Here is a 71666-nt window from a genome sequence, read left to right as displayed (position 1 = left end):
ACTTTTCCTGTAGTTGTTTGAGGTCTTACGTAAGTCTCAGATCAATTTAGAGTTGGTTTTTGTGTTTGAGAGATAAGGGTATAGATTCATTCATCTACATGTTCTCATCTAATTTTCCCAGTACCATTTGTTTCAAATACCATCTTTCCTCCAAAGAGCGTTTTTGGCCTCTTTGTCAAATATTGGGTGGCTGGAGTTGCACAAATCTCACAGATACTTACTTTTCTTTTTTGTACCAAATTTTAAAATATTTTCCTGAATAAATATTTTTTTAATTTGCTATATGAGCTTAGGAAAATTTCTAGAAACTTTAAATTACTGTTTACATTTACTAGTTTCATTGAAAGGGGGGCCTATGGAACTCAGGCTGACATTTATCCCTATATTTTGCTTTCTAACTTAAGTTTTGTGAGATTTAGTTTGCTAAATGTGGAATTCTGGGTTGACACATTTTAACTTTTAGCATATTAAAAATATAAGTCATCTTTTAAAGAGTTCTCAATGAGAAATTTGATGGAACATTTATATTTTTCTTGTGTAATATGTAAATATTTTCTAGCTGCGTTCAAAATTATTTGTGATTTTCAGTAGTATATGATGTGTGTGTATGTGTGTGTGCATGCGTGCATGTGATTTTTGTCCTCTTTTAGGTTATATTCATTTGCTTTGTACCGACTATTGAATCTGTGCTTCTGTGTCATTAATTTGATAAAGTATCCAGTCATTGTAATTTTAAATATTTTATGCCCTATTTATCTCTTATAGGGCTTCAATATACAAAAGTTACACAATTTCATATTGCTTCATGATTCCTGGATACTTTAGTTTCCCTTACTTGTTTATCCCTTTGTGTTTAAGTAAGGCAAATTTTTATTTTGAAACAAGTATATAATTTATTTTGATCATAACACCTCTTATTGCCATCTGTTTTCTCTGTACCCCACTCTCCTCCACTGAATCCCTTCTTTATTCAGACTAGTCTTTGTTCTATTTTGACCCATTTTTTTGCTGTCCTTCATCATCCATGTTGACATGTTGAGGGGCTTACTATTGTGTAGGACTGCTGCAGGTACAATGGTCTCTTTGTGTTCAGAAAATAATTCCACAGCAATCCTCCTGATCCTCTGGCTCTTACATTCTTTCTATTCCCTCTTCTGCAATGTTCCCTAAGTCTTGAAGGGAATAATAGAGACAACTCATTTAGTCCTGAGCACTCAATAGCCATTTATTCTCAGGAATTTGATTAGTTTGAGTCTCCCCAGTAGTCACTGCTATTTGCAAAAAGAAGCTTCTCTGCCAAAGATGAAATAAACAATAATCTATGAGAATAACCACAGTTATTTAGAGGGCAATTTGATGGGAACAAACTATCCATTTAGCCAAACAACAATGGTAGCTTCACTCTTAGGGTGTATGAAATTTCCATCCACAATCTTTTGACTAGGTTATCAGTACCCGGTATAAATTCTCTCCCATGGGGTGGTCCTCAAATCCAATCAGAGAGCAGTTGGTTACCCCCTAATAGTAATGCCACTATTATATAAGTTGGCACATATTGCCTGGCTGCTCAGTTGTGTAGCATGCCTGGTGGATCCACTAGTGGGTAAGAGTATTGATGACTTTTCTCCTCAGCAGCCTGTATAGCAATTTCCAGCCCTGAGGGAAGAGTTTTTCAGTTCAGTTCCAGCTTGATTTCTCAGTGTCCATTGTAGTCAGACTCAAGCTGCTGGGATGAACTTTCAGACCAGATACAGTTTATAGGAGGAAGGGAATTTATTGAAGCTTACAGATTCAGGGAAAGTTCCACAATGGGAGAAGTTGGCCCCCTTGCACAGAATCAAGCAGAGAGAGTAAACCAGCCACCAGCAGCACAAGAAGGCACCCTCCAAGATCTCCAGGCAAATCTCCAGCATTTTGCATAACTTCTTTTTTTTTAATTGACAGCTTTGATATTTGTAGACAATAAACCATGATAATTTCCTCCCTCCCCCATTTTCCCCTTCACTATTCCTCTCTCCATCAAATCCCCTCCCCCTCTCAATCAGTTTCTCTTTTTATTTTTAAACTTAAATAAATTATTTATTTATTTGAGAGGGAGAAGAAGAGGCAGACAGACAGACAGACAGATAGAGAATGGGCACTCCAGGACCTCAAGCTGCTGCAAACTAACTCCAGACATATGCACCACCTTGTGCATCTGGCTTATGTGGGTTCTGGGGAATCAAACCTAGGTTCTGTGGCTTTGCAGGCAAGCATTTTAACCACTAAGCCACAGCCCCAGTTTCTCTTTTATTTTGATGTCATCATCTTTTCCTCCATTATGAGGGCCCTGTGTAGATAGTACCAGGCATTGTGAGTCATGGATATCCAGACCATTTTGTGTCTGGAAGAACGCATTGTAAGGACTCCTACACTTCCTTTGGCTCTTACTTTTTTCCCACCACCTCTTCTGCAATGGACCCTGAGCCTTTGAGGGTATGACAGAGATTTCAGTGCTGAACACTCCTCTGTCACTTCTCAGCACTATGGTGCCTTTTGAATCATCTGATCACTGCCATCTGAAAAGCGAAGCTTCTCTAAACAAAAGTGAGAGTAGTATTAATATATGGGTAGGAACATTAAGAGAAGTGCTTACTGGGCAGTTTGGTGAGCATAATATATGTATTTAGACAGACACCAGCAGGCATTACACTCCTAGGGTTTATGACTTCTGTCATCATAGGTTTTTCAGTATCAGGCATGTATTCCCTCCCATGGAGCGGCTGCATATCTTTTTGCTGGAAATTCAAGATCTGTCCTCACACCTTAGAGCTGGACCCTAGGATCCACCCACAGAGATACCTCCTCCAGCCAGGTGGCTGGAGATCTAAAGCTTTATTAAAACGAAATCAGGACTGGAGAGATGACTTAGTGGTTACGGAGTTTGCCTGCAAAGCCAAAGGACCCAAGTTTGATTCCCCAGGATGCATGTAAGCACATGCACACAAAGTGGCGCATGTGTCTGGAGTTCATTTGCAGTTGCTAAAGACCCTGGCACACCCATTCTCTCTCTTTCTACCCCTCCCTCTTTCTGTCTTCAAATAAATAAAGTTAAGCCAGGCGTTGTGGCGCACACCTTTAATCCCAGCACTTGGGAGACAGAAGTAGGAGGATTACCAAGAGTTCGAGGCCACCCTGAGACTACATAGTGAGTTCCAGGTTATCCTGAGCCACAGTGAGACCCTACCTTGAAAAAGCAGAAAAAAAAAGTTTAAAAACCTGAATCTATTAAGGGACATCCATTCAAACCATCAGAATTTCCTACAGCTGAAACATGTGGTATCTTCAGCAACAGGGTCTTACCATCTAATTCTGGTGGACAATCAAAGTCATTGGCAATAGGCTATATTATTTGGTGGGGCTCCTTATCCACCAATCCACTGGGAGTTGTCCTACCTCTGGGCTGGAGTTTTCCTGTAACAATCTATGGTTTCTGAGAGTGGAATTCTCCACCCCTGCAGAATAGTTCTGCTCAAAATCTCTCTTTAAAATTGTGCGGGGGGGGGGGGGTGCTGGAGAGATGGTTTAGCGGTTAAGTGCTTGCCTAGGGGCTCAACTCCCCGGGACCCACGTTAGCCAGATGCACAAGGGGGCGCACACATCTGGAGTTTGTTTGTAGTGGCTGGAAGCCCTGGCGCGCCCATTCTCTCTCCCTTCCTCTCTCTGTCTCTCCCTCTCTCTCACTCTCACTCTCAAATAAATAAAGATAAAACAAAAAAATTTTTTTAATTGTGTGTGTGTTTTTTAACTAGCAGCAAGGAAGTAGGTTTTTCTATGGCTTTCCACCCTCATTTTACATATCTACTATCCCTCCTATGAAGAGCTCCACCTTCATCCAATTCCTGGCTTCTACTGAATATTACTTTACATACAAATCTAGAAGTTAGAATCTGCATATGAGAGAGAGAAAACAAGGAGTATCTGTCTTTCTGAGCTTGGGTTACCTCATTTAGTATTCATCCATTTCTTGGAAATTTCATTGTTTCATTTTTCTTTACAGCAGACTAAAACTCCATTGTGTAGATGAACCACATCTTCATTATCCATTCAGCAGCTGATGGGCATCTAGGCAGATTCCATTTCCTTGGAATTGTTAATAGAGCTGCAAAACACACGGCTGAGCAGTTATCACTTAGTAAAGTGTCGAGTTCTTAGGGTATAAGCCCAGGAATGATATAGCTAGGTCGTGTGGTATTTCTATTTTTAGCTTTTTGAGAAACATCCGCACTGATTTCCATAATGGTGCACCAGCTAACACTTCCACCAATAGTAAACACCATTTCCTCTTTTCCCACACCCTCACCAGCATTTGTGATCATTTTATTTATTTATTTTTAAATATTTTATTTTCTATTCATGAGAGAGGGAGAGAGACAGAGACAGGGACAGAGAGGAAGAGGCTCTCTCTCACAGAGAGAGAGAGAGAGAGAGAGAGAGAGAGAGAGAGAGAGAGAGAGAGAGAGAGAGGGAGGGAGGGAGGGAGGGAGAGAGAATGGGCACGCCAGGGCCTCCAGCCATTGCAAACAAACTCCAGACGCATGTGCCACTCTGTACATCTGGCTTTATGTGGGTGCTGGGGAATCCAACTTGGGTCTTTAGACTTTGCAGGCAAGTGTCTTAACTGCTAAGTCATCTCTTCAGCCCCATTTTATTTTTGTTAATAGTCATTCTGACTAGAATGAGATGAAATCTCAATGTAGTTTTAATTTGCAACTTCTTGTGATGTATCCTAATTAGTTTTCTGCTGGCTATATTATGTTTTCAGATGACCATGTCCAAAGCATTATTTAACTTTGTTATTTTTTTCACTGTTAACATTTCCATTTGATTTGTTCTTATAGCTTTGTTTTTCTGCTGAAATTCTCTCTAGGATCATACATGCTATCCACCTTTACCAATAAAACATTTGATATATTTATTATAATTATTGAAAACTACAAGCCTGGGGCTAGAGAGATGGTTCAGTGGTTAAGGCACTTGACTGAAAAGCCTAAAGATATGAATTGGATTCCCTAGTATCCACATATAGCCAAGTGTACAAGGTGGTACATGATTCAGGAGTTTATTTCCAGTGGCTAGAGGCCCTGGTGTGCCCATTCTCTCTCTTTCTACACACACACACACACACACACTACACTACACTTTACTAAGTGATAACTGCTCATCCGTGTGTTTTGCAGCTCTACTAACAATTCCTAGGAAATAGAATCTGCCTAGATGCCCATCAGCTGCTGAATGGATAATGAAGATGTGGTTCATCTACACAATGGAGTTTTAGTCTGCTGTAAAGAAAAATGAAACAATGAAATTTCCAGGAAAATGGATGAATACTAAATGAGGTAACCCAAGTTCAGAAAGACAGATACTCCTTGTTTTCTCTCTCTCATATGAAGATTCTAATTTCTAGATTTGATGTAAATTGAAGTAATATTCAGTAGAAGCCAGGAATTGGATGAGGGTGGAGCTCTTCATAGGAGGAATAGTAGATATGTAAAATGAGGGTGGAAAGCCATAGAAAAACCTACTTCCTTGCTGCTAATTAAAAAAAAAACAAAACACTACTTTAAAGAGAGATTTTGAGCAGAACTACTTTGCAGAGGTGGAGAATGCCACTCTCAATAAATATACATACATACACCTCTTTCTCTCTCTCTTAATAAATAAAATATCTTAAAATTGGTAGTCTGAAAATCCCAATATCTGGATCATATCTGAGCTCTGAGCCTAGTCCTGATTCTTGCATTTTTTTTTTGAGAAAGGGTCTCATGTAGCCTAGTCAGCCTTGAACTTCTATATAGCATAGTCAAAGATGACTTTGAACTTCAGATCCTTTTGTGCTCCAATTACATGTGTGTGCCATGACTCGCTGCTTTATATGGTGCTTGGGATCAAAGCCAGAGTTTCCTGTATGCTAGGCACACACTATCAATTGAGCTGTATCTTCAGACCTTCATTGTTTTTCTCTTGCCAGTGTTTTTTTTTTTTTTTTTCCTTCTTACTACTTTGTATGAATCATACTTTTCTGTTGAAAGCTAGAATCTAGACATTTTGCATAGACTAGTAGAGACTGATGTAAATAGTTTGTTTATGTTAAATATCTGCTTTATTTATTTATTTTAGAGAGGGAGAGAGGAAGAGGAACATGGAGAGTCAAAGGGACAGAGAGAGAGAGATGTCCAGAGCAAGAGCTTGCCAGGGTTTCCAGCTACTGCAAATGAACTCTAGACGAATGCGCCCCCTCTCCTCTGGTTATTTTGTTTGTTGAGAATCAATCCTGGATCCTTTGGCTTACAGTCAAATGCCTTAAATATTAAGCCATCTCACCATTCCATTTTATTTTTTAAATAGGATGTCATTCTTTTTTTTCTCAATTTTTATTAACATCTTCCATAATTATAAAAATATCCCATGGTAATACCCTCCCTCCCCCCCACTTTCCCCTTTGAAGTTCCTTTCTCCATCATATCCCCTCCCCATCTCAATCAGTCTCTCTTTTATTTTGATTTCATGATCTTTTCCTCCTCTTATGATGGTCTTGTGTAGGTAGTGTCAGGCACTGTGAGGTCATGGATATCCAGGCCATTTTATGTCTGGAGGGAACACGTGGTAAGGAGTCCTACCCTTCCTTTGGCTCTTATATTTTTTTCTGCCACCTCTTCCTCATTAGACCCTGAGCCTTGGAAGGTTTAATTGAGATATTACTCAGTACTCCAGTCACTACTTTCCGGCACCATGATACTTTCTGAGTCGTCCCAAGGTCACTGCCATCTGAAAACAGAAGATTCTCTACCCAAAGTGAGAGTAGCATTAATATAAGGGTATGAATATTAAGAGAAGTGCTTACTGTGCAGTTTGGTAAGCATAGTATATACACATTTATCCAGACATCAGCAGACGTTACACCCCTAGGGCTCATGACTATCCTTGTTTTAAGTTTTCAGTATCAGGGATGTATTCCCTTCCATGGAGCGGGCCTCCAGTCCAATTAGAGGGCAGTTGCTTTCCACCATGATAGACGTGCCACTATTGCACCTGTTGGCTCATTTGGCCTGGATGGCCAATTATAAGGCTTGCAGTGTCCACTGTTGAGTATCTTCACTGGTGGTATCTCTTGCTCCCATTGAACTACATGTAGAATGGCTTCTTCCAGCTTTCTGTCAGCTGCTCTACATGGAGGAGGTTATCAGCTTAGTTCCAGCAGGATTTCTCAGTGGCCTTGCAGCCCAAGTATGGGGAGTCTTCAGCAATAGGGTCTTACCATCTATTCCTGGTGGGAAACCAAGGGCCTCAGCAATGGCCTATAATGTTTTTGGGGCACCAGGGACCTCCCTGGCCAACAACTCACTGGAAAGTATCCAATCCCTGGCACTGAAAATTTTCTAACAATGATCTATGGTTCCTGACTGTTCTGTTGTCCAAAACCGGAGGATTCCATATGATTTATTTATTTATATCCTCTTAGATTTTGATCAGCCCTCCCTCCACCTTTCCTTTACTCAATCTCTTCCCCTGACCTCACTTTGGGCCTTTTCACCCCCGTTAATCTATTCTTCTACTTACATATATACAATACCATCCTATGAATTACCCTCCTCCTTGTAAATAGTTTTTTATGCCTGGATTGTTTTGTTGTATCCCATTTTTTTTCCTCTAGAGTTTTTGTAGGGGAGAATATTGAATTAAACCCATCAGGATTTAACTGGGTTTGGGTTCTGTGGTTGCTATAGTTACCGTTAGTGCACCACAGGCTTCTTTTTCTTTTGTTATCACCTTGTGTTTAATACAGTACTGATTTAGTACCAGGGTTTCTCAATGTCTGCTTCACTCTCAGATTTGGGTTTAAGAAAAAATGACTAAAGGAAATGAGATATTTAGAAGCTAGTCTTCCACTTACTGGTAGAATATATTCTCCTATGAGATGTCAATGATCTCACAAAATTCTAAGCTCAGGTAATTTTATTCTGAGACCAGTATAAAATGAGATGACGCATCACTTTATAATTTTTTGTTAGCATAAGAAAAAGCAGGTTATCTGTGCCACTCATAAATTATCAAATATTTGCCTCTTTGGGCCCAAATAAAAAGCTATTCATTCTTTACCCATTTGCAACTTTATCCTTAATCCAGTCTCCATTTTTCCTTCTTTATTTTTATTTTTAAATTAGGTTTTTTTAAATTAGTACACAAGCTATGGCGTTTTCATGCATAGGGTGTTTTTGATGACCTCCTCCCCCATTCCCTTGCCCACTCTTGTACTCTTCATTGCCAGTAGTCCTTTTTCTGCTTCATACCCTACCACCACCTTCTTCTTTCAAACCTCCTTTTCCTCTCACATGGTTCTCTTTATAACTTCATAACCTATGTCTTAACTCTCTCTCTCTCTCTCTCTCTCTCTCTCTCTCTCTCTCTCTCTCTCTTTCTCTCTCTCTCTCTCTCTCTCTCTCTCTCTCTCTCTCTCACACACACACACACACACACACACACACACACACACACACACACTAAGGGTCTGCAGCTATGGCTTAGTGGATAAAGAGCTTACTGCTCAAGCCAGAGTACCTGAGTTTAATTCCCCAGGCCCCGTGTACAAGCTGAAAGCCATGTCAGGCTTCAGTAATCCCAGAGTGCCGATGCTGAGATGGAGGCAGGGACAGGAGAATTTCCTGGAAGCTCTCAGATCAACTATCCTAGCCAACATAGCACGGAATAATGAGGAGAGAAACCCTGCTTCCAAATGAGCTGGAAGGTGAGGACTGATAACCAAAGATCCTCTGATCTCCACACACATGCTGTAGCATGTGTGAATCCATACCCATACACATGAGCACAAATACACATCACACACATGTATGAACATGCACACACATACACCAATAAAATTAAATTAAAGTTAAAAACTAAGAAATGCATATGAGAGAGCATGCAATATTTGTCTTTCTGAGCCTGAGTTTCCTCATTTAATTACGTCCAGCTCTATCCATTTTTGTGAAAATTTTATAATTTCATATTTGTGGTTAAATAAAATTTCACCGTGTACATGCACCACATTTTCATTATCCATTCATCTGTTGATGGACACCTAGGCTGGCTCCACTTCCTATCTACTGTGAATAGACCAACAATAAACATGGATGTACAAAGATTTCTGTATGATATAGCATCCTTTGGATATATGCCCAGGAATGCTATAGCTGGGTCATATAGTAGTTTCATTTTTAATTTTTTGAGAAACTTCCATATTGATTTTCCATAATGGCTGTACCACTTTATACTCCCACCAGCACTGAATGAGTTCATCTTTCCCTAGCACTTCATCAGTACAGTTATTTGATTTCTTGGTGACGACCTCTCTAAATGGGGTGAGATGGGGATTCAAAGTGGTTTTAATTTGCATTTATGATTAAGGATATCGAGCACTTTTTAAAACATTCACTGGTGGGGAGGTGATATGATGGAGAATGGAATTTCAAAGGAGAAAGTGTTGGGGGGGAGGGAGGGAATTAACATGGGATTATTTTTTTTTATAACCATGGAAAATGCTAATAAAAATTTAAAAAAAAAACATTCACTGGCAAATCGTATTTCTTTTTTTTAAATTTTTTATCTATTTATTTGAGAGCGACAGACACAGAGAGAAAGACAGATAGAGGGAGAGAGAGAGAATGGGTGCGCCAGGGCTTCCAGCCTCTGCAAACGAACTCCAGACGCGTGTGCCCCCTTGTGCATCTGGCTAACGTGGGACCTGGGGAACCGAGCCTCGAACCGGGGTCCTTAGGCTTCACAGGCAAGCGCTTAACTGCTAAGCCATCTCTCCAGCCCCAAATCGTATTTCTTGATTGGCAGTTTCGGTGGGGGCTTCTGGTGGTTTTTTTAATTCATTTTTTAATTTATTTGTTTGAGAGCGACAGACACAGAGAGAAAGACAGATAGAGGGAGAGAGAGAGAATGGGTGCGCCAGGGCTTCCAGCTACTACAAACGAACTCCAGATGCGTGCACCCCCTTGTGCATCTGACTAACGTGGGTCCTGGGGAATCAAGCCTCGAACCGGGGTCCTTAGGCTTCACAGGCAAGTGCTTAAGTGCTAAGCCATCTCTCCAGCCCTTCTGATGTTTTTTAAACTACATTTTATTTATTTATTTATTTATTTATTTATTTATTTATTTATTTATTTATTTGAGAGAGAGAGAAAGAGAAAGAGAGAGAATAAGTGCACCAGGGCCTCTAGCCACTGCAAACAAAATCCAGACGCATATGCCACTTTGTGCATTGATCTTATGTGAGGTCTGGGGAGTTGAACCTGGGTCCTTAGGCTTCACAGGCAAGCACCTTAACTGCTAAGCCATCCTTCCAGCCCTTTTGGTGTTCTCTTTAGCAGTCGTTTGTATATTCTATACCCCTTATCTGAAGTATAACTGAAACAGATTTTCTACTACTAGAATGTATTTACACTCTGCTGATTGTTTGCTTTGTTGTGCAGAAGCTTGTTAATTTTATGTACTATCATTTGTTAATTCTTGGGGTCATTTCTATTGTAGTCCTGTTTAGAAAGTTCTTGCCTAGACTTATAACTTGAGGTGTATTCCCTACATTTCCCCTAGCAATTCTAGAACTTCTGGTTTTAAATTAAGGTATTTGATCCATTTTAACCGATTTTTATGTAAGCTGAGAAATGTGGATCTAATTTAATTCTTCTGTAGGTGGGTATACAGTTTTGTCACCAGCACCACTTCGTGAATAGGCTTTTTTTCCATGTATTTGACACCATCAAAAATTAGGAGTGTGTGTGTGTGTGTGTGTGTTAGTAAAGTTCTGTCTTGGCCACTATAGCTCTGTAGTATAATTTAAGGTCATGTATTATTACACCTCCAGCAATGTTAGGATTTGGCCAATGGTGGTCTTTTGTGTTTTCATATGAATATTTAGATTGTTTGTTCTAGTTCTGAAAAGAATGTAATTGAGATTTTGATGGGAATTTCACTGAATCTATAGATTACTTTTGGTATACAGCCATTTTCACAAGTAATTCTGCAAATTCTAGAGTATGGAAGATCTTTTCATTGTATAGTATCTTTAATTTCTTTCCTCAGTGTTTTAAAGTTGTCATTGTACAGGTCTTTCATCTCCAGTTAGTTTGATTCCAAGGTACTTTCTTTTTTTCAAAGCTATTGTGAATGGAATATGATTCTTAAGTTATCTCTCAGAAAGTTTGTTATTCTTATATTGAAAAGCTACTAATATTTGTCCGATGAGTTTGTATTCTGCAAAACCAAAGACCCATGTAAGCCAGATGCACAAAAGTGACACATGCATCTGAAGCCCCTTTGCAGTGGCTAGAGACCCTGGCATGCCCATTCTCTCTCTCTCTAATAAATGAATAAAAATAAATAAAATTTTTCTACCCATTTAGTATGATGTTGGCTGTGTGTTCAACATATGTATCCTTCCTTATGTTGAATTGTGGCATATTCCTACTTTTCTTGGAACTTTTACATAGACATGATAATCTTTGTCAAATGCCATTTCTACACCTATCAATATGATCATGATCATTTTTGTTGTTGAGTCTATTTATTAATACTATGGTGTAGTCTATCTGCTGGTTTATGCATACTGAACTAACTTTGTAACTTTGGGACGAAATCAACTTAGTTGTGATCCATAATCTTAATGGGCTTGTAAATTTGGTTTTTCAGATGTTGACAAGAATTTTCACATCTATGTTCATAAAGGAAATTGATATATAATTTTCTTTTGCTATTATGTCTTTACACATTTTTTGGTATCAGGGTAATACGGGTTCATGGATGGAGTGTGGTAATGCTCTTTTCCTTTCCTGGAAGGGTTGATGTTAGATCTTCCTTAAAAGTTTGGTAGAGGGCTGGAGAGATGGCTTAGCGGTTAAGCGCTTGCCTGTGAAGCCTAAGGACCCCGGTTCGAGGCTCGGTTCCCCAGGTCCCACGTTAGCCAGATGCACAAGGGGGCGCACGCGTCTGGAGTTCGTTTGCAGAGGCTGGAAGCCCTGGCACGCCCATTCTCTCTCTCTCCCTCTATCTGTCTTTCTCTCTCTGTCTGTCACTCTCAAATAAATAAATAAAAAATTTAAAAAAATAGTGGCAAAGAGGAAGGTAACTGACACACTAACTCTCAGTTCCATCTTCTCAACTTTGAGATCCTGTTAACTCTCCCTGCGTTCCACTGACCCCTACCTCAAGATACTTCATTTTTAAGTATCTTTGTCCTTTGCTGCCTGGCGTCTGGGATCTTTATACCTGTTGATTGATAAATTTTGTCTTTTGGCAGGGGTGGAGACACTTTCAGGTGAGAGGTTTTATCAAATTATTGTTCCACCATCTTCCCCCAGAAGCAATCTCACGAACAAGTATTCTGTTATTACAATGTATGTGTGTGAGAGAGGGAGGGGATGGAGAGAAAGCACACATGGTGTATGCGTGTATATCTGAAGATGCACTGGCCCTGGGTGGAGGCCAGAGGGGAATATCAGGTGTTCTTCCCCCATCACTTTTCCACCTTATTTCCTGGAGACCCTTCTCACTGAACTTGAAACTCTCTGGGTTATTTCTTTTTTTCCAGTGAGACTAGCCGACCAAGGATCCCCAGCAATCCTCCTGTCCCACACCCATGAGCACTAGGGTTATAGGCATGTGCCACCAAGCCCAGCTTTTCACGTGGATCTTGGGCTTGAACTTAGGTCCTCACACATGTGTAGCAAGTGATATTATCCTCTAAGCCATCTCCCCCTGCCCCATGAACAAGCATTCTTAAGCCCCAAGCTATAAATGGCAGCTCCCTCCCCCTTCTCCTTAAAGGTTAAAACAGAGGGTAGAAGCAATCCTGTGGGGCTAAAAGAAAACAAAGCACTCTGGTAGGAAGGAAGCCCAGGGAATGTATGTGAGCAGGCGCCTCAGAGTATGGAGGCTGGCTTTGCCCCTAAGCTTCCTGACAGCTGGAGCAGGAAGGAGGGGGAGCAGAATTCCCAAGTCTCCATTTTCTGGGGAAAAAAAGGAGGCACAGAGACGTTTCTAAATGGACACTTGTCTTGGACCAAAATTCCAGAGGAGTTGATCTTGTGGCCAGCTCAGCAAACATCCGGGAGCAGAAAGTCATAGGAGATTTCATGAGACACTAAAAGGCTTTTTCACACATGTGATGCTGGGTGTGCAGGGCAGACAGAGGGGGAAGAAAACACATGCGATTCTGCTGTCCCAGAGAAGACGCCTGCTAGACTGCTATTTCCCACAGTAGGAAGGGGGCGGGGAGACCTAGGCCCTGTCTTGTGTCTGTCTCTGCTCCCCCACTCACCACACTCACTTTGTGCGGCCCCCCAGGCTCCTGGTGCACCTCAGAGCTCGAAGGGCCTCCAGGGATGGGCCTGAGGTTTGGTGGGCAGTGAGGCAGGGGGAGGCTGGGAGTGAAGGACAGACTGCCAATGCTGGGAGTGGAGGGCAGGGCTGTACCAGCCAGGTGGGTGTGAGGGAGGGATGGGGGCATGAGCTAGTCTTCTTGGAGAGTGGCATTAGGGCAAGTAGAAGCGCTTGGTAGACAGGATGAACACTGTTGGTGGTAGGGTATTTGCATCTCACCCTCCCCATACATGACTCGCTTACTGACCCTATCTCTGGCTCTTTTTTTTTTCCTTTTGCCTCAAAAAGTGACATTTATTCAAAGAGAACAAAAAGGAAAAAAAAAAAAGACAAGATGTCCCTCCCCCCTCCTATTGCTCTTCAGCTCCCCAGATTAAACCCTGGCTAGGGCCAGGAAGCAGACAGCGCCACCCCCCTCCAATGAGGTCAGCAACATTGAGGGGCATCTCTTCAATGGAGGTGTTGTAGAAAGTCTCGATGTCTCAAGCCGGGCATGGTGGCATACGCCTTTAATCCCAGCACTGGGGAGGCAGATTAGGAGGATTGCCATGAGTTCGAGGCCACCCTGAGACTCCATAGTGAATTCCAGGTCAGCCTGGGCTAGAGTGAGACCCTACCTCGAAAAACCAAAAAAAAAAAAAAAAAGTCTCAATGTCTCAAAGAGTCCTTGTGTCTTCTGTCACCATGTTAATAGCCACACCCTTGTGGCCAAAACGACCACCTCGACCCATACTGTGAATGCAGTTTTCCCTGTTGGTGGGCAGGTCGTAATTGATGACTAAAGAAACCTGTTGCACATCAATGCCTCTGGCCAGCAGGTCAGTGGTAATCAACACTCTAAAATTATGGAACGCTTCACAAATTTGCATGTCATCCTTGCGCAGGGGCCATGCTAATCTTCTCTGTATCGCTCCAATTTTAGTATACGGGCTGCCAAAGTGAGCACTATCTCTGGCTCTTTAAAACCTATACAGAAAAGCATAAAACTTGTGCATGTTAACTGTCTTCCGTGTCTGCTGAGTTCTCTATTCTCCCCCATTCCAATGTTCACCCAATAAAGGTGAAGTTAATGTGTCCTATTTAACAGTATTGGGGCAATGAAGCCTAATCATATCACCTGCCACTGACCACTGCAAAGCTAGTCTGTTTGCACCGATTCAGGCACCTTGGAAAACTTTATGGCTCAAGATGCTGCAGAGATTATTGGAGATGTGCAGTCGATGCAAGGAAGAATAAAGGAAAAATGGACTTTGGGGTTGACACTCGTTCTTCTGTTCTCTGCTTATTTATGTAAGTAGAGCCAAGTCCCCTGGTTTCCTAAGGTCTCCATATCGTCTAGTCACTAGTGATCAGAACATATAAAACAAAAGCAGAAAAGTGAAATTTAAAGACCATAAGGAGTGTTGCCAAAGATAATATAATTTGTATTTTCTGAAGGAATCATTACAACCATAAAAATTAAATAGTTTCTACAGGAACTACTAGAATGAGAAATAGAATCATGCATATACTGTAGGCATTCACATTATGTTATGCCAAAATATAGCATATCTAGTAGGACCATAGGCACAGTAGTTGAATTGACCTTTGTAAATTAAGTGTAAATACAGAAATACACCTTTGTAGTAGGAGGTTTTGATTTGTCTTCATAATCCATAAAACATGTTTTAAAACAAATCTTTTGTTTCTGATTTTTAATTTGGAGACCATAAAATTAGGTAGACTTAGCTTCATTACCCTTGGTGAGGTAACTGTCTTTGAAAAGGCAGATATATGAACAAATAACAATAGTACATTGGTCTCAATGAAATGGAGGCATGTGTATTAACTTAATGGTACACAAAGACAGGAAAAAACTCCACAAACGGAGGGTGAGGAACCAAAGATCAGGAAACAAAAGGGCTTCTTAGTGAAATGTACATTTGACTTCAGATAAAATATAAATTTCCAGTTACGGAAAGGATGGTGCTAGCCAAAAGGGATAGTATGTGCAGATGCGCACTGTATATAGAGGACCATGAAACAGAAAGACGTATTGGTGTTTCTTCCACTCAAAACTGTACTAATCACCCACTTTAGAATATACTGCCACCAGGTGGCCTGAAGAGTCTTATTCTTTTCTGAGGCATAGAGATGTGTGTGATTGGTTAATTTACAAATGTTTGGGCTTTTTCATTTATAAACATTTCTAAGTGTGCCTATATCAACAGCTCAAAATCAAGCCCACTACATTAAAAATGTGAGAAATTTTACTCTTTTTTTCTTTCTAGCACTGACTGATGTTTTACCATCATGCTAGGCTATAGAAACTTAAGTTCATCTATTTGTTGACCACTTCCCCTTTGACTCTCTGCTCCTCACTAGGGTTGTACTTAAAATCTGGAGAGAGAGTGTGGAGTTGGGCATCTAATATTCTATACTCTTATATATCTATGGTGGTCTCACTGAAATATGGTCTTCTTGTGTTTGGTTATTTGACTGTGCTAATCTCTGATATAGCTTCTTTTTCTGAATACAGAATCACTTCATTTTTTTTTTTTTTGGCCTGGGCAATGTGTCATTGTTTGTGCAGTGCTCTGAACTACAGGAAATTGTGAGTAGGTTTATTTGCCTCAATAGTACAGACCATTCTTTACTCTTGCAAAATATGATGCAACAGGGGACTTTGGAGCTCTGCCAGGTACTTGTTTTCTACACCAGAGGGAAAAAAACAATATTTTACTCTTTTCTCATATTCAGGCCAATATGTGAGGTTTAGAATCTCAGGCTAGGCTTTACCAGGATATATGTTCTCCATTCAGATTCTATTGTGACAACTAAGCATTCTTTACTTTGTATTCGAAATCCCCCTCTCCTGTTCTTTTTTCAATGGGTATATATTTTATTTTTATCTTTTTGCCATGCTGGGGACTAACTTGTTTTAATTTTGATTAACATACAAAATAATAGCTTTTCTTTGCATATACATATACATTGTTTATATTCACCTCATCACCATATCTGTCTATATCTTTATTATCATCTACTGAAATGTATTTTTTTAAGGTAGAGTCTCGCTCTAGCCCAGGGTGACCTGGAACTCACTGTGTAGTCTCAGGCTGGCCTTGAACTCATGATGATCCCCCTACTTCTGCCTCCCAAGTGCTGGGATTAAAGGTGTGAGCCACCACATCTGGTTCCATCTAATCAATCTAGTGTAAATGCTTCACAGCTTTGGACTAAAATAAGTGTGTGGTGGCTTGATTCGGGCATCCCCCATAAACTTAGGTGTTCCGAATGTTAGGTTCCCAGCTGATGGAGATTTGGGAATTAATGCCTTCTAGAGGCAGTGTATTGTTGGAGGCAGGCTTATGGGTATTATAGCCAGTTTCCCTTTGCCAGAGTTTGGCACACTCTCCAGTTCCTGTTGTCCACCTGATGTTGGCGAGGAGGTGATGTCCACCCTCTGCTCATGCCATTGTTTCCCCCTGCCATCATGGAGCATCTCCTCTAGTCTGTAAGCCAAAATAAACCTTTTCCCCACAAGCTGCTATTGGTTGGGTAGTTTGTGCCAGCAATGCGAACTTCACTGCAGCAAAGTGTAAATATAGATCCTCCTTCTTATAATGAATTTAATGTAACCTATGTGTGTGGTATAAATATATGTGAATGTGTGTGTGCAGGTGCATATAGAGGCAAGAGTTGATGTAAGGTGTCTTCAGCAATCACTCTTAGCATTACTTTTTTTGTTACTATTACTTTTTGAGACAGGATGTCCCACTGAACCTGGAGCTCACCAATTAGGCTGTGCTGGCTAGACAGCAAACCACCAGGATTCTCCTGCCTTTATCTCCTCAGCACTGGGATTGCAGGCAAGCACTGCTGTGATTAGCTTTTGTGGGGGGATGGGGATCTGAACTCAGATCTTCATGCCTGTGTGGCAAGTACTTTACTGACTGAGTCATATCCCTAGCCCTTAACCTAGACATAAAGAAAAAACTGAATAGTTACTAAATAATTGTGGAAAAATTTGCCTTATGGCCAGATCAAAGTATTTCAAGGGCAGAAGCTAAGGATTAACTCTTCTCTTTTCTTACTTGACATGTAACATTCTGACCCAGCTATAGTATAGACAGGATACCTTTTAAGTAAGGGATAGTCAGTGTGGCTCAGCTCCAGCCAGCTTTGCAAAGTGCTTCTCCTCACTCACAATCACCCTGTCCTGCTGGTACAAGCAAGATCCTTGGAAACTGTGCAGAAGGGCTTTCCCCCACATATGCCAGTCTTACAAAACCAGAAGAAGCTGACGAAGAGCATGGGGGACCAGCTAAGCTCTCTGAAAATACCTTCAGACAGCATGCCACAACTTCATCATTCCCATTTATCAGCACCAGAAACACGGGAGATTGCAGGAAGCTCCTGCACTCAGACCTCCTTCACACAATAAAGCCCAGACAATCTTAAACTCTGCCTAACACAGCCAACTGAGACAAACCAATCTGACAGTGCACAGAGGGAGACAACTTCACAGCTCAGCATAGATAAGATAGAAACTCACTCCAAAGGTACCTGGTGGGCTGACCGTCACTGGGATAATACAAACCTCAAGTTTGGTTTTATAGGTTCAAACTGGAAGTGCTCAGTGCAATTAGCGTACCAGGGCAGGTTGCTACATGAAGCAACACAGGGAGGGAAAGAAGTCAAAACCCACTCCACTAAGGCAATAATTCTGACTTTTCATATTTGATGTTACATTTAATAAACTTTCCTTTTTAAATTGTTTGTATGTGAGGGGTAACTTCTGGTCATTTGTCATTTTTTAAAAATCTTTCAGCACCTCCATTAACTCTTGAATATACATTCCATGATGGATTTGTTTGTGTCTGTGTCAGTTAGATTTTAGGTTTGTTCTGTACTTTTCTCCATCCAGTCTAATATTGTGATCTCTCTAGTACTCTTCCCATGTACAGCTTATATATATTTTCCTCTCTTTCCAGTCTTTTCTTGAATTCCATCTTCCTATCCCCTTCTTTATTCTCCATAACTATCACCATCCACAACCTTAACAACCTCTAACATCTGTAGGACATAACAGGATCAAAACTTTCCTGTCCTGAATGCACTTGCCACCTTCATCGTTTTAAAGCTTTAAACTAGTCCCCATGCTAACCCAACCCACATCCCTGCCACTTCAACCCAAGTAGAAACACTGTGTATGAGTGGATAATGCTGTTCCAAGAAGCCATAGGTTCTTTTAGGAAAATCCCAGTGTGAGGAACATGAGAAACCAACTTAATGAAATGAGGAGGTCATTACAAGACATGAGTAAGGAAATAAAAATAATGAAAAAAATACCAATCAGAAATAGGAGAAATTAAAAACAGAGTAAGTCAAATAGAAAAGTCTATAGAAAGGCTGACTAGCAGAATGGATCAAGGAGAGGACAGAATATCTAAACTAGAAGACCAGGTGACAGATCTAATACAGTCCAATAAAGAGAAAGACAAACTAATAGGAAGGCATGAATGGGAATTTTAAGACATCTGGGAAACTATGAAGAGATCAAACATCAGAATTCAGGGTATAGTAGAAGGAGAAAAATTTACTCCAAAGGCATAACAGGTATTTGCAACAAAATCATAAAAGAAAACTTCCCCCAAATAAGGAAAGTAATGTCAATACAGATACAGTAAGCCTATATAATGCCAAACAGACAAAACCTGGAAAGAACCTCTCCTCGCCATATTGTAATTAAACTCCCAAACATACAAACCAAAGAAAATACATTGAAAGCAGTTAGAGAGAAAAATCAAGTCACATACAAAGGCGAGCCCATCAGGATCACAGTAGAGTACTCAACACAAACTTTAAAAGACAGAAGGGTTTGAAATGATGTATTCCAAGTTCTGAAACATAACAACTGTCAACCAAGGTTACTTTATCATGCAAAGCTATCCATTCAAATAGATGGAGAACAAAAGCAGGCTAAAGGAATATATGAAAACCAAACCAGATATACAGAAAATACTTGACAGGATCCTCCATGCTGAAAAGACAGAAAAGTACACAAATAAAGAACCTGGGAAAAACAAACTATATTCAAATACTAGTTAATAAAAGAGAGCTAAGGTAAACCAAAAGAACTATAAAACAAGAAAAATGGCAAAATAAATACATACCTTTCAACAATAACTCTTAATATCAATGACCTCAATGCCACAAACAAAAGACACAGGTTTGAAGACTGGGTTAAAAAGTAGGATCATTCAATTTGTTGCCTCCAAGAAACTCACCTTTCTATAAAGAATGGACATTATCTTAGGCTGAAAGGTTGGAAAATGGTGTTTCAAGCAAATGGGCCTAGAAAACAGGCAGGGGTTGCTATCCTAATATCTGACAGGGTAGACATCAGACCAACATTAGTTAGGAAAGGTATTGACTAAAGGCTTGTTGACTAAAGGCACACTCCAACAGGAGGACATTACAATCCTAAACATATATGCACCTAACATGGAAGTTCCCAGCTTCATCAAACAGACACTATTATAATTAAAGTCACAGATAACACCAAACACAGTTGTAGTGGGTGACTTCAACACCCCATTCTCATTAATTGACAGGTCATCCTGGCAAAAAATAAACAGAGAGGCATCTGGATTAAATGAGGCCATAGAACAAATAGACCTAACAGATATATACAGGACATTTCATCCAAATGCTGCAGAATACACATTCTTTGCAGAAGCACATGGAACATTCTCTAAAATAGACCATATATTAGGACACAAAGCAAATCTTAACAAATACAAGAAAATTGAAATAATTCTTTGCACTCTATCTGATCACAATGGGGTCAAACTACAAATCAACAACAAGGAAAGCTATAACACATACACAAAATCATGGAAACTAAACAATACACTATTAAATGATGAATGGATCAATGAAGAAACCAAGAAGGAAATAAAAAAATTCATAGAGTCAAATGATAATGAGAACACAACATACCAAAACCTTTGGGACACAATGAAGGCAGTCCTAAGAAGGAAATTTGTAGTAGCTTTAAGTGCTTATATTAAGAAATTAGAAAGGTCACAAGTAAACAACATAATGCTTCACCTTAAGGCCTTTCGTGGAACAAGGCAAACCAAAAATCATTAGAGGGGAAGAAATAATAAAGATTAGGGCAGAAATTAATGAAATAGAAACAAAAAGAATCAATGAAACAAAGAGTTGGTTCTTTAAAAGGATAAATAAGATTGGTAAACCCTTAGCAAATCTGAGCAAAAGAAAGAGAGAAGAGACAGAAATTACTAAAATTAGAGATGAAAAAGGCACCATCACAACAGATACTATAGAAATTTAAAAGATCACAGGGACATACTATAAGAACATATACTCCACCAAGTTTAAAAATCAGAAAGAAATGGATGATATACTTGATTTATATGACCTTCCAAAATTAGATCAAGAAGAGATTAACTACTTAAATAAACCTACAACAAATATGGAGATACAAGCAGTTATCAAAAATCTCCCAACTGCCGTGCATGATGGCACATGCCTTTTATCCCAGCACTTGGGAGGCAGAGGTAGGAGGATCACCAAGAGTTTGAAGCCATCCTGAGACTACATAGTGAATTCCAGGTCATCCTGAACTAGCATGAGACCCTACCTCAGAAAAAAAAAAAAATCTCCCAACTAAAAACAATCCAGGCCCAGATGGATTCACTGGTAAGTTTTACCAGACCTTCATGGAAGAACTAACACCAATGCTTCTCAGACTTTTCCATAAAATAGAAAAGGGAAGAATCCTACCAAACTCCTTCTATGAAGCCAGCATCACCCTGATACCAAAACCAGACAAAAACAGAACAAAAGGACAATTATAGACTAATCTTCCTCATGAACACAGTTGCAAAAATTCTGAACAAAATATTGGCAGACAGAATAAAAGAATATATCAGAAAGATCATTTACCCTGACTAAGTAGGCTTTATCCCAGAGATGCAGAGATGGTTCAATGTATGCAGATTGATAAATGTAATACACTATATAAATGGACTGAAGGACAAAAATTACATGGTTATTTCAATAGATTCAGAAAAAGCACTTGACAAAATCCAATATCCCTTCATAATAAAAGTTCTACAGTAACTGGGAATAGAACGAACATATCTCAACATAATAAAGGCTAATTATGGCAAACCTACAGCCAACATAATACTAAATTGAGAAAAACTTGAAGCTTTTCCACTAACATCAGGAACAAGACAAGGGTGTTGACTTTCCCCACCTTTAATTAATATAGTACTTGAGGTCTTAGCCATAGCAATAAGGCCAAAGACACACATAAAAGGGATACAAATTGGAGAGCTAGAGGGATGGCTTAGTGGTTAAGGTGTTTGCCTGCAAGGCCAAAGGACCCAGGTTTGATTCCCCAGGACCCACGTTAGCAAGACTCACAAGGGGGCACATGCATCTGAAGTTAGTTTGCAGTAGCTAGAGGCCCTGGCGTGCCCATTCTCTCCCTCTTTCTCTGTCAAATAAATAATAGATAAATAAAAATTTAAAAGTGCACAAATTGGAAAGGAAGAAATCAAATTATCATTATTTGCAGATGATATGATTCTATACATAAAGGACCCTAAAGACTCTACCAGCAAACTGTTAGAGCTGATAAGCACTTATATCAATGCAGCAGGATACAAAATAAACACACAGAAATCAGTAGTCTTCCTATATGCTAACAACAAACACACAGAGGATGAACTCAGAGAATCACTCCCCTTCACAATTACATCAAAAAATAATAATAAATAAAGTACCTTGGAATAAATATAACCAAGGAAGTGAAGGATCTCTACAATGAAAATTTTAAACCACTCAAGTGAGAAATTGCAGAAGACACTAGGAAATAGAAAGACATCCCTAGTTCTTGGATTGGAAGAATCAATATTGTGAAAATCGCAATCTTATCAAAAGCAATCTACACATTTAGTGCAATCCCCATCAAATTTCCAATTGCATTCTTTACGGAAGTAGAAAAAAACAATCCTGAAATTCATTTGGTGGACAGGAGGTTTGGTCTGTGCAGGAGGTTTGTCTATGGTGCAATAGCTTATTTACCATTGAGACTGAACATTTCATTATGAAGTTGGGGAGAGAGAATGGGCACACCAGGACCTCTAGCCACTGTAAACAAACTCCAGACACATGTGTCACCATATGCACGTAGTGTACATGGGTTCTGAGGAATCAAACCTGGGTCCTTAGGCTTTGCAGGCAGGCACCTTAACCACTAAGCCATCTCTCTGGCCCCAGATTATTTAATTTTTTTAAAATTTATTTGCAAGCAGAGAGATAAAGAAAGAAAATGGGGGCTGGAGAGATGGCTTAGCGGTTAAGCGCTTGCCTGTGAAACCTAAGGACCCCGGTTCGAGGCTTGGTTCCCCAGGTCCCACGTTAGCCAGATGCACAAGGGGGCGCACGCGTCTGGAGTTCGTTTGCAGAGGTTGGAAGCCCTGGCGCGCCCATTCTCTCTCTCCCTCTATCTGTCTTTCTCTCTGTGTCTGTCGCTCTCAAATAAATAAATAAAAAAAAATTAAAAAAAAAAAAAAAGAAAATGGGCACTTCAGAGCCTCCAGCAGCTGCAATTGAACTGCAGAGCCATCTCTCCAGCCCCGACTATTCTTTTTTTTTTTTTTTGAGGAGGTTTTCACTGTAGCCCTGGCTGACCTGGAATTCACTATGTAGTCTCAGGGTGGCTTCTAACTCACTGACATCCTCCTACCTCTGCCTCCCGAGTGCTGGATTAAAGGCGTGTCACCCTGCCTGGTTTCCCAGACCTTTTTTTCAACAATTAATTCTTCCTTCACATTTTTATTTATTTATGAGAGAGAGAGAGAATGGGCATGCCACGGCCTTTAGCCACTGCAAACAAACTCCAGACACATGTGCCACCTTGTGCATCTGGCTTACATGGGTACTGGGGAATCAAACCTGGGTCGTTTGACTTTGCAGGCAAGCGCCTCAACTGCTAAGCCACCCCTCCAGCCCATTCCTTCGCTTTTTTCCTCCCACAACCACCCCTATTGTAAAGGGCTATTGGAATCTGTATACATGAAAGACAAATTAAGAATGTGTGGGAGAAATTTTTAAAAAAAAATTATTTTGGTTTAACATATATTCATTGTCCATATTAATGGGGTTCAGGGTAATATTTCAACACATTTACATAGTGTGTATTTATCCAATCCTGATCTATCAACAATCCTCCTCCCTTCCTAACCTCTTTAATCGCTATTCTATATTGGAATATTTGTCTTCTGGCTTCTGATTTATTTCATTGAATTTGATGCTTTCCAGTTTAATAAATTTTGCAGCAAATATCAAAATTTCATCCTATTTTGGACTAAATAATATTCCATATATACATATCACATTTGCCTTATTTGTTCATTCATTGATAAGCATATAGATTGATTCTGTATCTTAGCTGTTGTCAATATTGCTGCAGTGAGTATGCAGGTATTACCTTGATATGCTTAGTTTTTCATTTTTTAGAGAATTATTTTTAAGTTTATGTAATCAAGCCCATGTAGATAAGGCGTTACTTATCTAACACAGTGTGTTACTCCTGTACAAATGGAAAAAAAAACGTTTAGTTTTTCTAAATCAATATGTTTGCTAATTTACATATAATGACAATTTAATATAATAAACTAGAATTTTTTCCCAAAGTTGACAGCATAATTAAAGTGTCCAAAAATTCAAATTATATCTATATCATCTATATCTATGTCTGTATCTTTATGTAGGGGAGGGCCTTGGGACATCACTCCCTAATGAGGTAATTACAGTTAAAGGTTGCCAGGGAGGGGTGGCATTCTCTTTCAAGGCACAGCCACTGGCAAGTGATGATAAGTGAGATTAAAGGGGAGGGCAACATGGGGTGTATATGATCAAAATGTTATGCATATGTATGAAAATGTCAAAAAATAAAAAGGACATGTAAAAATAAGTAAATCTCTAATGATCCTTTGCATTCCTGTGGCATCAGTTGTCATTTCTCCTTTTATATTTACTTGTGTTTTCTATCCTTTTTATTTGTCCAGCTAAACCTTTGTTGATTTTGTTTCTCTTTTCATAAAATTCTTTGTTTCAGGGTTATTTTGTGTTGCTTTGTCAGTCTCCATTTATTTTTACTGTGATCCTGGTTCTTTCCTTCTACTCATCTTGGATTTGGTTTTATCTTACTTTTTAAGGTCCTTGAGATGCATCATTAGATCATTTATTTGAAAAGTTTCTTCTTTCTGAAGACATTTATTGCTACACACCTTCCACATAATCCTAATTGGCTATATCTCAAGAGTACAGGTGTAGTGTATTTCCATTAAAGTTTGTTTCAAGAGTTTTTTTGTTGCTTTGTGTTTTAAATTATTTGTGTGTATGGCTGTGCATGCCACAGCATGCATGTGTAGGTCAGAGGAAAACTGTGAGGTGTCTGTTCTCCACCTTCTTTGAGGCAGGGTCTTTTGGCACTACAAATGAACTGTCATACTGCAAACTGTCAGACTAGCTGGCCTATGAGCTTTGGTATTTCCCGAGTCTAACCCCCATTGTCATGGATGCATTGGGACTCATCACAGATGTATATGCCATTTGGCATCTGGCTTTATTTGGATGTTAGGGAATTAAACCTGGGCTGATAGGCTTTGCAAGTAAGTGCCTTTAGACACTGAGCCAGCTCCCTAGCACTTAAAAGAGTTTTTAGCTCATATTGGTCTGGGATACACTATATAGCCCAGACTGGTCTCAAATTCATTATCTTCTGGCCTCAACATCCTGAATGTTGGGATTTAAGATATGGGCTAACATTCTTGGCTTCAAGTTCCCTTATGAGTACTTCAATGACACAATTGTTTGTTCCATTGGGTATTAGTTACTTTTTCATTGCTGTGAACACATTACCTGACCCAAAACAACTTAAGGAAGGAAAGGGCTAATTTTTGGCTTACAGTTTTGAGGGGAAGTTTCATAGACAAGCAGTGAATCGGAGCAGCAGGCAGGGAGTAGAGGGCAAATATGGAGAGGAAACGGGCTGCAGTACCTCAAGGCCTGCACCAAGATTTCATCCATTGTGGCAGTTGGGTCCGCATTGCTGGTAGAAATCACCCAACCAAGAGCAGCTTGTGGGAAAAGGGGTTTATTTTGGCTTGTAGGCTCGAGGGGAAGCTCCCGATGGCAGGGGAAAACGATGGCATTAGCAGAGGGTGGACATCACCCCCTGGCAGACATAAGGTGGACAAGAGCAACAGGAGAGTGTGCCAAACTCTAGCAAGGGGACACTGGCTATAACACCCATAGGCCCACCCCCCAAAATACACTGCCTCCAGGAGGCGTTATATCCCAAATCTCGATCAGCTGGGAGCCTCGCATTCAGAAAGAACACCTAAGTTTATGAGGGGCACCTGAATCAAACCACGACATCCAGCAAGGCTCTACCTCCTAAGGTTCCACAACCTTCCCAAACTGTGTCTCCAGCTGGGGACCAAGTGTTCAAACACATGAATCTACTGGGGATGTTTTTATGTTCAAAGCACAACAAGTAGCATGTTGTTAAGTCTCCATAAATTTATGAGGTTTTGGGTTTGTTTTGTTAATTTCTAATTTTATATCATTGTGATAAAAATGGATACATGACATAATTTTGATAATTTTGAATTTAAGACTTATTTTGTGGGCTAATATATGGTCTGATCTAAAGAATGTTGCACGTGTTCAACAAGAACAATGTGTACTCTATAATGGTTAAATGATGCATTCTGTAAATGTCTGTTAAGTCTAATTGATCTATAGTATATTTTAACTGTGATTATATCCTTTATTGAGAAAAATAGTGATGTTGAAGTCTCCCACTATTATTGGGTTGGATTTTTTTTACTTCCTTTATATTTAATAATATTTATTTTATAAAATTGAGTGTTCTGGCATTAGGTGCATGTACATTTACAATGATCATATTAGTCTATCAAATTATTACCTTGATCATTATATAGTTCCTTATTTCTTTTTATAGTTCTTGTCTTTAAGACTATTTTGTCTAATATATGAATAGCTACTTGTATGTGGCATGTTCTCTCTCGTATGCAGATTCTAGCTTCACATTTTTAGATTTGTGTGTGAGTTTGTTGCGGGAAACTTTTTCCCAGGAGTGATGTGAACATACATCTTCTCCTTCATATAGGACACAGACAACAGCCCAAAGGATGATTACACTAATGATTTTATTGGGAATACTTACAGAGCAGGGAGTGGATGCTTACAGGAGTACGGATGTCTCAGGAACAGCTGCGTCACCACAAAGTCACATGCCATTCTGGATGGCACGCTCATAGAAGCCGCATCATGGAGTCCCCTGCATCATTGAGAAGTCTCATCCTATCCTGGATGACGATCTCACTATAGCCACTTAGGTGAAGATCCCTATGTTGGGATTATCCTCACAGATGCTCCTCCCTCAACCTCCGAGTGAGGGCTTTCTTACAGGGCATAGAAACCCCAAAGCACCTGAACCATTGAGATGTCTCATCCCATCCTTCATAATGACCTCATGGAAGCTACATGATGGAGTCCCACTTCTAGTTAACCTTTTACCTCCTATATAGTCTAGAAGGTGGGAATAATTGCTGTAAATTCAGGTGAGGGTCTTTTGACCTGCCCTTCTTCTATCTGCTAGGGAGTTATCAATAGCTCCATTACCAATACTATAGAAATTGCATCACAGTGTTGTTCTGGTCCAAAGTTGTTATTGCTATTGACCCAATGCATTCTTTGTCTCAAAATAGCTTCATGTTTTTCCCAGAGGGAAAACACCATACAACAGAGTTGGAGTAAGAGTCAGTAGTAGAGGACAGGAGGCTAGAAAGGGGCCATGAGGGAGGTGGGAGAATAGAGGGCTTAAGGGAAGAAGATAATAAGTAAGTAAAGAGGAGGAATACTGGGATAGAATAGTCTAAGAGGGGTTAGGGGAGGTGGATAAAGGAGAGGAGGGAGTCGGAGGAGGGTTAATCAAAACTAAAGAGATTACAAATAAGCCTCATGGAAATCTACTTCTTTGTTAGCTAAGTGAAAAAATATGTAAGTTAAAAAAAGAGTTTGGGCAGAAGTACCTCTCAGGGGTATAAATGCTATATCCAGATGTCATAAGTTGTCACTAGGAGGTTGGGATACCTCCTAGTGAGGTATTGGTCAGCAATGTCCTGGATGATCCCCCCCCCATACAGGTTATTGCCAAGACTTTTGGCTTCCCACCAGAACTAGGTGGTAAGACCCTATTGCCAAAGATGCCTCAGGGTACAGGGCACTGAGAAACCAAGCAGGAATTGAGCTGAAAACCTTCTCCCTGTAGCACTCATAGGGCTGGAAAGTGGAAGGCAGCCTGATGAAGGAGAAAAGTCATTAGTGGCCGTGGCAAGCTGTGGACCCTGCAAGCTACACAACTGGCCACCAAGGCAAGATGCACTCACCAATGCAATAGTTGTATGTCTGTTATGGTGTAACCAACTGCTTTCAAATTTGACTTAAGGCCAATTCCATAAGAAGGACTTCATGCTTGATATTGAAAACCTAGTCAAAAGCCTATGGCTTAGAGAACCACGAGCCCTAGAAGGTAGGTCACTGCTGTTGTTTGGCTACATAGATATACTATGCCCATCAAATTGCCCTCTAAATACTTAGGTTTATGGATATATATGAGTGCTGGTCTTACTTTTGGTTTAAGAAGTCTTTCTAGATGGCAGTGACTGCTGAGAAGAAGACACAGTTACGTGTTCAGCCCTTATTAAGACATTTCTGCCATACCTGCTAATGGTTCAGGGACTATAGCAGAAGAGGTGGTGGAAAGAATGTAACAGCCAAAAGATTGAGAGGAGTGCTTTAAAATGCTGTCTCTCAGATGTGGTTATTGTATTCCTGACCTCACAGCAGCTGTCATTATCTTCACAGGACCTGCATAATATTGGGGCCACCAACAGACTGTCATGGATAATGGAGGAGGGCAAAACCATGGCAATACAGAAGATGGAATAGTAGGAACAAAAGTGAGGGTTAGGTGGGGGAGAGGGTCAACAGTGGGTAGTGGAAGGAGATTATGTTAATTTTAAAATAAAGCTTTTTATTTTATGAAAAAGCAAACCAGCATTACAACACAAAATTCAATACACAGCATGCATATAAAAACAAAAGAGGAATAGCTATTCCTGTTTGCTTTTGGTTTCCATTTGCATGGATTTTTTTTTTCTCAATAGAGGATTTCATGCAGCTCAGACTGACCTTGAACTCCTAATCCCACTACCTCCACTTCCTGAATGCTAAAATTCATAGATTCATTTTTTAAAAATATTTATTTATTTTTTTATTTATTTGAGAGCAACAGACAGAGAAGGAGGCAGAGAGAGAGAGAGAATGGGGCCTCCAGCCACTGCAAACGAACTCCGGAGGCGTGTGCCCCTGTGTGCATCTGGCTAACGTGGGTCCTGGGGAATCAAGCCTCAAACCGGGGTGCGTAGGCGTCACAGGCAAGAGCTTAACCGCTAAGCCATCTCTCCAGCCCCGTAGATTCATTTTTTGTTTGTTTGTTTGGTTTTGGGTTTTTGAGATAGGATTTAAATGTAGCCCAGGTTGATCTGGAGTTCTCTGTGTAGTCTCAGGGTGGCCTCGAACTGATGGCAATCCTCTGACCTCTGCCTCCCCAGTGCTGGGATTAAAGGCATGTGCTACCACACACAGTTTAGAACATTTTGTTTCTAATTTAAAGCAGTATCTTATTCTGGCCCAGGCTGACCTGGAACTTACTCATTTGCTTTTAGCATGACAATGGTGATTAATTTTAAAAACACATAAAAGCTCCTAATATGTTTATTCAATAATGTAAAGATTTATTTAAAATTTTTACTTCTGAATTAGAAGTATGCAATTTTGTTGGGACAGGTATTAGTTACGTGTTTGAGGGGGAATATTTTTCTTTCATCTGTCATAACTAATTTAATTCTGAGCATCTTGTGTGTCTATATATAGGCCACAAGGGAAAAGGCTTTAACTACAGCTCTTCTGACTCTTGGTTGAATGCCTTACTTCTCAAAGATTGCAAGATGATAGGTTTTTGAAGAGCTATCATGGGCCATGTTCTATGACATAAAGTCATCTCCTCCTCTACCATTTCTCCTTGGAAGCTGACATGAGAGAGTTTCTCTTTACCAGGCTATAGCCACTTGGCAGAATTCTAGAGTTGATTTGCAATCAGAGAAAGACAGACAGACAGAGATAATGGGCACACCAGGGTCTCTAGCTGCTCTAAATGAACTCCAGATGCATGCACTATTTTGTGCATCTGGTTTTATGTGGATACTGGGGAATTGAACCCAGGTTGTTAGTCTTTGAAGGCAAATGCCTGAACCATTGAGCCATCTCTCCAGTCCCTAAATACTTGCCTTGTGCAAACATCAAAGTCTTTTGCTTAAGATTTATTTTTATTTATTTATTTATTTATTACAGACAGAGAGAGAGAGAGAGAGAGAGAGAGAAAATGGGCATGCCAGGGCCTCTAGCCACTGCCAACGAACTCCATACACATGAGCTCACTCTGTGCATCTGGCTTAAGTGGGACCTGGAGAATTGAACCTGGGTCCTTAGGCTTCACAGGCAAGTGTCTTAATTGCTAAACCATCTCTCCAGCCCCAACGTCTTTTTAAAATAATATTTTATAAGTGTTATTTATTTGTTTATTTGCAAACAGAGAGATGGAGAGGAGACAGACAAAGAGAGTGGGCATGCTAGGGCCTTCATGTGCCGCAAAGGAACTCCAGATGCATAGGCTACCTTGTGCTGTGGCTTTTACATGGGCACTGAAGAAATGAACCCAGGCTGTTAGGCTTTGCAGAAAGCACCTTAATCACTTAGCCATCTCTCTGGCCTCAAAGTCTTTTTTTTTTTTTTTTTTTTGTTTATTTGTTTTGTTTTTCGAGGTAGGGTCTCCCTCTAGCTCAGGCTGACCTGGAATTCACTCTGTAGTCTCAGGGTGGCCTTGAACTCACGGTGCTCCTCCTACCTCTGCCTCCCGAGTGCTGAGATTAAAGGAGTGTGCCACCACACCCTGCTGCAAAGTCTTTTTAAAAAAATATATTAATTTATTTATTTGCACACAGAGAGAAATACACAGGAAAGATACAGACAGAGAGAATGGGACACCACGGCCTCCGTCTACTGCAAACAAACACGATGCATGCACCACTTTGTGCATTTGGCTTTATGTGGGTACTGGGGAATTAGACCTGATTTGTTAGGTTTTGCAGGCAGCACCTTAACCACTGAGCCATCTTTGCAGCACTTACCCACAATTTTTGTACAATTATCTGGCTTCTTTTGTTTTGGTGTCATTCCCTTTGGTGTATGGGACAAGACTATAGAAATTGGCCCTTTGGGACTAGAGGGATGGTTCAGTTGTTAAAGGCACTTACTTGCCAAGCCCAAAGGCTCCGGATTTGATTCACCAGCACCCATATAATTCCAGATCCACAAGGTGGTATATGTATCTAGAGTTTATTTGCAGCAGCAGGAGGCCCTGACCCACCCATCCTCACTCACTCTCTTTCAAATAAATAAGAAATAAGAAAGAATTGCCCCTTTTGTATACTTTCCTTTTTATTGTCTAAGTAATAAGCTATAAATCTAAAAGTAGCTCACTCTATCTCTTGGAAAAACTAGTTAGGCCTTGGCCTTAGAGTCTTGTCTCATATTTACTTGAAGAGTTTTTTCTTCTAAATTTTAAGTTTTTTGAAGCAGGATCTTACTCTATCCCAGGCTGACCTGGAACTCATTCAGCCTCCTCAATGCTGGGATTAAAGGCATACACCACCACTCTCAGCTGAATTTTAATTGAGATAATTTCCTATATGCACATACTATATTTTGATCATATTAACCCTGATTGCCTTCTCTTATTCCCCAACCCCAACTACTAAGGTCCTTCTTTTCCTATGTATCCTTCTTCCTACTTTCATGTCTTTTCTTGTGACCTGCTGTGATGAATTGGGGCTACTTGCATAAACATGGATGAGGGGGCATTTATTGGCATATGGGCAACTTACCAATGGGTACACCACCAAAGAACATGACACCTTTCCCCAGCAACCATCAACTGGCAATAGTTCCTCTGGGAGTTTTAGGGCCCCATGAGCCCATGCCCCATCCATGATGAAATGTTGACGGGCTTAGTCTTGTATGGAAACCATGTTGTGTCTAGAAGATGGCATTCCACAGCACTCTTCCCCATTCACAAGCTCTTACATTCTTTCCATCCCTCTTCCATGATGTTCCCTGAGCCTTAGAGAGGGTGATATAAATAGTTGTGCTCTTTAGAGATTAGCATGCATTAGTTGGTTATTCTTAGTACTTTTGCCATCTATCTATCTATCTATTTATCTATCTATCTATCATCTATGTATATATTTATCTATATCTGCATTAACATCTGCTCACTGCCAAAAGAATCCATGATGCAGGCTGAGAGCAGCACCAATCTATAGGTATAAAAATAAATATTTAGAAGGCAACTTGAAAACCTGCCCATTTAGCATAAAAACAGTAGTAGATTCCTCCCTAGGGCCTGTGACTTCTCTGGCCATGGCCTTTTGACTAGGCTTACAGTATTAGGCATGAATTCTCGCATGTGGAGCAGGCTTCTAATCCAATCAAAAAGCAGTTGGGGGCTGGAGAGATGGCTTAGCGGTTAAGCACTTGCCTGTGAAGCCTAAGAACCCCGGTTTGAGGCTCAATTCCCCAGGACCCACGTTAGCCAGATGCACAAGGGGGTGCATGTGTCTGGAGTTCGTTTGCAGAGGCTGGAGGCCCTGGCGCGCCCATTCTCTCTCTCTCTCTTGATCTTCCTCTTTCTCTCTCTGTCGCTCTCGAATAATAAAAATACACACACACACACACACACACAAAGCAGTTGGTTACCACTTTAACAGTCATATCACTATTGCACTACTGGGCTCATCTTGCCTGTGAAGTCAATGATAGAGCACACAGGGACTATGACTGGGTAAAATTGTTGAGAACTTTTCCTCCTCAGTAGCCTGCATAGCATCTTCTAGCATGCATGCGCCCCCTTGTGCATCTGGCTAACATGGGTCCTGGGGAATCGAGCCTCAAACCGGGGTCCATAGGCTTCATAGGCAAGCATAACTGCTAAACCATCTCTCCAGCCCCAAAGTAAAATATTTTTAAACATTTTCTATGGTTTGTTTTTTTTTTTGTTATTTTGTTTTGATTTGAGGTAGGGTCTCAGTCTAGCCCAGGCTGATCTGGAATTCACTATTCAGTCTCAGTGGCCTTAAACTCACTGCAATCCTCCTACATCTGTGTCCCAAATGCTGGGAGTAAAGGTGTCAGCCACCACACGGGACTCTTATTTTGTTTGTTTGATTGTTTGCTTTTTGGGGGGAGAGGGTTGTAAATAGCTTTATTGCAATTTAAATCCAATATCTTTTAATTCAAACTTCACATGTATAAGCCAATGGTTGATAGTATACTCACAGGACTGTGCAAATATCACCATCATTTTTAGAGTATTCATCATCCAAGAAATATAATCTGTAGCTATCAGTAGTCATTCCCTATTTCTCTCTCTAAACCTATTTTTCCCCTCTTTACCCGCCAAAGGCAATCACTTAATTTGTCTATTCATGTCTATTTTGTTTGCATATTTTTAACCTGGTCTGAATTTTGCTTCTTATGTACAACTATTAATTATATATTCTTAAAGCAGCCTCTTTTCCTCAACCACATAAGCATCTAGAAAGGACCCTTGTACAACCTCTTATGAGATTGACTATTTTAGATATTATATATGAGTGAAATTATGTGGTACTTATTCCTGTGCCTGTCAGATTTTATTTGATGTACTGTTGTCTGTGTTCATCTGTGTTATCTCAAATGATAGAATTTTGTACTTTTTGGTTGAAATTATACGTGTGTGTGTGTGTGTGTGTGTGTGTGTGTACATATATATATATGGCTTTTATTTATTAGTTGATGAATGCTTAGATTAATTTCACACCTTAGCCATAGTGCTACAATAAACAGGGCAGTAGAAGCACCTCTTTCATTTCCTTTGGATATATAACCATTATTGGGATTACTGGATTGTACGATAGCTTTATTTTTAATTATTTGAGAAACCACATACTGTTGCCCATGATATTAACAGTGCATGAGAGTTCATTTTCTTCCCACACTCTTGCCAGCATTTGTTTTTAATAACAATTTTTGTAATGATACAATAACTTGCTATGGTTTTAATGTGCATTTCCCTGATGACTAGTATTGTTGACTATTTTGTTATATACCTGTTGGCAATTTGTATGTCTCCCTTAGGGAAAAAAGTCTGTTTAGGTCTTTTGCCCAATTTAATATGCCTTTTGATTTCTTTTTTTTTTATTTATTTATTTGAGAGCGACAGACACAGAGAGAAAGACAGATAGAGGGAGAGAGAGAGAATGGGCGCGCCAGGGTTTCCAGCCTCTGCAAACGAACTCCAGACGCGTGCGCCCCCTTGTGCATCTGGCTAACGTGGGACCTGGGGAACCGAGCCTCGAACCGGGGTCCTTAGGCTTCACAGGCAAGCGCTTAACCGCTAAGCCATCTCTCCAGCCCGCCTTTTGATTTCTTACTATTGAGTTTCCAGAGTTGTTTATATGTTTTGGAAATTAACATTCTATCAGATCTATATCTGATATATCTATATCTATATCCATATCTATATCTATATCTGGCAAATACTCTCCCACTGCTCAGATTGTATCTTCACCCTCTCAGTTGATGTGATTCTATTTGCCTGTTTTTGCTTTTTTGTCTTTTTTTTTTTTTTTGAGGTAATACCTCCCCATAACATTTCTCAGACTAATATCATAGAGCTTTCCCCTATATTCTCTTCTAGTAATTTCATGTCTTACACTTAAACCTTTAATCCATTTGAACTGATTTTCGTTCTGTATTATGAGAGATGTATCTAATTTCATTATTCTGCATGTGGATATTCAGTTTTCTTAATGCCATTCATTGAGGAGACTGTTTCTTCCCCATTTTATGCTCCTGGCATGATTGTCAAAAATCAGTTGGCTGCATGCATTCTGTCCTATACAGAATGGTATACATGTATATGTGTATCTAGAACATGAAGGAAGGGTGACTATTTGGATGGGGAAGAAGTTCTAAAAGGAGTGAGAGAAAAGGCAATGGAAGGAAAGAAATACAAATATGTGTTCTTTCATATGCAGAATCTGTATTTAAATTAATATATATTCTGTGACATGAAAACAGAAGAGGGAGTATGTGGGGGAGGAATAGAATCAAAGGAGGGGTATGGGAACAGGAGCGGCAAATGGAGGTGAATATGAGCAAAGTACAATGATATACTTGTATGGAAATGTCATAACAAAACCCATTGTTTTGTACGCCAACAAAAAGTAAATAAGGTCACATTTTAAAATCAGGTACTGTGATGTGTATAGTGTTCAAGATGGTTTGGCTAATTCTTATGGTTCTCTACAATTTTAGGATTATTTTTTCATGTTTGTGGAGAACTTTTGGTGTTTTAATAAGTATTTTACCGAATCTCTAGGTTGTTTGGAGTAGTATGGGTATTTTCACAATATCAGTTCTTCTATTTGGCAAACATGAGGTGCCATTTCATTGACTTTGTCTTTTGACTTTTCTTTCATCAGTGTTTCATGATTTAGTGTTTATACATATAGTATAGTTTTAGTTGCTGATCTTACATCTCCTTGGTAAAGTTTATTACTAAGTATTTTAATTTTTGTAACTACCTTGAATAGAATTTAAATATTTTCAAATTCCTTTTGCAAACAATTCACTATTGGAGTATATGTTGACCTTGTACCATATAGCTTTACTTGACTTGTTTCTTATGTCTAGACATTTAAATGGATGTTTTAGGGTTTTCTCTATGTAAGAACATAGGTCTACACAAAGAAACAATTTAATTTCTTCCTTTATAATTTGGAATTATTTTCTCTTCTTGCTTAGTTGCTCTGGAGAATATTTGCAGTACTATGTGGAATAGAGGTGACAAGAGTGAGCACCCTTATCTTGCTCATTGTATCAAAGGAAAACATCTCCCCTTTCAACTTTTCTCCATAGGGTAGTATGGTAAGTGTGGATTTGTTTCAGATGGTCTTTAGTTTGCTGAGGAACATTCATTCTGTCATGTTTTGGATGTGGTTTGGCCCCTAAAGGCTCATGCTCTGGAAGCTTGGTCCCCAAGGTAAAGGTATTGAGAAATGACAGATCTTTAAGGGGGAAGTCAGAGGTGAGGTCTAGTGGAAAGTTCTAAGGTCGAGGGAAGACCATTTCTGGAAGGAATTAATGTACTTGTAACCCTACTAGTTCTCATGAGAGCATACCGTCCTTATGTGTGGTACCTTCTGCAAATGTTCAGTTCCCTTCATCAGGATAATAGCACCATGTTACTTAGTCTCGTCAGCCACTAGAATCATGGGACAAATAAGCCCCTCTGCTTGACAAGTTCCCTAGATGTGTTTTGTTTTATCAACACCAATGGACTAAAGCTAAAGAATTGGTATTGAAGAGCAGGGTGGTGTTATGAGTCTTGAAATTTAAAAAATACATTTTGAACTTGGTAGTGGGCAGAGATTGGAAGAATTTAAAGGAACAAGCTTCAAAGGGAGTGTATTGCTATACATGGAGAATTATGAGCAAACATGGTGAAGACTCAGAAGATGAGAAAACTATGGGAGAATTTGAATTTCTTAGAGATTGGCCAAGTGATTGCTATGAAGTGCAGAACAGAATGTAGGTGGTAACAGCCATTCTGATAAATCTTCAAATGAAAATGAAGATCATTCTGTTGGATAATGGAGATCAGGCCATCCTTATCACATCTTTGCAAAGAACATAGCTGCATGTACTATTATTCTAGCCCTAGGGTGTTATGGAAGGCTGAATTTAAGAATGACAAACAATTGATGGAAGAAATTTCTAAACATCACAGTTGCTGTTGGGTTATCTTTAACCATTTCTGCTCAGATAAGAAAGAATAGGTGGAGGTTCCTAAAACAGCTAAAGATTGATCTACCATATGACCCAGCTATAGCACTCCTAGGCTATATACTCCAAAGGACTCATCTCATTTCCTTAGAAGTACGTGCTCAACCATGTTTATTGCTGCTCAATTTATAATAGCTGGGAAATGGGACCAGCCTAGATGTCCCTCAACTGATGAGTGGATAATGAAGATGTGGCACATTTATACGATTCAGTTCTAGTCAGTGGTAAAGAAAAATGAAGTTATGAAATTTGCAGAGAAATGGATGGACCTGGAAAGGATTATACTAAGTGAGGTAACCCAGGCCCAGAAAGCCAAGCACCACATGTTCTCTCTCATATGTGGATCCTAGCTACAGATGATTGGGCTTCTGTGTGAGAATGAAAATACTTAGTAGCAGAGGCCAGTAAGTTAAAAAGGAGACATAAAGGGAAGAGAAAGGAAGGGAGGAGGGTACTTAATGGGTTGATATTGTATATATGTAAGTACAATGATTGTGATGGGGAGGTAATATGATGGAGAATGGAATTTCAAAGGGGAAAGTGTGTGTGGGGGGAGGGAGGGAATTACCATGGGATATTTTTTTTATAATCATGGAAAATGCTAATAATTTTTTTTAAAAAAGAAAGAATATGAAGTGCTTAAAGGCAGAATTTATAATAAACAAGAAGCAAAGTATTCAGATTTGGAAAATTCAGTCTTGCCAGAGAAAGAGCAAAGGCATATAAGGGTGTGGACCAGTGATTGATAACTAAAAAGATTGGAGTGGATAAAAGGGAGCTAAGAGAAGTAGAAAGTCCTTAGATCATAGGGATACTACCTTCAATAAGGATTAATGTTCTTACAGGACTTAGTGCTCATGCAAGCAGACTGGTAGATGGCCAAACCATTCATGTGCTTGAACCTTTTTGCATGCAGCCAATTTCCTTTCTGTTTCTCTGTTAAGTAATGATGCAGTCAGGGGACCTTTGTTAGAATGTAGGCTCCATGCTACTTGGAACCTCCAGCCACCAGAATCATAAGCTAAAACTATGAAGACAGAGTGGCCAAGGCTAGGTGTTTTGTTACTTTATCTCAAGTTTCTGTGTTTCTCAGGGTTTATGCCACTCCCATGCACTCCAGTAATCTCCTTTGGCTATTGTAATCAACACGTAGTTGTTCCTTTGTTGTTTTAATCCTTTGTGTGTGTGGTTGGGGGAATAAGTCTTAGGCATCCCTAGTCATCCATCTTGCTGATGATCGCTTTTTTTTTAATATATATTTTTTCAAATACCAGTACTTTGGGTACTATAAGGTGCTGTCAGTTTATTTTCTATCTTTCTTTTTTTAATTTACTTTTATTTTTAAACCTTATTTTACTTTATTTTTCTCAATTTTTCATTTTCCATGATTATAAAAGTATCCCATGGTAATACCCTCCCTCCCCCCACTTTCCCCTTTGAAATTCCATTCTCCATCATATCCCCTCCCCATCTCAATCAGTCTCTCTTTTATTTTGATGTCATGCTCTTTTACTCCTCTTATGATGGTCTTGTGTAGGTAGTGTCAGGCACTCTGAGGTCATGGATATCGAGGCCATTTTATGTCTGGAGGGAGCATGTTGTAAGGAGTCCAGATATTTTCTACCTTTCCAGATAAGTCCCAAAATCAACAACTTCTCCCTAGTCTCAGTTATTTTATTGGTGTTTATGACTTAGAAGCCAAGATCTAGGTGTTAGACATGCTAATTATTATTGAGGTAGAATTATTTCTTTACTTTCTCAGCAGACAGAAGTAGGGAATATATTTCTTTTGCTTGATAACTCATGCAAACACATATCTTTAATTGTTTTGTATGTCTATATCTCTGTATGTATTAAGCAAAACATGATTTCATACTGAAGTTTCTAATACCAATTCAAGACTACATTTAATTGTATTCTATCTTTCATACTTATCTGTAAGAACTTTGGCCATTACCTTCCTCTAGTCAGTTGCTTATTTCTTCCATTCCAGCATGCTGATATAGGGGTTTCAGAATTGTTAACACACATTATGATAAGAAAAGAAATTTACTACCCACACTGCAGTATGCTTATATGGTTCCTTTTCCCTTTAATTTTATTGTTTCCTGTCAAAAGTTTTCCTGAGATATTCAGGTAAACTGTTACTTTTCTCATCTTTTTTAAAAAATTTTGTTCATTTTTATTTATTTATTTGAGTGTGACAGAGAGGGGGGGGGAGAATGGGTGTGCCAGGGCTTCCAGCCACTGCTAACGAACTCCAGATGCGTGCGCCCCCTTGTGCTTCTGGCTTATGTGGGTCCTGGGGAATCGAGCCTTGAACTGGGGTCCTTAGGCTTCACAGGCAAGTGCTTAACCGCTAAGCCATCTCTCCAGCCCCTTTTCTCATCTTTTATGAGTGCTTATGTGCTTTCAATCTTTCCTTCTTTTTTTCATACTGCATCATAACTGTACTACTATATAATTGTAGGACACTTTTGTTATGAAGTAGGATTTACTTGCCATGGCTTTAATTTCATCAAGGGATCACAGTATATTATGGTTAACTTATTTGCATATATTCAAGTTCACTTTGTGAATTGCAGTTTTATGAGTCTTAACAAATATTCTCAGTCTTCTTGGATCTGTTAAAACTTGTATTTTGGTACAATTTATGATTTATCCTGGAGTATCTTGCAAGTACATTTGAGAAGAGTGTGCATTGTGTAGTTGTTGGATGGAATGTTCTGTAGATGGTCCTTTGGCCTAAAGTGAAATTCAAGTCCAACTTATACATTGTTGAAAGACGAGTGTTGAAGTTCTCAATTATCATTGCAATCTACCTCTCCCTTCATACTTATTAATGTGTGCCTCACATATGTAGCTGCTTTAATGTTGTGTTCATATATATTATAATTTTTAACATCTGCACAAATTGGCTCATTATTATGTAACAATGCTCTTAGTCTCATTTTAGATTTTAGTTTTAGTTATGTCTACTTTATCTGAGATAGTTACCTCTACTTTCTTTGGTATAATTGAGTGAAAAAGTGGATGTCACATAATCTTCCCTGCACTGGAGGGCAGTGCACAAGATGCAATCTAAGTAATCTAAGTACTTGCTTAGTACATCAGCTATATATATATATATGGGGTATATATATATATATATACATACATACATACATACATACATACATACATACATATATACATACAGACATACACAAGCATACTTTTATGAGACAGGGTCTCCCTATGTGTAGCTAAGGCTGGTTTTGAACTCAAGATCCTCTCACCTCTTCCTCCTGAATAGCTGTGGGATTATATGAATTCAACAGATCCTCACCTGACCCCAATATTTTTCAACTAAGTTAGTTTTTTAGAAAATCATCAATATAGTCATCATGGGGCAAGTAAAAACCTTTCATAGAGTTTCTTACATTTATGTTTTTGTTTTGAATGTATATGATTCAGGGTCACCCTATCTTTTAATGTTTAGAGTCTCTCAATAGTTTAATCTGGTTATATTTAAGAATCAAAAATGAATATGGGGCTGGAGAGATGGCTTAGTAGTTAAGGTGCTTGTCTGAAAAGCTAAAGGACCCAGGTTTCATTCCCTGGGAACCATGTAAGCCAGATGCACAAGGTGGCACATGTGTCTAGAGTTCATTTACAGTGGCTGGAACCCCTGGCGCTCCCATTCTCTCTCTCTCTTTCTCTCTCTCCCCCTCTTTTCCTCTCTCTCTCTCGAATAAATAAATAAAAATAAAGTTTTTTAAAAATGAATATGACTTAGTCCTCTGTTTTCAGTGCAGTTGCTGGGGGAGAGATATCCAGATCCACAGTGTAATACTCCATGTAATTAGTGCTGGTACAGAGGGATTTTAGGGAATGTTAATGTGGGAGCTATGAGGAGCACATTCCCTTTAGGAGGAACAGAATAATGAAACAGAAAGAGGGATACAGCATGGAGAATGGAGAAATCAAATGGAGCATGACAGGGAGTGATTGCTGAACAAGGGGTAGTAAACAGAAAAGAGGAGCTAAAAGAGAATGAAAGTTGTTAAGTAGGGGGAAGGGCAGATCCGTAGGAACTGAGACCCCCCTCTGTAGGCGGAAAGAGGCAGGACCACTTCCGGCGGTGTGTGTGTGTGTGTCTGTGTGTGTGTGTGTGTCTGTGTGTGTCTGTGTGTGTGTGTATGTGTGCGTGCGCGCGCGCGCGCGTGTGTGCAGGCTCAGAGGAGACGCTTGGAGAGAGCAGACGTCCTCTGGACTCTGGAGGACGAGGTGAGCTGAGGTGCTCAGCTTTACTGAAGATCTTGTGGCTGCAGCTTCGAGGTGCTGGGCTTCATACACCCTTAAGATTGGAAGAAAACCTGCGGTGGATTCTGGATTTAACTGCTTCGACGTGGTCGTGTTCAGAGGTGCCTGGAGCCGATACTTAAGAGGGGTAAAGAGAGAACGGAATCTCCTCTTGGCCACAGGAAGGTTTGGACTCGGTTCTGGAGGTAGATAGGATGCAGACGTGGTTGGCATTGCAGAAAGGAAAGGTCGAGAAATCGTTTGGCGGTAGCAAGAAGGGAGGGAACCCAGCTCTGGAGGGAGGTAAGAGACAGCAGGATCCGGATCAGACTAAAGAAAGTGGGCAGGACCCTGTTTGCACTACTAAAAGGAAGGACTGGGACAGAGCAAGGAGCTGCCCGATGGTTTTTAAGCGGCGAAAGGACCAGACTCCTAAGGGAGAAAGAAGGGCTAGGATCTGATTAAGTCTGGCTTGAAAAAGGAAACGACCTGGGAAGGTTCGCGAGCAGGCAATACACCGAAGCTGATCCTGTTGGATTTAGGAGTGGGGTATCCATGTTGCAGAAAGGGCGGGGCACTTGCAGACGTGGAACGAGGGGGTGGTGAGCTGTGTTGGCTGAGACGTACTGCAGAGCGGAGGGAGGGGGCTTATTAAGGAAAGGGAAGTGAGAAGTACTGCAGAACCGAGGGAGAGGGTAAGTCGAAAAGGGGCGGTGCGTGGCCATACCGCAGCGGAGAGGTGGGCGGTGTTGGGGAAGGGGCTGTACGGAGCAGCTTGGCCGGGCGGAGGGAAAGGGCTGGTGCTGGAGGAAAGGTTGCAGTGAGAAATGATGCAGTTAGAAAGAGGGAATCTGGGGGACTGAGATGTTCTGCTGCTCGGAAAACCGAGCGGTGGGGGGGGGGGCATATGTGGAAATGAGATGTTTCCAGACGGTCCAGTCCACCAAGGCGCATGCGCGCTGAGGGCCTTGAAGAATGCTTTGGGAAACCTGTGGGCCTGAGAAAGGGAGCCGATTCATTGCGCATGCACACTATCAGGTTGCGGTGTGGTCCGGGGTTACATATATAAATGTAGAACTGACTTGCCATCTTGGAAGCAAAAGGAGCTGGGCTTCACAGACCAGGTGGCCTAGGCTTTTAGGTATGTGAATCCAGGAACTGGAAGGCTGGGGGCGCAAGGTTGGGTGAGAACCCTTAAGATTGGGCAAGACTTCTGATGGAGCTCCATATCACTTATTTTCTCCTAACTCAAGCCTGTTTCCTTCATGCTCAGATACTGCTTAGCCTCCCAAAAGATGGACAGAAGAAAAGATTATGGATATAGGATGCCCACATTCCAGGTGAGGCCTCTTGGCATTCTTACTAAGCTAGCTTCCTTGTCCTGAATTCAACTTTCTGCTCTGGAGCCCACTACCACTGTGTGGTTGTGTAATTCCTGGCCTAACCTGTCCCCGTCTTCCTTTGCCTGGTGGAGAGGGAGGAAAGAGAAATGCTTCGTATCCTGTCTTTTGCTCCCTTCTCCCTTTTCCATTTCCTTGAATTAAACTGCTCTGAAGGACAGTTTTGGGCTTTGTGTGTGGAAAGGGTGGTTGTAGAGAGGCCAGATGGCCCAAAGGATCATAACCCTAAGTATGTAGGGCCCTTTGCCTCCCCCTGGGAGCCTGGGGCTTCCTTTCTCTCCAGATGTACAGACCGAGACCACCGAAGACGACAGTGTTTTGCTGATGCATACCCTGTTGTCAGCAACCAAGGATCCACCTATTGCCAGCCGGCCTAAGAAAAACAAGACCAAAAAGACTCCTATTAAGGCTACTACTAAGACCACATCAGCAGCCCCTCCAGGCCCATCTGCCAATGAGATTGCCATCAACAAGCCCAAAATAACTTTGCAGGCTTTAAACCTACCAGTTCTCACCCAGATGAGCCAGTCTTCAGCTACCACTGGGGCAGCCAGTATTCAGGTTTCACCAGTCACTTCTCAGCCTAAGAAAGCCAACAAGACAAAGAGAGCTACTCCCAAGGCATCACAAGGTTCCCAATCCTCAACTGGCAATGAGGATGTCACTACACAGTTCAAGTCACCCTTGCAGGCCCTACCAGTTGCCTCACACACTATCCATTCTCCAGTTGCCAGTGAGTCAGGGAATTCTTTGGCCTTGATAGCCTCCAGCAAGCCTAAGAAAGCTTCCAAGGCTAAGAAGGCCACTAACAAGGCCACAGGTAGTGCCACTGAAATCTCACTGGCCCTACCTACTACCTACACAGCTAATTTCCAAGGCCATACTGCCAATGAGACAGCTAATGTCCAGACCACAGTAGCCTCTATTCGAGCCAAGAAAGCTTCCAAGGCCAAGAAGACAGCTGCTAAAGCCACAAATACTGACAGTGACCATCTAGAGTCCTCAAATGCTATGGAAGCAGCAAGCAGACAGATTGAGGCCTCAGCAGCTCTGAGGCCCAAAAAACCTAAGAGCAAGAAGGTTTCCAATAAGGGCTCAACTTGTGCCTCTGAGCTCTCTGAGGCCCAACCTCCCATTCAAATGGTCACAAATCATGCCCTGTCTGTCACCATGCGCATCAGGAGAGGGTCCAGGGCTCGAAAGGCTGCTACTAAGGCTCGGGCAACTGAAAGCCAGACCCAAATTACTGAGCAAGGGGCTCAGGCCAAGATGGCTACCTCTCAGACCAGTGTAAGTGCCCTTGAGACTCAGGTTGCTGCTGCCGTCCATGCCTTGGCAGATGACTATCTGGCACATTTGAGTTTGGAGCCCACTGCTAGAACCCGGGGCAAAAGGAACCGAAAGGTGAGATCTACAATATCATCCTTAGCTTTGTGTTGCTTTTCCATTCGTGTTCTCCTAGGCTCTTCGTGTTTCTCTGAATCTTCACTGAGCCTTATCACTTTGAGCTAATCCTTGTGTTCACATAGGCTATGGGATATGTTGAGAAGAATGTGAAATATACTGTGTGCCCTCTAGTTGTTTACAGACTGGTAGATGAATAAGCCATCTATACACTTAATTATGACCTAGATGTGACTCGCTTTGTATTTACATAGTAATTAATCATGTGCCAAGCTTTGTGTCCATACGCATTTATACAGGTTATGCCTTTATTTCTTGAAAGTAACTCTTACTAACTAAGGACTGTAGGTCCCCTGATTTTTCAGATAAGAAAACCGAGTCCCAGGGAAGTAAAGTGACTGTCCAAGGGTTCTAGCTAGCAGAGTCCAGTGGTGATCAAAGAAAAGGAAACCCCAGGCCATGTTCTGGGTTGCTTCTGCTATGGCAAGGGAAGGAGACTGATGAAAGACAAGGAAAGAAAAAAAAAAAAAAACAAGGCTAGCTAGTGGTAGGATCAGACCCTGCCACAAGGGAGGCCTTGGGGGGACTTTCTGGAGCAGGAAGCCAACACTTTCACTTGGTGACACTGGACCTCCCTTCTTTTTGACGATAAAGTCAAAACATCCAAATGGGGAAGAAAGAAGTGGCAGCAATTACAGACGGATCCCCTGGGGTCGGAGGCCTCCGCCACCCCGAGATGTGGCCATTTTGCAAGAAAGGGTAAGAATCCAATTCTGCCTGTGCCATATTCTTTCTCTTCCCCCTTCCCTGCCATTCTTGTGAGTTTTCAGCCAGCTCATTTGATACCTCCCCAACTGTTTCTCTTTCAGGCAAATAAATTGGTGAAATACCTGTTAGTTAAGGACCAGACAAAGATTCCCATCAAGCGCTCAGGTAGTGTCTACCAATCTTCCTTGAGCTCTGTTCTCCACTACTTTCTCCCTCAGTCACCTGCAGGGGAACTCTTTACATTCTTGGCCTCCTCTCATATCTTCATGTCTGCCCCATTCACACTTCACCATGGCTGGCATCTACTATTAACCTGGTTCAGGACTGGTTGCCTTAACCATAGGACTGGGAAAATGACTGCACCAATATGACCTCTGTTCGGCCCAGCTTCTTCTATCTCTCCATTCTTGCAGACATGCTGAAGGATGTCATCCAGGAATATGATGAATATTTCCCAGAGATCATTGAGCGAGCAAGCTATGCTCTGGAGAAGGTGAAGGGGCAGTCTTGGAGGATGGGTACACTGGGAAAACCATGAAAGGAACAGAGGTGTGAGAGAGCCCTCCTGGGGTAGAAGCACAGAGACCTACTAATTCAGCCCCATCACTGTGCAGATAGGTACACACTAGTCTAGGAAGAGGTGCAGACCAGCCACTGGGCACACAGCAAGCCAGTGGTGAAAAGGCAGCTAGTACCCAAGCAGTCCAGCTTAGTCCTGGCTTCAGCCTGGGGCTCGGCACGTTGTCTCATGTATTCCAGATGTTTCCCTCTCTATCTCCCTAGATTCCCACTAATCACAAAGACAATGTGGGTGACGTATGTTTGTTACATGTTTACGATGTGCTTGGTACTAAGATACATGCTTTACGTGCATTATCTCACCAATTTCTCTCATCGAACACCTGTAGGTATACAGTGAGCTGCCGAATGCCTAGAAAACTAACTGATACCTAGGCTGAATTTGGGGATCTCACAGGCTATTCTTTCACTTGGCAGATGTTTCGAGTCAATCTGAAGGAAATTGATAAGCAAAGTAGCTTGTATATCCTCATCAGCACTCAGGAGTCCTCTGCAGGCATACTGGGAACGTAAGTGGGCAAGTACTGAGGTGGGAAGGGGCTTCTGTTTTCACCCACGATACTGTCATTTCCCTGCCCTCTCCCCCCACATTCTTCTTAGAAGCTAGGACATGGTGGCCGAGAAGCCCCAGCCCCGGCTCCCACGCATGCTTGCAGCCCTGCATGCAGCAGTGCTGTCTGCTTGTGACTGACTTAAGAGTTTCAGAGCCTGCAGTGGGGCGTTCTTGTTTTCAGGTTTGCTTTCTCTCCACAAGCTTCCAAAAAAGCAGCCTGTTGGTACTTGTCTCTTCATTGGGCAGCTCATTGGGTACTCTTTATAGAGTAGCTCCCAAAGGAGGGAGCGCCTCCTGGTATGGGTAGACAGACCATGATGCTTGAGGGGAAGGAGTGTCACTGGGGCTCTGACTAGAATCCTCTCAGAAGTGGGAGGTCTGGGAGAGAAATAAAGGTCTCCAGTTGACTGGGTACCTGTGATGTTGCAGGTTGACAGGTATCCTTCCATCGCGTCATTAACCCAGGTTAGGGGTAGGATGCGGTTTCCCATTTTACCTTGGCTTTAAAGTGCAAATGCTGTGCCTTGGGTCACACAGAGCACATGAACCAGCCGAATTCTGCCGTATCTGGGAAGTCTGGGGAGGCTAGCCTAGTGAGATGGTTACTGTGTCTTGCAGACAGCTCCTGGACATAAACTTTCCCTGTGTCCTGTACTATTCCCCTAGGACCAAGGACACACCAAAGTTGGGTCTCCTCATGGTGATTCTGAGTGTCATTTTCATGAATGGCAACAAGGCCAGTGAGGGTGAGTGGCTGGGGATGCAGCTGGATGGGTAGCTGCTGTCCAGATTCCATGTGCTTATTTTCCGTCCCTGTCTCCTTCTTGCCTCCCCTTGCAGCTGTCATCTGGGAGGTGCTGCGCAAGTTGGGGCTGCGCCCTGGGTATGATTGGGCTCTCTCAGCGCTTGCTGTCCGTGTTGTCCTTTGGCAAGAGAGGACGGTCCCAGTATTTCATCAACCTGGTGGTCTGGTGGAGCAGGCGGGGGAGGGGGTGGTGGGTTCTCATGTGGAGAAATGGTTCTGAACTCTTTCCTTCTTTTCTTCCTTATGTTCTCTGTTCTGAGATGAGGTGTAAGATGGAGCTTCAGGCACCCCTGACACAGAACCATCTGGCCTCTACTATTTGCTTCTAGTGGTTCTATGCTCACTGCTTTCTTCACTTCACTGAGACTGTCCTGTGGGCTACAGAGGTTTCTTCCATGTTGGGAAATGCCTCTGCCCTCACTTGGATAGTTCTGGTCTGTGTTCATAGGCTGTTTTTCCCATTGCCAGGGTAAGGCATTCACTTTTTGGAGAAGTGAGGAAGCTCATCACAGACGAGTTCGTGAAGCAGAAGTAAGTGGTGTTCAGAGGCGTTGTCTAGCTCTGAAGTCTTCTAGATTTTTTTGTTCTTATTTATTTATTTATTTATGTGAGAGACAGAGAGAGAGAATGGGCGCACCAGGGCTTCCAGCCACTGCAAACGAACTCCAGACACGTGCACCCCCTTGTGCATCTGGCTAACGTGGGTCCTGGGGAATGAAGCCTCGAACCGGGGTCCTTAGGCTTCACAGGCAAGCACTTAACTGCTAAGTCATCTCTCCAGCCCCTGAAGTTTTCTAGATGTTTTTATCTGCTTCAGAAAGTGAATAGTCCATGCATTTTTAAAAATATTTTTAGATGGTTGGGCATCTTGTGTCCTATACCTGAGTACTGTCCAGAATTCCAGTGGGTAAAAAAAAATAAATTCCAGTGGGTAGACTGTCCAGGGCCTGTCTAGGCCTCATTTGGGACCCTTGAACAGGGATGTGCTCAAAACATGGGCCCAAAGAATGAGCCCTCTATTTACAACATACCACATCAGAATCTGAGGTAAGTGTTGACAGGAGCAAGACACATTGATCTTCCTGTCACATCATGACACATATTTTTTTTTCTCCCAAATACCTGTTTTGTACAAGGCCAGCTGAAAATGGCTCAGTATCAGTGGTCAAGACCAGGGACTATGAGTGGCAAAGGCCTTGAAAATCTTTCCCCAGAGACTATTAGTGTTTGTTTAGAGGAGGTTGACATCTGTGGCCTAAATGGTTAAGCAATAGGCTTGCTTGGGTAGAAGCAAGTTTCATTTCTTTTTTCCAAGATATCTGGAATACAAGAGAGTCCCCAACAGCAGACCACCTGAATATGAGTTCTTCTGGGGCCTGCGTTCTTACCATGAGACTAGCAAGATGAAAGTTCTCAAGTTTGCATGCAAGGTAATGAGCTTCCTGAGTTTGCCATGTTAAAGGAATGGTATTCCCCTGGCTGTGGCAGGCTATGTACAATGATAGATAGATACAGGACAATCTTCAGTTTGTACTTCAACTTCTGAAGCCCCATGACTGCCCCACAATACTGCTAGATACTCAAGTGTATCCAACCTGCAGCCCGTGGATACAGATGTCCCAGGAAATCCATGAATGCAGCTCAATACATGTGTAGATGACAGCATCATGTCACAATGCTGTAAGGATGCATACCTTCATATTGTCTTATTCATTTTTCACTCTTTATAGCAGACAGCTCAGGCTGCCATTACAAAGTACTATAAACTCATGCTGGGCGTGGTGGCACACGCCTTTAATCCCAGCACTTGGGTGGCAGAGGCAGGAGGATCGCCATGAGTTCAAGACTACCCTGAGACTACATAGTGAATTCCAGGTCAGCCTGGACTAGAGTGAGACCCTACCTCGAAAAGAAAAAAAAAAAAAGTACTATAAACTCAGTGGCTTAAAAAAATACAATTGATTTTCTCACCATTGAGACAGAAAATCCTAGAAAGATATTCTTCACAGTTAGTTTCTGGTAGGGGCTCTTCCTGGCTTACACACAACTCACTTTTTACCATGTCTTCACATGGCAGAGAGCCCAAGCTTGTTAATGTCTCTTCTTACAGGGCGATAATCCTATTAGATCAGGTCCTCATCCATATGCCTTTATTTAACTGCATTTATCCCCATAAAAGAACTTATCTCCAAATATAGTCACATTGGAGGTTGATTGTTCACCATATGAATTTTGGGTCTATAAAGATACTCAGTCCATGCAGACTTTCTTATTTCCCATTTGTATAAATGAAGACATTTGGGCTCAGTGAGATTAAGTGATTTGTGCAAGGTTCCATGTAAGTAATCACAGCTGAAATTAGACCTCAGGATGGACCCATTAGAACTCCACTGAGTGATTCTTTTTCAACTTACTGCTATTGGTTATTTTGCACACAATTACAAGGGCTATTTTCCTTATAATTCTCATTTCCATTTTAGGTGCAGAAGAAAGACCCCAAGGACTGGGCTTCTCAGTACCGGGAGGCAGTAGAGATGGAAGTTCAAGCCGCAGCAGTGGCTGTGGCTGAGGCTGAGGCCAGGGCCGAAGCGAGAGCCCAGATGGGAATTGGAGAGGAAGCTGTGGCCGGACCTTGGAATTGGGACGACATGGATATTGACTGCCTAACGAGGGAAGAGTTAGGGGACGATGCTCAGGCCTGGAACCGATTTTCATTTGAAATTGAAGCCAGAACCCAAGAAAATGAGGATGTCACCAGCAATATTGACTTCAACCCAGGAGCTAGTACCAGGAGTAGTTTGAGTGATAGTGCTGGTATTAGCTTCAGTGGTGGACCCAGCCCCAGTGGTGGCTTTGGTGGCAGGGCAGGCATCACTTTCGGTGCAGCACCAAACACCAGTGCCAGCTTTAGTGGCGGAGCCAGCATTAGCTTTGGTGACGTATCCAACGGTAGCACTGGTTTCTGCAGTGCGGCCGGCATTAGCTTTGGTGGTGCGCCCAGTACCAGTACCAGTTTCAGCAGCACGGCGAGCATTAGCTTTGGTGGTGGACCCACCACCAGTACTAGTTTCAGTGGCGGAGCCAGTATTAGCTTTGGCGGTGCACCTTGTACCACTGCCACTTTCAGTGGCAGAGCCAGCTGTGGCTTTGGAGGCCCACTCAACAGCACCGCAGCTGCCTTTAGTGGGGCACTCAGCCCGAGCACCAGCTTTGGCAGAGCACCCACTACAAGCACCGTCTTCAGTGGTGCACTCAGCACCACCACTGGCTTTGGAGGCACACTTAGCACCAGTGTCTGCTTTGGTAGCTCTCCCAGCTCTGGTGCCAGCTTCGGAGGCACACTGAGTACCAGTATCTGCTTTGGTGGTTCTCCTAGCACTAGCACTGGTTTTGGTGGCACACTTAGCACCAATGTCTCCTTTGGTGCCTCTTCTAGTACTACTTCTGACTTTGGGGGCGCCCTAAGCACAAGCATCAGCTTTGGCAGCGCCATCAGCACCGGTGCCAACTTAGGCAGTGCACTCAGTAGCAGTGCCAGCTTTGGCGGTGCCATCAGCACCGGTGCCAATTTAGGTGGCGCACTCAATAGCAGCGCCAGCTTTGGCAGCGCCATCAGCACCGGTGCCAGCTTAGGCAGTGCACTCAACAGCAGTACCAGCTTTGGCGGTGCCATCAGCACCGGTGCCAGCTTAGGAGGTGCACTCTGTAGCAGTGCCAGCTTTGGCAGCGCCATCAGCACTGACGCCAACTTAGGTGGTGCACTCAGCAGCAGTGCCAGCTTTGGTAGCGCCATCAGCACTTGTGCCAGCCTAGGTGGTGCACTCAACAGCAGTGTCAGCTTTGGTAGTGCCATCAGCACCAGTGCCGATTTTGGTGGTGCCGTCAGCACCAGTGCCAGTTTTGGCGGGGCACTTAATGCAAGTGCTGGCTTTGGAGGTGCTTCCAGCAACAACCCTGACTTCGGCGATGCCTTCAGCACCAGCGTTGGCTTCAGTGGCGCACTCAGTACCACTGACTTTAATGGTAGCCCCAGCAACAGCATTAGCTTTGGCAGTTCTCCCAATACTAGAGTCAGTTTTGGTGGCGCTCAGAGCACCAGCCTCTGTTTTGGTGGAGTGCCCAGCACCAACCTTTGCTTTGGCAATGCCTCTAGCACCAACCTATGTTTCAGTGGCTCTGCCAACACCAGTTCCTGCTTTAGTGGTGTTACTAGTGCTAGTTACAGTGAGGGGCCCAACACCAGTGCTGCTTTTAGCTTTGGCAGTGGGTTAAGCACCAGTGCTGGCTTTGGAAGTGGACTGAGCACCAGTGCCGCTTTTGGTGGCAGCCTAGGTACCAGCACTGGCTTTGGTGACAGCTTAGGCCCCAGCTCGGGTTTTGATGATGGCCTAGGCGCCAGCACTGGCTTTGGTGGTAGACTAAGCACCAACAGTGATTTTGGTGGTGGACTAAGCGCTAGCACTGACTTCAGTGGGGGACTGGGCACCAATGCTGGCTTCAGTGGTGGACTAAATACCAGCACTGACTTCAGTGGGGGACTGGGTGCCAGTGCTGGCTTTGGTGATGGACTTGGCAGCAGCACTGGCTTCGGTAGTGGATTGGTCTCTAGTGATGGCTTTGCTAGTGGACTTGGTACCCATGCTGGCTTTGGCAGCACACTTGGCACTGCTACAGGCTTTAATGTTAGCCTCAGTGCCAGTGATGGCTTTGGCGGTGGGCCTAATGCCAGCTTTGACAGAGGACTGAGTACCATCATCGGCTTTGGCAGTGATTCCAACACCAGCACGGGCTTTACTGGTGAAGCCAGCACCAGCTCAAGCTTCAGTAGCGGACCCAATTCTATTATTGGCTTTAGTGGTGGACCAAGCACCGGTGCTGGCTTCTGCAGAGGACTAAGCACTGGTGGCTTTGGTGGTGGACCAAGCACAGGAACTGGCTTCGGTGGACCAAGCACTGGATCTGGCTTCCTCGGTGGACTGAGTACCGGTACTGGCTTCAGTGGTGGACTAAGTAGCAATGCTGGCTTTGGTGATGGACTGAACCCCAATGGTGGATTCAGCGGTGGACCAAGCACCAGTGCTGGCTTTGGTGGTGGAGCCACTAGCCTTGGTGCCTGTGGCTTCTCCTATGGCTAGTTGTTTCAGGTAACTCCATATTCCCATGTCCATGGTCTATAGGGATGGGTCCACTAGCAGGGACATAACAGAAGACACCCTGAAGATGAAGATGAGGCAGAAAATATGAGATATTGGTATGTTTGTGCTAAAATGTGTCCCTGTTTTGGCTTTTTTCAGGGTCATCCCCCTTTACAGATCCCACTAATAAGTAGCAGCAGTATTTCCATGGAATCGAGGTACAGCTTTGGAATCTTTATCCACAGCAACTGCTACCCATCAGCTGAGTGTGTCCCACTATGACAGATCTGTCTGCTGTTCCTGCTTTGTTGTTTGCTTCCTGTGTGCTCTCATATTTTGGTATCAGAATTACATTAAATTTGCCAAATGCATTGGAGTTTTGTCTGTCTTAATATGCTTAGGTGGTTGTGAGTGTGTTTGGGGTTCGTGCAAGAGCTAGAAGTCAATATAACTGTGGAAAGTATGGGTAAGAAGTTCATGTTCACTTTGAGTCACATGGAGGGATAGGAAGGGAGGGAACTAGGGGTGGACATGGGAGAGAGGTTTGTGGGGAGATAAGAAAGAAAGACAAGCATATTGTATTGATTATGGGTTCAAAGACAATTGAGAGAGGCAGGAGATAGATCTGGAAGAGTCAGGATTTGACTGCAGTTGTTTGGGAAGGTGGGATGGGATAGTGTGACCCTGACCTTGAACAGGATTTTGGAGTAGCTATAGGAGCAGATCTGCTTCAAGCAGTGATAATCAGCTCTAGTAGGTTTCAAGAAAAAATGAGATATGGATTATTTAAGGATTAGATCTTGCTGGGTGGTTGTGATAAAAGGCCAAGGGAATAAAAAAGATAGCCAGATTATGAATGTGTTTGCTACTGGGTTGCTTACCTGTCCTAAAATGGTTGGTGTATGGACGGTGGCTGAGGAGGCAGACTACAGGGCCCAAGCTGGTAAGGGATGGACAAATATTGAAGATGAAGAGTCTAGTGAACTGGGGACAATGGAGGATTGGAGCAGATACTGCTCATGAAGTAAATGGATGTTTCTGGTTGGAGGCATGCTGCTTGTGAGTCTGTGGAATGCATAGTTGTAGAGAAAGAATCTTGAATGAGAGTGGGATAATAAGTCAGACCAAAGAAAGTGAACTTACTTGGGATGGCAGCAAGAGTTGGAGAGTGGAGCACCTGACTCAAGTGCCAGATTGTCCTCTGAGTGTAAGGGTGGAGGTATCCTGTCCCCATTCACCTTGACTACCAAGAAATAAGACACACAGGCACTCACAAGGACCTATATTCTCCTCCATCTTTGAAGGTGCCACGCCTGACTCTTCCCTTTAGGAGGTCCTCACCGTTGTATCCCAGCAGCACTAGAGCTGGATCAGAATCCAGATCTTGAGAAGAATAAGACAAGCCTTACCCATGACTTCTTCCTGTCCTATAAGTCTTTATTGGCCAGATAATAAAGACAACACTTCATCCACAGCAAGGTATCTCCTAAGTTGTAGCTAGGAATTGAGACCTATGTGGGAACATACAGACTTCTTCACTGGAGGTAGGGCTCTCCCAGTGACACTAAGTCCAGAGTCTTCTCATGGGAGAAGAACAAGAGCAGTAGTTCCTACAGGTGGAAGACAATGAGGATGGAGACAGTGTGACCACTTGGAAAGGGCTCAGTAATGGGCAGGTACAGTATCCAGGGCTTCTTTAGGTTCACGGGTGATGTCAACATTCTAAGAAGACAGAGTTTAGAATTAGTAGGAAGAAGAGAGGCAATGTAGGGTACCAGTCTCTCCCCTGCCTCTTGTCCCCCCTGCCAGATGCCTCACTCTCAGCCAGGCTTAATCTTTAACCCTCTTCCCAGACATGCCCAGGGAATCAGTCTGAGGTCAGTGTGGCAGGGATTGTTGCAGCCCTGTGCCTCGATGGCTCCCTGGGCCTGGGCTGTAGTTCTTGCATTTCCGAGAGCCGACGGAGGTGGAACATCTGGGATCTGTGGGCTGGAATTGGCCTTTCCATCATGTTAACTACCAGCTTGAGCCTGGAGCGCCAACCTACCTCAGGCTTCTCCCGGTGTGTATTCACAGCCTCCACATTCAGGTAGATGGGCTCTACTTTGCAGCCTCGGGAAAGAACAACCCATATGTCCTTAAGTCCTCAGGATAAGACTCTCTTCCCATCACTGCCCACAGCCCAGGTCCATGCTGGATTGCTTCTGCCTTGCAGGGAGGGGAGTTCAAATGATGTGTGGAGAAGACACTGGGCCGAAAAGGCAGCCAGCTGGCTTCTTTCCACCTCTGCCCCTAAGTGTGTTCTCTAAGCTTCAGTTGCTCATTTGCACATGGGGAAAGAAATGAAAGGAGATAGTCCCTGCGGCCTCCCGCAACTCCTGTGGCCTGTGAGATAGTGATCTAAACTCTGCATGACTGATGGAGAACACTGGGTCCTGCAAGCCATGGTTGCTGCAAGAGTTCTGGGCTTTGGGCACTCGGGCCCAGGCCAGGTTTATTTAGAGGATAATGTGGTTATGGCAACACCAGAGGTTACTGGGAAGTCCAGGGACCCTGAAAAGGGGCATCACTGGGGCCTGGGACTAACAGGGGAGGCCCAGTGCCTGTGGTAACCCCGTAGCTCCATCTGTCACTGTACTCTGTCATAGGCTTCAGTATGACATTGTGTCCTGTTCATACCCCAGACTAGATTTGATTTTGGCCTTTCCCTGCTCAGGAACTAATACCTTAGACAGTCTAAACTGTCCAGACTGTTCTTTGAGCTCTTTCTTCAATATGGCCACAACCAGCAAATTTCCTGTGGTCCTCTTCGGGGACTGCCATCCACTCCAGTGTTTGGATGTTTGGTACTTAGCGCTCACACAGAGAGAAAGTTGGAGCCAGGTCCCAAATTTAGAGATGATCTCAGTTCTGCTGTCCTACTGCCACCAGTGCTACCTACCCGCACATCCTACCGCCCTCGCAGGCAACCTCTTGCAGGAGGCTACCAGGGAAATGTTAGGTGCTATGCTCATGGCCTCTGTGTGCCTTTCCTTAGGTGAGAAAAGGAGCGCTCACCATAAGCCACAGGTGTGAGTTTGAGCACTGTGTGCAGAGGGCACTTGAGGTAGGGTAGCTCATCTGGAAAAGAGGAGAAAGCAGCTCTCAGAGTTGTAGTGCTGGGCATGGTACCCCCTTCAAAGCTCTAGGCTTGCTGGGTGCTTCCAATTCTACCTCCCTTACTAGGTGGATTCCACCAGAGACCCACACCTTGCAGTCTTCAGGAGATAGTGCTGAGGACAGACTGAAGGGTGTGGAAGGGTGTAACCAAGCTGCCTGGGAACACAAAGTGAGATGGCTTTGGGAAAGGTGAATAGACTGAGTTCTATGTGTGGGCCAAGCAGGCCATCTGGAGGCCTCAACTCCTCACTCTCAGCATCAACCAAAGGTCAGTGCAAGTTTCTCTCCTGTCCTGGGCCAGGCCTCCCACAGACTTTCTTCTTCACCACCACAAAGGTCTATAATTCCTGTTAGCAAGTATCTGCTGAGACCCTCCTATATACCAGTTCCATGGTGGCACATGACACTTGACCATTCCTAGAGCCTTCTCCCCAGCTGAGGTCTACTGAGTACATTTTCCTGATACACAGCTTCCCATTCCCTGCGATGCAAAATGCGTATCCTTAGCTCCCTTTATTTAACTGTAACACTGCTTGTTATGGTTTCTTGCCCTTTAGGCCCTTCTGAGGCATTTAAGGCCCGTTTCTACCCCCTGAGTCACCAAAGACATCAGGGTGGGCATTTTCCTGGGTATCCATTCTTTCCTTCCTTCTCATTGTCATAATCATTATAATTGTGCTCTGGGTCTGAGGGGTTTTTTGTGCATGACCTCACTGCATTCTCACTGATTCTGTGGGTCCTATCCACTGTCATTGTCTATATAAGGAAAAAGGCCAAGAGAATAGAAGCAACTTACCCAAGGTCTTTGACCTAGCTCTTCCACTGTGTCAACTAATGACATTGGTCCAACTTTTCCCTATGGTTCTCAGGGTCCCCCATCTTTCATAATAGATAGATTAGGTATACTCTAAGGGTGCCCAGTCCTGTGATTCTGTGAGTCTCAATTCTTTCATATCATTTGTCTGAGCATCACTCTCCTGAGTAATGGGAGTAAGACCATTTGCCAAGATTTTCCCTACTTGACTTCCAGGGTGGTTGTGAGCAGCTACAATGTCCTGTGTATGAAAGAGGGTAGGAATTCATAGAAAAGGAGGTACCTATACCATACCTCTCCATGTATATTTGAGAGGACCTCTGACATGCATCTTAAATCAACTCCTATATGAGACCTTCAGAATCCTATGACCTTAGGCCAGTCACTTCACCTCTATGAACTTTGATTTGCTCATCTGGGCAATGGGAATTCTAATTCTGCCTCATGCTATCAAAAAGTACCCTGAAAAGTAGAAATGTGAACATATCAGAATTTGAGCACTTCAAGGACCAGCTCCCCTCAGCACACATCCCATCATCCATTTCCAGTGAAGAAATTGAAGACCAAGTAGAGAATATGACTTATCCAATGCCAAGTTCTCAAGTTTCCCCAGTCAGGCCACCTGCCCCATTTGTTAGCTCATTATATGTATACATTCTTTGTATAGATATTTTGTAAATACCATATCCATAGACTTTAAAAAAGAAATTACCACTTAAAATGAAATGAAAAAATCATAATCTTGCAGAAATTATCCTTTACAGCAAAAATAGAAACCTGTAATTGGGATCATAAGGCCATGAAAGGTCCCTGATGACAGCATGCTTCAGAGAAATACTAGCTGATCATTTTAACCAGAGACAGGCTGTGTGTGCTGGCTTTGGATATATTCGTTAAGAATAATACTAACACTAACACCATAGTCCATACAATGTACTTTTCTAAGCTCTTTGCATGTTGTTCACTTAAACTTCACCATTAACACTTCCCATGTTACAGTTGAGGATCCTGAGGCTCAGAAGAGGTTACAGTACTTTGTCAAAGGTAGTACAGTTGGTGTGTAACAAAGAATATGGACCTAGGTGTCCTTGTTTTAGATACAGTGCTTTTTTTTTGAGGTAGGGTCTCACTCTAGCCCAGGCTGACCTGGAATTCACGACGTAGTCTCAGAGTGACCTCAAACTCACAGCGATCCTCCTACCTCTGCCTCCTGAGTGCTGGGATTAAAGGCGTGCACCACCATGCCCAGCAGATGCAGTGCTTTTAATCACTGAAATATAAAGCTCCAGTTGCTGGTCTCGGAATTTCAAACCATATCCAGCTGTCTGCACACAAGGAATGGGGAGGAAAGTGTTACCTGAACTTTTATCCAGGAAATAGGCAAGGAGGCACCGCATGACAGCCTGGTGACAGATGACCAGTACATTTTCTTGTCGTTCTAGCTCCATTATAACTGGCTCGAGACGCTGAACCAGATCCTCATAGGACTAACAGTGAGAGAAATACTTGGGTGAGAAAAGGGGATGAAGCACATTTACCGAGAGAGGAAGAAACTTGGTCTTTGGTTCTAGGGTAACAATTCACTTCTTTCTTGGGGTCTTGGAATCTCACTTATTAGATGGGCCAGTCAGTAAAATGAACTAAATAGTGACAACAAAACTCCCCACTATACAAAATCTACTTCATTGTACAGCTGACATTTCAAAAGAATCCTAAAAGTTCTGATTTTAGTGTTCCAAAATGAAAACTTTAAGGAATGGTGAGTGGATATAAGTCACTGCTGTTCTGAGGCACTGGGCAATCTTAGTAACAAAGAAGCTCTAGTTTCACAAACATCATAAAAATAGGAAACAGGGCCTAACTACATACAGTTGAAGCTTGGGACCAAGACAACATAAATATGAGACCCTCAGGCTTTAGAGATGGCTCAGTGGTTAATGGTATTTGCCTGAATAGCCTAAGGACCCAGGTTCAATTCCCCAGTACCCATGTAAAATCAGATGCACAAGATGGTGCATGCATCTGTAGTTCTAATTAGGAGTAGCTAAAGGCCCTGGTACACTCATTCTCTCTCTCTCTCAAATAAACAAATAAACTTTAAAAAAAAAGTTTTAATAAACTTTTTTTTCAAAAGGCAAGTCTTTATACCCTCAGTAAAAATGTAAACTAGAAAAGTCTATCCACTGGCAAAACAGAAATAAGAAAATATTTTTCCTTGATTTCTTAGTAAAAATAAAATTAGGAAAAGCCTCTTGCAACAATTTATAACCAAAATCTAGAAATGTGAAGCATATATATAAAGCCTTGGGTCTGATTCCCAGTGAGCAAAAGAAAGGGGAGGGAGGGAGAGAAGAAGAAAGGAAGTTAGGAAGGAAGAAAAAAGGAGAGATTTAAAACTACATCTTCCCTTAGGTGGGATGGTGATTGAGAATTACATGATCCATGTGGTTTAGAAAATGTTTTGCTGAGGGTTAAAAAAAAAAGTAGCCTCAATATATTAACCTCCAAGAAGTGCCTGAAAAAAAAAGCAAATGGAAATTCTCTATGAATTTTCTTACCTAAGGCTGCATGGAATTCCTATAAATAAATATTTATCAAAAAGTGAAGGTTGCAGCCTTGCATTTGGCCAGCCAGGCCAAATGAGCCAACAGGTGCAATAGTGGCACATCTATCATGGTGGAAACCAACTACCCTCTAATTGGACTGGAGGCCTGCTCCATGGAAGGGAATATATCCCTGATACTGAAAACTTAAAACAGGGGTAGTCATGAGCACTAGGGGTGTAACGTCTGCTGCTGTCTGGCTAAATGTATATACTATGTTTATCAAACTGCCCAGTAAACACTTCTCTTAATATTCATACCCTTATATTAATGCTACTCTCACTCTTGGTAGAGAATCTTCTCTTTTCAGATGGCAGTGACCTTGGGATGACTCAGAAGGTATCATGGTGCTGGAAAGAAGTGACCGGAGTGCTCAGTACTGCAATATCTCTATCACAACTACCAAGGCTCAGGGTCTAATGTGGAAGAGGTGGTGGAAAGAATGTAACAGCCAAAGGAAGGGTAGGACTCCTTACAACGTGCTCCCTCCAGACACAAAATGGCCTGGATATCCATGACCTCACTGTGCCTGACACTACCTACACAAGACCATCATAATAGGAGGAAAAGATGATGACATCAAAATAAAAGAGAGGCTGATTGAGATGGGGAGGGGATATGATGGAGAATGGAGTTTCAAAGGGAAAGTGGGGGGAGGGAGGGTATTACCATGGGATATTTTTTATAATCATGGAAGTTGTTAATAAAAATTTGAAAAAAAAGTGAAGCTTGCAAACACATGTGCAGATAAGCTACTATTGGAGAGAATATGCAGGAACAACAAAATGAGAACCCTAAAAATGTAAGATATAAAATGCAAAATATAAACTAAATATGTAGTGAATACTAAAAACCCCACTAAAGATGGCTGTCAGAGAAAGGGGAGTGGTAGCAAGGGGATATAAGAGTATAAGCTTTTATACAAATAAAAAAGGGTTGGAGAAATGGCTTAGTGATTAAGGTGTTTGACTGCAAAGCTAAAGGATCCTGGTTTGACTCTCTAGAACCCATGAAAGCCAGATTCACAAGGGGATGCATGCATCTGGAGTTCGTTTGCAGTGGCTGGAGGCCTTGGCACACCCATTCTCTCTTTGTCTGCCTCTCTTTCTAATAAATAAATAATAGAATATATTTTTTTAAAAGATTTACCTTTGTAATAACATCAGGAAAGCAAGAGGACATTGTAATGCAGAAAGTTCTATTTATATATGGAGGATTTCCTTGCTTAATTTTCTGTCTCCAAATGTTAACAAAAATTCCAGTAAAGAGGGCTGGAGAGATGGCTTAGCAGTTAAGGCACCTGCCTGCAAAGCCAAAGGATTCAGATTCAATTCCCTAGTACCCACGTAAGCCAGATGCACAAGGTGGTGCATACATCTGGAGTTCAATAACAGCAGTTAGAGATCTGGAGACCCTGGGGTGGCCATTCTCTTTCTCTTTCTTTCTCTTTCAAATCAATAAATAACAAAAAAGATAAATAAAAAATGTAGGAAGGAAGCAAGATTGTATCAAATACATGATGCAAATTTGAAAAAAGAACTAAATAGAATTAAAAATATGAAAATAAGCTGGGCACGGTGGCGCACCCTTTTAATCCCAACACTCAGGAAGCAGAGGTAGGAGGATTGCCATGAGTTCGAGGCCACCCTGAGACTACATAGTGAATTCCAGGTCAGCCTGGGCTACAGGGAGACCCTACCTTGAAAAACAAAACAAGAACATCAACATATATATATATATATATATATATATATATATATATATATGAATATATAATGAATATATATATATATATATATTCATTAAGAGTGAACACTAACTTGAAGGGGTAAATAGCTTAAGAATGGGTAAATGACTTAAGAAACAGTGACTTAATAAGCTGAAGAAATTACTCAGAATGTAACAAAGAGATACAAAGGAATGGAAAATCTAAAGGAAGAGTTAAGGGGCATGAAGCATAAAGGCAGAACTAACACATATGTAATTCTACTTCCATAAAGAACTAATAGGATATGAGAGAATAGCTTTAAAGGCATAAAATAAAGTTTTCTAGAATTAATAGAAATCCCAATCCTCAGATTGAAAAAGTTAAACTAATCCCAAGTAAGGTCAACAAAAATTAACTAATATCTAGATGCATGAGACTTAAAGGCAACAAAGACTTTCAAAGTAGCCAGAGAGAAAAGAAAAACAATTAAGTTGAAGAAGTTTCTTGGCCAGAGTGGAAACCATATGTCAATGGAGAAAACATATTAAGCGTGCTGAGCATTTTATATACAGCCAGATTACCATCTAGGATTTATAGTTTATCCTCCAAGATAGTTTTAGATTAAAGGAAGGGTGAACATACTACCAACAGATTTTCAGAAAAGAAACTTCCAAAGGAAGTTGGAAAATTAATGCAGAAGGCAGACTTGATATATATGGAGCAAAAATGACCAAAGGATTGGTAAACATATGTTTAAATGACTTAAAATATTATAATAGTTCCAGGTCAGCCTGGGCTACAGCAAAATCTTACTTTGAAAACCAAAAAAGTTATAAAATAACAATGGTAGTAGCTCATTTAGAGGTTAATACCAAGGTTACATAAAAATACAAGAACAAGCAGAAAGAAAAAAATAAAAATACAAGCTGGGTGTGGTGGCGCATGGCTTTAATCCCAGCACTCGGGAGGCAGAGGTAGGAGGATCGCCATGAGTTCAAGGCCACCCTGAGACTCCATAGTGAATTCCAGCTCAACCTGGGATAGAGTGAGACCCTACCTCGAAAAACATACAACAAAAAAACAAGAACAACCCATTAGTCAAGAGAGGGAATAATCAAAGTTTTAAAGTTCTTGTACTATTTAGGGAGATGGTATAGACATTGATTTTAGATTTTGTTAATTTTAGATATTAAAATGTATGTGTTCAGGCTTAGGGGTTAAGGTACTTGCCTGCAATGCCTAAGGATCTGGATTCAATTCCCCAGTACCCACGTAAAGCCAGATGCACAAAGAAGCACATTCATCTGGAGTTTGTTGGCAGTGGCGAGAGGCACTGGTGTACCCATTCTCTTTCAGTCTCACTCTCTCTCTGTCTTTGCTTACAAATAACTAAATAAAATATTTTTAATGTATACATTCAAGTTGGTGATATAACACATAGCAAACAATTATTCTGAGCAATTTCAAAGTACAATATTTTGACCTTATACCCTTTGTGGTTGTGGTGGTTTCAATGTACAATGACCCTCATAGTCTTATGGGTATTAACAGTTAATCCCCAGTAAAGTGGCACTGTTTGGGAAGTTTTGTGGAATCTTTAGGAGGTGGAGCCTTGCTGGCAAAAGTGTGTCACTGGGGGCAAGTCTTGAGATTTTATAGTACAGCCTGCTTGCTGTTCTCATTGTTTCTTCCCTGATGATAAAACTATGTGAAGCTGGTTTCCTTCTCCTGCCATGTTTCCTTGCTATGATGGACTATCCCTCTAGAACTGTAAAGTGAATTAAACCTCTCCCCTAAAACTGCTTCTCTAAATTCCTTTTGGTAGAATATAAATCCCAGCAACAAGAAAGTAACTGATATAGTGGGACAACTTCCAGAATAGAAGTAACCATAATGATGTTTTTTAAATGTTAAGGGTAAGCTCTAAAAGAATGAAAACAGAGTATAACAAATATATATATATATATACTCAATCCTAAGGAAAGCAAAAGAAGAGAAAAAATAAGGGTAGAAAGTTCAAGATAAGGTTATATAAATAAACTAAAAGGTCAGTAATAATAATATAATTAAATATACCACACTTGGCATTAAAAAGACATTTCAGTTTGTGTTAAAATAGCAAACCCAATTATAAAATGCTTATAAGAGACACAAAACAAAAATACATAGAGAAGTTGAAAGTAGATGAGTACAGATGAACTTGTTATCAGAAGAAATATTATAGAGCTATGTTAATGTTAGACAAGATATACTTTTCAGGGGCTATAGAGATGGCTTAGCAGTTAAGGTGCTTGCCTGTGAAGCCTAAGGATCCAGGTTCGATTCTCCAGGTCCCACATAAGCCAGATGCACAAGATATGCTTTTCAATAAATAGTATCATTAGGAGGAAATAATCATAAATATACAATTAACAAAGAAGGTAATATTGTTTTAAGTTTGTATACCTCTAATAATATAGCCTCAAACTATATAAAAGAGGGTTGGAGAGATGGGTTAGCAGTTAAGGCACTTGCCTGCAAAGCCGAAGGACCCACATTCGACTCTCCAGATCCCACCTAAGCCAGACACACAAAGGTGAGGCAAGCGCAAGGTTGCACATGCCTACTAGGTGGTGCAAGCGTCTGGAGTTTGACTTCAGTAGCTGAAGCCCCGTATGCCAATTCTCTCTCTGTGTCTCCCTCTCTCTCACTCTGTCTAAAAAAAAAAAAGTAATATAGGGCAGGGCATGGTGGCGCATGCCTTTAATCCCAGTACTTGGGAGGCAGAGGTAGGAGGATCACCTTAAGTTTGAGGCCACCCTGAGACTGCATAGTGAAGTCCAGGTCAGCCTGAGCTACAGTGAAACTCTACCTCAAAAAAGAAACAAAAAAATGTTATATATATATATATATGTGTGTGTGTGTGCATGTGTATGTATATACACACACACACATATATATATGAAAATGAAAGTAAATTGACATTGATGTTATAAGGTTAAATAAAAAATGTTTTGAGATAGGTTGGCCTTGAACCTCTGATCCTTCTGCATTTACCTCCCAAGTTATAGGATTGCAGGTTTGTCCCACAACACCCAATAAGATCATTTATGAGGAAGAAAATTAAAATGTGGGGGCTAGGGAGATGATTGCTCGATGGTTAAGATGCTTGCTTGCAAAGCCTATTTGGCTGGGTTCAATTCCCCAATACCCACATAAAGCCAGATTCACCAAGTGGTTGTCAATGTCACCAAGTGCATTGTCACAAGACCCTACTGCACCCATTCTCTCTCTCTTTCTCATAAATAAAAAATATTTTTAAAAGAAGATAAAAATGTCAAGTGATTTGTGACTGAACAGAATATTATTTTTATCTTCTTAGATGCCTTGCTTTCTTAATAATTGTTCATAGAAGTTTGGATCAGAAATAGAGTATGAGTAATAAATGCATTAAAATGCAGAACTGGCTAAGTGGAGGTTGGATTGGAAGCAATGAGCATTCATTTCATGTAGGGATAGGAAAATGATGGTCTGATTTGTGTGGTAGTGAGGATGTTGATTAAACTAGTACAGATTGTCCCTTGGTATAAGGCCAACTTCCCAGAAAGCCTGAAGCTCTAGGCAACTTGGTAATAAAATGTCATAAAATTGGAGTATTTCAAGCATCACCAGTGAGCAGAGGGGATAAGAGAAAGGAGATGCAGGATAAAGCGGGCTCTCCTAAAAGTAGAGGGTGTAGCATACAAGCAGACAAATATGTAGCTTTTTTAAAAAAGAGGAATCACTTGCCTATGGCCCAGAAATTGAGATAGCTAAGGAAGGGCCAGATGATCGTGTGCTTCAAAGGATGCAACTACTGAAAAGCATACTTTGCCTTGTTTCTGAAGCTGTTTAGAAAACTCTAGAATCCTGACGGTTGTGAGGAAGATATGGAAGAGGAGTCCTGGGAGTTAGGCCGCCTCTCCAAATTTTACCTCTCCCTTGGGATAGCGATAACGATATTTATCTTGGTCCCGTAGTGCAAATTCTTCAGGGTAGTGTTCCTGGATTTCTTCATAGGTCATTTCCTCACAGACACCCTAAGAACAAGTATTTGGGGAACTTTAAAGATGGGTCAATGGGAAAAGCACTTCTCACACAAGCATGAGGATCTGAATTTGAATCCCCAGAATCCACATAAAACTGGACACAGTATTAGTGTATACACGTAATCCCAGCATGCCTACAGTGAGATGGATGCAAGGGCAGAGACCTTGTCAGTTCTGGTCTTCACCACATGCCCAAGAGAGAATTGTATCCAGCCCATGGCCAGATATTAAAAAATACTTGTTGAACTAATTAGCTTCCCCATAGTGATTGGAACAGAGGTAACCCAGGTTATAAGCCCACACCCAAGCCCTGAGCATTGTAACCTGCCGAGAGATTCACCCCTTCCATCTCACCGCATCAATCTCATTCAGGGCCTTCCACTGCTCATAGGGGACACTTAGGGCCTCAGCTGTCTGGATGGTCCTCTTCATGTGGCTGGTCCATACCTTCAGGGAACTGATGCCTTGAGACTGAATGAAGTTGGCCAGGGAATAGGCATACTAGGGTGTGGGTGCATAGGAGAGGAAGAAAAAGAGAGTTAAGTAAAGGGAAGTGGGGTTGGGGAGATGTCTTAGTGGTTAAGCGCTTGACTGTGAAGCCTAAGGATCCCAGTTCGAGGCTCGATTCCCCAGGACCCACGTTAGCCAGATTTACAAGGGGGCGTACACATCTGGAGTTCGTTTGCAGTAGCTGGAGACCCTGGTGCACCCATTCTCTCTCCCTCCCTCCCTCTCTCTCTCTCTCTTTCTCTCCCTCCCTCTTCCTCTGTCTGTTTCTCTCAAATAAATAAATAAAAATAAACAAAAAAAAATTAAAAAAAAGAAAGGGAAGGGCAGGGGAACCATAAGAATAAGCTCAAGTCTTCCAGGAATGGTAAAGCAGTGATGAATGAGCAAGACCAGAAGGTTTAAATGTTCAATTTTATACGAAGATGGGATTGGAAATATAGCTCAGTATATCACTTGCCTAATATATGGAAGGCTCTGGGTTCAATACTTTGCACCACAAAAATTTATATAAAGGATGATTAATAGGTGCAAAGTTACACTGAGGCAAGTTACATATGTTCTGGTATTTTTTGGTGTTTTATTTTTAAGTTCAAGTATTCTAATTAGTAGGGTGGCTACAATTAAAATAGAATATATATATATATATATATATAATATTTTAATGTTATTACCACATATAAATTATACATGCATGAGATGATGTATAAGTATTGAAACAGTAAATTGGACCTGATAAGTATGAATACTTATAAACTTAAAAATTAGTCGTTATTTCCCATGTGATTAAGAATCCAAGAGAAATAAAGTGTGTGTGTGTGTGTGTGTGTGTTTATTGACGTTTGCTCACTGGACTCCCTACTAGGTGATTCATTCATTAAAACATGCCCACCTTGAAAATACATGAACCCTGAACACAAATGGAGGTATCTAACAGTCTACCTACCTCCTTCCATTTTGGATGTCATCCTGAACTTCTAGCTTTACCACATGTTTATGGTTAGTCAAATCACATTACCAAGTTCTATTCATACCCTACCTCCACAGATTGCCTTTCTCTACAATGTGACCCTGTGGCTCCCATTGGGTCAAAGAGTGACAACTTCTGTGACCACAGCCTGTGGTCAGGTAGAGACTTCTAGGCTGTTAGAGCAAATTCTAAGGTTTAAAGTACCCAGAGTGTACTCTGGAAGCATATGTGGACAGATTTCAGGAATATCGCTCTTTGATGCCGTGAATTGCCATCACTTGAGTGGGGGATTCTGGTACCCATACTTTAACGACATGCACATATGTACTGAGTGTTCATGGCACTGTGCTGAAGTATTCTTTCTCTCAAGATTCAGCCATTCAGGGAGAAAAAAAAAAAACAGAAAAACACAATAGCAGTGCTGAAAGAGATCACAAAGGATTGTGGGATCTCAGAGGAGCAGAGGATCTGCCCTCCTCCTGTGTGAAACTTCTGCACAAATGCACATAGGTGCACATGCGTTGGGCAGATATTAGTCAGTAGTCACTGTACATGGATACCATCTAAGGGATCTGGTGATAGTAGCCTATGTCTCCTACCTTCCCAGGCTAGAGTGGAAGCCCATGCACACTGACTGCTGAGTAATATCTGTTATACATTTGTGCATAAGTGGCTAGCCTGTGCCATCTTTGATGAATAGCACACCTATACACAGGAGGAGCACAGATCCCCTACATGGTCATTGTGCACACTCAGCTACATCACTGACCATCTATCTCTGGTCTCAAATCCTACCCGTAAGATGTGAATGGGCACTCACTCACCTGGCCTTGTCTTTGATCGTTACTTTAAGTGGTATGTGTGGTGCACCCAACTGTCTCGTCTCCGGTCATCATTTTGAATGGTGGATGGGGGTCACCCAACCTGCTCCCTGGAATACAGTAGGTGCTGCATGAAGGAGAACTACAGTGATGGGGTGGCAGACCTTTGAAACCAGGCTGGATGAACTGGCATTGAGTGTGAAGGTTGGAGCCTGGTGTGTACACATATGCACATGGACGTATGTGTAAGAGGCACGTGTGGACGTGACCATGTGTTCAATTGGGCTCAGAGCTGTGTGAATTGGGGAGGGGCCAGCTCCACCTGACAGACCCTTGAGGGGAAGGTGGTACCCCGGGACTGGCGGTTGTCTCAGTGGCCTCTGCCTCTGCTCTGGGAGCAGGAGAGATGAGAGTCAGGTCAGAGGCTACCTTCGGAGGAGACTGCCAGTCAGGAGGAACAGAAGGGTGCCCTGACAAGGCTACCGGGCAGGACCAAGCCTGGGAAACCTCCCACTTCTCCAGTTTTTCAGCCCTGGCTCTGTTGTCGTACACTGCTCATGCGACCTGGGACTGCTCTCTGCTCCTCCCTCGCTTCCTCACTCAGTAATGGCCAGTTCATAGCACTGCTGGTTTTACCACACGTGTGGAAGGGGATGGTAGTGTGACTTGCACACTTCATTCCCTATGGTGGCACCGCCCCCCCTCATACTTGATAACAAGCTCAGGCATATGACCACAGGTGGGAAATGAATCTCTTTATGAGAGCAGCACCCAGAACGTGCAGGTCACCAGCCTGCTGGGGAGGGGAGAGAGACTAGCCAGTAAGAATGGGGACAGGTGTCCCCAAGGGCTAGTGACCTGCCTGGGAGAAGGAACAGACAGGGAAGACTTCCAGGAGGAGTAGATCTTGGGGCAGAATCTGGGCCTTGGAAGGGAGTGGGAAGCAGGAAGAAGTGGGGGAACAAGTGGTGACAATGTGATTCCTATGGTGGGGTGGGAGGCAACTTCAGTTCTGTGTCAGGGAGCAAAGGGATTCATGCACATGACAGTGACCAGCTGAGAGGGACCAAGGACTGCAGCAATGTAGGCATGGGCCAAGGCAGAATGGTGAGAATCTTGAGGGGACCTGTCAGGTAGGGTAAGGCTGGTAATGTTGGTACTGAGGAGTGGGGTTGCTGCTAGACACCTGAGTGTGCAGCTTTGGCCTTTTGGAGCTGATTTTCAAGAGGAATGTGGAAGGATTTGAAACCTTGGCCTAAGAGATGCCTTGCAGTGCTGTAAGTACAGCTTGATGGACTATTCTGGTCAGAGTTGAATGACCTGCATGTAGTAAGAACTATAAACTATGAGGTTTGGCTTTTGAGGGTGAGAAAGAGCTTTGCTTGGACTGGGCTAGCAGTTTGTGTGAGAGGCTTGCTGTTATTCCCATGTCCTGAGAAGTTGTGCAGGGTTGCAGTGCATAGAGACAGACAGGTGTGTGCAGAGGGATATGACACAGGAAGAAATGTTTGGGCTGCAATCGCTGCCCATTCAGCTGCAATTGTATGAGAAATTATAACCATTGAGTTTGGGCCAACTGACCTGCACTGGGACAACAGAAATAATGCAGTCTTTTGAAAGGGCCAGTGTCCTGTTCTTCAAAGTCTGCTTTATCTCCCCCCGCCCGTGATTAACAAATTGGCACCCTACCTGGTATTATGGAGAATAAGAAATGCAGAAAAGAGAGGGTCATTGAAGTTGCAACACAGTCTTGTGTTTTGGAAATGGACATGGGCAGTGTGAAGCAGGATTGCCTGCATGAAGACCCAATGGAGCTGTGAGGATGAACCATGGGTTGCAGTGGAGACCCAGTGGAGATGCGGGGACCACGAGATGGTTGCTAAGGAGAGCTGCTGGTCCCAGATGAAGTTTTCCAGGACTGTGAGTAGCCTAGCTGGAGGGGTTGCTGGTTAGGATTATCAGACTTAGAGACTTGTCACTGGCTGGAGTTGTTGGTCTTGGAGCTACAGAGTTTGATGTTTGCCCTGGTTGTTTTAAATCTTGTATTGGTTGAGTATTATGTTGCTATGCCCAATGCCATCTTCTGCAGTGTAAATGTTTATTCTGTGCCATTATGGGTTTTGGGAGGATTTTTTTGGTATTATGTCTCAGTTAAAAGACCTTGGAGGGCTGGAGAGATGGCTTAGTGGTTAAGCACTTGCCTGTGAAGCCAAAGGACCCCGGTTTGAGGCTTGGTTCCCCAGGTCCCACGTTAGCCAGATGCACAAGGGGGCGCACGCATCTGGAGTTCGTTTGCAGAGGCTGGAAGCCCTGGCACGCCCATTCTCTCTCTCTCCCTCTATCTGTCTTTCTCTCTGTGTCTGTCACTCTCAAATAAATAAATAATTAATAAAAAAAAAGACCTTGGACTATGGAAGTGTTTGAACATCATTAGGATTTATAAAAACTATGGGGACTTTTAAAGTTTAACTGAATGTGTTGCATTTTATATCATGGATGGGTATCAGTTTATGGGGGCCAGGGGCGGAATGTGGTGGTTTGATTCAGTTGTCCCCCCACCCATAAACTTAGGTGTTCTGAATGCTAGGTTCTCAGCTGATGGAGATTTGGGAATTAATGCCTCCTGGAGGGAGTGTATTGTTGGGGGCAGGCTTATGGATGTTATAGCCAGTTTCCCCATGCCAGTGTTTGGCACAGTCTCCTGTTCCTGTTGTCCCCTTATGTTGGCCAGGGGGTGATGTCCACCCTCTGCTTATGCCATCGTTTCCCCTGCCATCATGGAGCTTCCCCTGTCAGCCTATAAATCAAAATACACCTCTTTTCTCCCACAAGCTGCTCTTGGTTGGGTGATTTATTTATTAGAGAGAGAAAGAGGGTGAGAGAGAAAGAGACAATGGGCATGCCAGGGCCTCCAGCCACTGCAAATGAACTCCAGATGCATGTGCCACCTTGTGCATCTGGCTTATGTGGGTACTGGAGAATTGAGCCTCAAACCAGGGTCCTTAGGCTTCACAGGCAAGCGCTTATTGGCTAAGCTATCTCTCCAGCCCGGCTGGGTAATTTCTACCAGCAATGTAAACCTGTCTACAACAGGTGGTCACTTTAGCAAAGACTGGCGTGGCAGCCAGATTTGGGCAGGCCTGGAGATCTGTGACTAAGCTACTTGAATTGCAAGCAGTTGGTATATAGGAGCCATTTAATGACCAAGTGGCTGGAGGTGTAGAAGATCAATACCATACTTTATTCTACCCCATTATGAGACATCTATCCTCAGTACCCAGGCCAGGGCCACCCCACCCCAGCTTGCTCAGACTGCCCAACTGAGTATTATTTGGGGCCCTCTCTACCTGCTTTCCCCGAGCTGAGAGGCCAGAGTCGCCCCCGATGCGTCCTCTGAGGTTGAGTTCACTCTCTCCGTGCCGGCATAGGTAGATGGAGCGGGGCGTGACGTGGATGTTCATGAGGTAGTAGACTGTGCGGCTCTGAACATGGTCCTGGACTCGGTTTACGATGTAGCGTGTGCCCACGTCGAAGATCTTGATGTAGGACAGGTGGCTGGGCCAGACCCAAGCAGGAGCAAGGGCAGCTCAAGGACTGATGGTAGGGAGGTTGATCCCAAGAGAAAATCCCAACCACACATGCTGCTTCCAATCCTCCTCTTCAATTCTGCTCTTATCTAACCGTATACTATGCCTTGCCTATACAGGGTAGGTAGCTGTCCTAGACATGCAGTTCCTGATCATCCCAAGGAGTTCATCACCTCTACCATTTCCCTCATCTCCTTTTTCTCAGCTTGAGCCAATCTGTATTTTCACCTTTACTCATTACACTGCAATTCTCTGGGGTGCTTTCCTCCATGGTCCACACCTCAACCATACTGAGAAACAGTAGTCTTTTGTGTATCTATGTCCAACATTTCACTGATAGTTACTATCTTACCTGTTCCCCAATTCTTTTCAATCCTGTCAGTCCCCTCCTTCCCCTTGATCTTTATTGTTAGGTCAGGACAAAATAGAATCACAGCAGAGACATAAAGAAGTGGGTCATCTACATTCCTCAAGGAACCACCCAGCCATTATCCCTTCTTTGCCCAACAATGCCCCAGGTCTAGGATTCCTGCCTCCTATCTCCCACCTGGTCAGTGTTCTGGTCTCGCACCCTAGCTATTTCCCTTCCTCACCTTCCCCCAATGGAAGAACTCTATATAGCCCACGATCTGTAATCTCAAAAGGTGATTGTGCTCCGCTCTTGAGAGTCAGCCTGGCATTTCGTGTTTTTCCTGAATAAAAGCTTCCATTTTTGCCTCAGAGTGGTCTCTGTGGTCCTGGTTACTCCCAAACCTTACCAATATCACGATACTTTCTACTTTACACTGTATAGATAGGAACCAAATTTTGTCTCTGGGTGCATGTGTGTATATTCTCATTCAGAAAAAAGGTTGAAGCTAGGTTCATGGCCTATTTGCCATGTTGTTCACAGGTGCCCTTCTCTGCACTTAAGCATTATGCTTTGTGAGGAGTTAAGATCTGTCCTTTGGGAACTCTTAAACATGTCAAAAGCATAATTGGCATTCATTTCACAAACATTTACTTCATGGTGTGCCATGTATTCAGTGGGTAGAGATACACAGGTGGTCCAGAGTACCACTGGCAAACGTGTGACTCTTGTTCCAAGCTGCTGCTTGTCCCCTCAGTTATATGCTTAGTTCTAGTGAGTAGACACTGTATGAAAATAAAACTACTCAAGAATTTTTGGAAGAGATGGGGGCAAGGTGAGGCTACCAGCCAATCAGAATACTAGAAATATGAAGCAAGACTTCTAAAGCTTCTGCTATGACAGCAACTACTCCTCTAGTTATTGGATTATAACTAGCTATAATTGGCTTCAGAGACAATCCAGGGAAAGAGGTGTGGGAACTGGGGCAATGTGGTGATGCCAGCAACCTTAGTTTCATAGTAAGGAAACCAAGTGAATGGGAAGGACTATAAAAGTCCATGGCAGGTAAGGCTGCTAATGGGTTTGGTTTAAGAGGGCCTTTCTACTGACCTTCCTAGAGAAGTCCTTTATATCTACACTAGCTCTGATGTTCATGTCTGGTGGCTCACACAGAGCACTTGGCAGTTGTTGAAATTTTTCTGTGCATCTTGCAAGGAGTGGGGTATTTAAAGATATGTGGAGCTTCGCAACCATCATACAGAGAAGAGAACATCATCTTATACATGAGAAAACTCAAGCACACCGAGGAAGCAATTTGTATAGAATGCTCTCAACTCCAGTGATCTCTCTAACACCCTAAGGACTGAACAGTTAAAAAAAAAATCTCTGATGTGACCTTACTGTCCAGTTACTGTCTGTATCTAATACTAGATTCTTCCAGGCTATATAGGAACTTCCAAATTCCACAGCTTAGTATGTCATTTTAGGTGCTTTTACACTCTGCCCACAGTTGGCCTCATCTTACAGGCTCATGTCATATCTATAACTTATTTCATTCTTATATTCATGCCTTGGCTGTTACATTTGGAATAGTCTCTGTA

The 71666-nt window shown here is 42.2% G+C and overlaps 2 protein-coding genes and 2 non-coding genes across 12 annotated transcripts in view; 2 read left to right on the top strand and 2 right to left on the bottom strand.

Moving 5' to 3' along the window:
* Positions 1 to 14261: 14261 nt before the first annotated feature.
* LOC123456816 lies at positions 14262 to 14368 on the bottom strand. The gene has a single exon (XR_006634694.1). It is a non-coding gene; the product is annotated as a U6 spliceosomal RNA (small nuclear RNA).
* Positions 14369 to 40710: 26342 nt separating this feature from the next.
* Tro (trophinin) lies at positions 40711 to 51851 on the top strand. 9 transcript variants are annotated; one of them, XM_045140142.1, is made up of 13 exons: positions 40711 to 40958; positions 42110 to 42176; positions 42520 to 43640; positions 44295 to 44399; positions 44510 to 44573; positions 44822 to 44901; positions 45405 to 45496; positions 46207 to 46286; positions 46381 to 46423; positions 46814 to 46876; positions 47661 to 47775; positions 48826 to 51489; positions 51640 to 51851. In XM_045140142.1, exons 3-12 carry the CDS (start codon positions 42561 to 42563, stop codon positions 51478 to 51480), a joined length of 4377 nt encoding a protein of 1458 aa, XP_044996077.1. In that variant the 5' UTR covers positions 40711 to 40958; positions 42110 to 42176; positions 42520 to 42560; the 3' UTR covers positions 51481 to 51489; positions 51640 to 51851. The 9 variants fall into 9 exon arrangements, with proteins under 9 accessions (XP_044996077.1, XP_044996070.1, XP_044996076.1 ...); XM_045140135.1 differs by having other exon boundaries at positions 42474 to 43640; XM_045140141.1 differs by having other exon boundaries at positions 40711 to 40984.
* Positions 47324 to 47450, top strand: LOC123456996. The gene has a single exon (XR_006634847.1). It is a non-coding gene; the product is annotated as a small nucleolar RNA SNORA11 (small nucleolar RNA).
* A 1135-nt stretch (positions 51852 to 52986) lies between the features above and the next one.
* Positions 52987 to 71666, bottom strand: part of Pfkfb1 (6-phosphofructo-2-kinase/fructose-2,6-biphosphatase 1) — a 79972-nt gene continuing 61292 nt past the window's right edge. The window contains exons 8-14 of the mRNA XM_004670042.2: positions 69477 to 69684; positions 64186 to 64332; positions 63718 to 63822; positions 56811 to 56940; positions 54538 to 54600; positions 53528 to 53592; positions 52987 to 53202 (exon numbers count right to left, since the gene is read on the bottom strand). Coding sequence (XP_004670099.2) covers positions 53143 to 53202; positions 53528 to 53592; positions 54538 to 54600; positions 56811 to 56940; positions 63718 to 63822; positions 64186 to 64332; positions 69477 to 69684 — 778 coding nt within the window. The 3' untranslated portion in view covers positions 52987 to 53142. The remainder of the gene's footprint in view (positions 53203 to 53527; positions 53593 to 54537; positions 54601 to 56810; positions 56941 to 63717; positions 63823 to 64185; positions 64333 to 69476; positions 69685 to 71666) is intronic.

Source organism: Jaculus jaculus, chromosome X (assembly GCF_020740685.1).
Source record: "Jaculus jaculus isolate mJacJac1 chromosome X, mJacJac1.mat.Y.cur, whole genome shotgun sequence".
Lineage (NCBI taxonomy): Eukaryota > Metazoa > Chordata > Mammalia > Rodentia > Dipodidae > Jaculus > Jaculus jaculus.
Note: the sequence above shows the minus strand (reverse complement) of the source record. Positions and strands in the feature narration are given on the sequence as shown.

What these genes read in the sequence shown, in the direction of transcription:
- Tro (XM_045140135.1), top strand. Translation starts at nt 42,132, where the DNA reads ATGGACAGAAGAAAAGATTATGGATATAGGATGCCCACATTCCAG. An exon ending in ATAGGATGCCCACATTCCAG is followed by an intron (nt 42,177 to 42,473) that starts GTGAGGCCTCTT and finishes CTAAGTATGTAG; the next exon opens with GGCCCTTTGCCTCCCCCTGG. An exon ending in TGGCAACAAGGCCAGTGAGG is followed by an intron (nt 46,287 to 46,380) that starts GTGAGTGGCTGG and finishes CTCCCCTTGCAG; the next exon opens with CTGTCATCTGGGAGGTGCTG.